We start from the raw sequence: 72089 nt of genomic DNA, 5'->3' as shown, positions 1-72089 counted from the left end.
CAAGAAAAAAATGCACTCAAGTAAGTGATGGCTCATGGCTCTGCCCTAGATGTCAAGTAAGCATGTCTGAATACAATTACAAATACCTTTTACCAATGAAACTATAAGATGCAACGAGAACTCTTTGGGCAACTACTTTTGATGAGGTGGGGGTAGATTTAATAAAAAAATTGCAAAAGACGTTTACATGCTCCAATACAACATGGCCACAACACAAACACCTTGGTTTGTGATTAATACAATTGTTTCAAATACCTACGCATTTAATCTGTTGATCTCTACTGACACATACAACTCTGAGCGCAAGTTGAAGGTTGCGATAAACAAAGTGTGCAAGATAGATTATGAAGCTGAGTGCATTGCTTTGCTTGCAGAGATCGCTCGCATCTCCGCACAAACTTAGCACCATGTTCCGCCCCTCGGGTGCTTAAATTGCTTTATTCTAATATGTGCCTTGTTGTGAAAACTCTTTCACATTTTTGACATATTTACTATCCATACAATCCACCAACTTTTTCGAGCTTTCTATCACAAACATTACAATCATAGATAGATAATACATTCCTGCAAAGTTTTGAAGACATTAAGGGCATCGCCTACCACTTGTTGTTCTAATGACATTTATTTAGTAGTTTCTTAACTATATCTTTTTTTCGTCCTATACGCTTGTCACAAATCAGCTCATTCATGTTCTGACTGCACCTTTGTTTGTATGTTTTCATACATGTCTATGTCCATATGAAAGGGTTTTAAAAAATGTTGTTAATCTTTTCTTTTATGCACCAAACCTTCTTGGGAAGTGGGACAATGGTTGTCCCTCCTACCCTTGCCCACTTTATATTTGACTGAAATGTGAATGGCACCCATGACACACATACATGAGAAAATTTGCAATCATAGTGTGGAAGCCAAGCAACCTCCCATGGTTATGAATCTTTGTGCTTCAACCCAGTTACTAGCAAGGAAAAGAACCATGCATTCAATATAGTTTTTGTTGTGCACATTTTGTTGTTTTTAACATTGACCATTTGGTTTGTGATGGTAAGAAAATGTCCCCTATTACTTGTACCAACACTCCCAACTAAGACCTGATTTGTTCGCCCATTTCATGGATTTACTTTTATTTTTTCTGATGATGAGAATGAATGAATGATTGATTTTTTTTAATCACATCCACGAGGTCAAGAAGCCTATGGGACCCACACATATCCAACAATGAAACTTGTATATCCAAAGCCCAACACCTATATTTCCTTTTCTTTTTGCATCTTGGACCTTCTACTGTGTAACTTGACCAAAAAATATGCAACCCTTATTATCTTCTCTTCTTTGAACAAGTGACCCGGGTTGTTCCCTTTTAATGTCTCAATATAATTGATCCAGATGTCCTTGTAAGCTGAACATTCCATGATGTAATGCCATTCTGTCTCAACCGCTTCTTGAGTACAATATCTACACCTTCTATCTGCCCACTCCACTATAGGTATCATCCATCTTCTAGTCTCACATCTAAGTTGGTGCGAACTTGTTCTTATCTGAGCGATTAGCATTTTTGCTTTCCATTTTATTTCCATTTCTATGTAGGTCTTTTGTGTGTGGTCATATGTAGAGTTAAAATGTTTGACACAGTATTTTGTTTTCCTCCCAAGTGGCCCTTTCCACAAGCTTTCTTTGAACTTTCCTTGCACATACTTTTTTATTTTCCCATTGTTATTTCGACATTCACTTATGCTAATACCCCACTTTCTCATCCATTTAACATTTTGTTTCATCCACGTGCTCTTTCTTCTATCTAATTTTTTACTAGTTGCCATTTTTGGCCAATGATGGGTCTCCATGTTATCTAATCTTCTTAGATAGCTTAACAACCAAAACATAGCTGACGCCTCAACAGGGAAAGCCCCAGACTCTATTAAGACAATCTCATATGGAACCGTAGATTTAATCTTGAGGCTATGTGTAATTAAATGTTTTTACAATCTCTCTATCGGTCTCCCTTTTTTTGCTAAGGTGCTGCTACCCCAAAATTCACATCCATATAGTACCACTAGGACAACTAAAAGCCCAAAAAGAGTTTTCCTTCTCTTCCAATCCCATAGCTTGGCCCTTATACATCTATTTTGCAATGAGTATAGAGCTTTCGATCCCCCTTGTATCCTTTTTGCTCTTCATGTTTCCTAGCTGAGTTTGTTGTGGAAATCAAGGCCAAGATACTTATATTCATTTACCACCTGTAAAGGGCTTCCTTCAAAAACAAATTCCCTATGAACCTTCTTTCTCTTCAAGGTAAAGATCATGACCTTAGTTTTGGTAGTGTTCATCTGCATCCCCGCTTGATGACAAAAGAGCTCTAGTGCTTTTAAGCGTTCCTTCAAATCTTGTGTTGTTTTTGCCATTAAAATAAGATCATCAACATATAAAAGTAGCTTTATAACATTATTGGTCAAGTAAACCCCTCCACCAACAAACTTATTGATCCACTCCTCTAATATGTCAATTTATATCCCAAATAAGGTAGGGGATAATGGACATCCCTGCTTGAGCCTAATATCACTTCCAAAACATTATTGAAATCCCTAATTGGTTCGAATTTTGGCCCAAACTTGTTCATACAACCTATGAACAATAGCTCTATACTATTTTGGAATTTCCATTTCTTCCATCCTGCTCCACAATTTGCTCCTAAGTACTATATCAAAAGCTTTCTTGAAGTCAAGAAAGCAGTAAAATACCTTCTCTCCCTGTTTATCCCAGAACATTTCAATCAAGTGTCTAAGTGTCATGCGATGATCAATGGTAGAATGTTTTGGCCCGAAACTTGCTTGCCGTTTTGCTCACTTTCCCTCTTTTTTAGCCCAAACACTGATCCTCTTTTCTATCATGCTCCCAAATAGTTTGCCAATAAGAGGTTTGATCATTATAGTGTGGTAGTTTGAAGGGTTGTTGATGTCACCACTTTTGAGCAGGAGAATAACAACACTAGTCATCCAGTTTGTTGGAAACCCATACTGAAGGACCTCATAGAATATTTTTTTAATATGAGGTGTGAGAGCCTCCAAACCCCATTTTAAGTGTTATGCTTGTAAACCGTTTATGTCTCGAGCTTTACCCATTGCCAACTTCTTTATTCCTTATTTAATATCTTTGGAAGAGAAAAGTTTATCTCTTGAATTAATTATTTGAGGGTTGTCTTTATGTGGCCCCCTCTCATATAGTTGCTTTGCATACTCTAACCATTCAAGATCTGTAGTATACATTCGTCGAGGCACAACAAAGCCAATAACATTCGTCGAGGAGAGAAAGAATTGCATACTCTAACCATTAATGTATTTGGAAGAGAAAGCACATGCATTCGTCGAGGCACAACAAAGACAATAACTCCCAAAAGAACTTGCTCATTAAAAATATTGCAGTAGCAGTTGTAACTTAAAATGCAAGCCAGGGAAGAAAATGAATGTTTAGATGAGTACCTTTTATAAGAATAGGTTACTCTAAAAATTATATTCCCCCGATTTAAGCCAGACTATAGTTTTCCATGCCCATGAGATCATGCACAAAAAATGTTACTTTATTTACACAGCTCCGTATTCGATCACCAACAGATGAAAACAAAAATTAATTAAGGGTCAAAAGTGTATGATATATTTTTAAAAATTAAGTGTTATAGGATTAAACTATAAAGTTGAGAATAAATGTTCGTTATGCAATTTTTTCATATTCAATGATTATTCAGAATCATTGATGAAAAGATTAAAAAATTAAGAGTTAAAAGATTAAATGTATATAATTAAATCTTAAAAATTTGGATGTTCAAGGATTAAATTATGAAGTTGAGAATACAATAATTTAGATGTTATAGAATTAAATTATAAAGTTGAGAATTAAAAATCATGCAAAAATAAATTATTGTTTTAGAGGAAAAATGGTGTAAAATTATTAGTATTAAGAAATTGTAAAAGTTATTATAATTATATTAGTATAAAATAAAGAAAATGTTGATTTTTTTTTTTTAATGAATATGAAAATGAGTTTTATTTTTAAAATAAGAATTTGAGGATTTAAATTTAGAAGCTAATGTTAATTGTCTATTTATAAGTAATAATTTAGATTATTATCTTCTGAATTTAAACTTACAGAAATTTAGTTTTACAAATAAATATCAATAATAGTTTGAGTTCTCTTATTATATGTTATGTTATCATTTAAAAATAAATAAAATTGCATTGTATTTAATATTTTTTTAATATAATCTAAAGAACTAATTACCCATTATTTATATGAGATGGACAACCTGATATGAACAATCAATGGCTGAAAATGATCCTTAAGCTTGGAAGATGATTGAAATCATCTTGACCATGCATTTTTCTCCCCCATCGTCCACTGCATAATAAATGTACCATGTATAGTACATAGTGTTTGATGCGACTTTAATTCATATATGACCATTATTCAAAATGGTAAAAAAACGAATCTGTCAGACTAAGAAGATGTGTTATGCATTCTCCTTCGTTAGATAAAAAATCTACAATTGACATTTACCACTAACATAGCATATTACCACTTTTTAGAACCAGAACCAAAATAGACGCGTCTATTCAAAATGCCCTTCATTGTACGATTTTCGTTGAAACAGTGAAAACTAGATCATATCAAATTAGCTGTCGTAATGTAAAAAAGTTCTTGAATTGATTTACACCAAAATAATAATAAAATAAGCTCTATCGAGGCCGTCATCCTTGGCAGATTATGCACCTGACCATGCTAATAAAAACCACAGTCAAATAAAAAATGAGCAAATCTAAACCGTAAGCCAAAAGATGAACATATTAATTTATAAATCTTAAATTCACGATTATTGCATTGACCACCGCCCTAAACATTTTCCATTTAACCACTATGAATAATTTTATTTAAAAAATATGTTTTACAAATTCGATGCGGAATAAGTCCACATACATAAAGTTTTAATTAAACAGTTAATACTTTTTATATTTTGAACTTTTAAAGCTTAGTTTTTTATTTTATTTTTTAATATATATACATATATAATGTATAAAAAGTAATAGTACGGATTGATTAACATGCGTGTTAGTGGCACTACGAAAGATCTGTTTTGGAACCAGCAAAGTAATTAACTACATATTTAATATTTTAAATATTTTAAATATTTTCAATTTTTAAAATTTTCATAATTATTATTTTATAATATGTAATAAATATAATATAATTATTATATTATGACTCAATTTTTATTTTATTACGCCTTGGTGTTTCTTTATATGAAATGGACAGAGCTCATATTGTCTATCAACGGTGGACATTGTAACTCAAGGAATGCAAGACGATCTGGATGATCGTCACCGTTCGTATCTTTATGCGAACTTTTTCCTTCTTACGCAGTAAAAGGCAAATGAGGATAGTTTTGTCTGCACATTTGTCAGCAGCTTTCACGAAAAACATTTAACCATCGATGAAATACAAAAGTATTTGCATAATTTGAAATATATTTTCGCTCTTGTTTTTCGTAAAATGGGCCTTCAACACTACCTAGCTGCAATGCCAGTTATAAAACACGGATCTATGCAGACAAATGAAATTATAAAATATTATATAATATGACGGTGCAAAATAAATTAGGTGGGTAGTTGGTTTTGAAGGAGACGTTGAAAGTTACCCTTCTTTTTAATTAATTTAGCATGTAATAGCAAAATAAAACAAGGGCTGCATTGCAACGCAGTTCCTGTCAAATATGACAGAACGATTTTGCGATTTTGTTGGGGGGCTTTGTTATGAAATTTGTGATTGTATGGAACAGTTCCATTACGTAAAAGAGGTACAACGTAACAATAAGAATTGTGTAGCATTTTTTGTGGTGTTTTTTCAAGTAACAATTTAACATAAGCATATTTAATCTACGACTGTAAACCTTGCCCATAAAATAGGAAACTCTAGTTATGAAACTCAATTACATTTAAATTCTTTCTTTCATTTTTTATATGTTCTTCTCTATAGTTCTAGATTCAAATTTAAATTACTATTGTAACTTTGAATACCAACTTGGCTTTTACCATTATTTCAGAAATATCTTTCCGCACAATGTCAAGATTTTTGTCCATGATGATGTTGTAGCAGCCTTAGCAAGTGGTCCATTGGGTAGACTTATGGTTGTGTATTGATTGCTACCACTGGAACTATAGCTTCTGGTTTTACAGAGGGAAGTAAGAGCAGCCGGTGCAAGAAATGCTGGTACTTACAAAGAAATCCTAAGAGTTATGTAGAGGTGAATGCCTCCGTAGAATTGCCTTATGAAGTCTTGGAAACTTTTTCATGATTTGTAATTAACTTGGATATTGCAATTTTCAACTCTTTGACATTGATCTGGTGAACTTCCCTAGAGCACTCATAGAAGCCTCTACCTTAGGCTTCCTAAAGCCGATTTCTTAGTCAAGATTGATCATCGGTTCCCTTTTATTCTATTGTGCATTCTCCGCTTTATCTGCCTGTAGAATAATATAAACAGTGAAAGACACGACATAATACTCAAAAAAATGACAAAGTTTGTGAACAATGATGAAATATTAGTTTAAAATATCAGGTGATAAATTTGAGAAAGGTAACAATGTTTAAAAATATAATAACTTTCAAGAAAACTTCTCTGACTTCTATAGAAAATTAATGAACCAAACACCAAAGCCCTAGCAAACAGTCACAACAAAGGTGAAATTTAGCAAGAAATTATGAAAAATTCAAAAAACCTTGAGTTCATGAAGAAGTGTCAAAGATGTTAAGATTGTGTACAGAAAAAATGTTAAGATGTTCGATAAGTGGCTAAATTAACAGGAATCAGGATTCCATGAGTAGCAAAACCCTCAAATGTCTTGGAGAATAAAAAATACCCAATTAATTACTTCTGTAGCATTGATCATAGTTTACTTCTGGAGATCGATAAAATCCAAACTTTGATTTTTTGCCATAGTCAAAAAGAAAGAAATTCGTTTGAGAAGCAATGAACACAACCCAGATCCAGTTCCTCCTCCAACAACATTTAAAACCGAATGCTCTTATAAACCTGCACAATTATCTGCCAGCTTCTTCACTCGATCCAAGCAAAGGTACACGATTTGGGGCAGAACAAGCCACCCCCCTACAGAGACAAGTTGCTTAAAAATAAATACAATTTTGGTTTTAATACTTCTTCTTATATCAGATCCAACAGAATGATTTTTTTTAATTTCGAGGGTGTTATGACAGATCATTGTCTAGCCTAGACATCTTCATGTCCTGAGATGAATGATTTGGACATTTGAAAGAGTCTATTTTTCTAGCCTATGCCATAAAGTACTTGGAACAATTTCTATAACCTGAACTGAAAGTTGTTTAGGATTCTAGCCTGAACTCAAATGTGCAGAGTTCACATGAAACAAAATGCTTGAACTTCCTTGCATGTGTGCCAAATGTTATAGCAGAAACAAGACATGTCAGCTTCTTTGTAAACACCACCTACACGCCTGCAGCCTCTGCAAAATGGTAAACCCCAGATATGAAGGCTCCAACAAGCCTGTTTTGTCAGCCCAGTGTCTTAGAGAATTGTGCGTTCTTTCTTATAGAAAAATGCGAAGGCCTCTATATTGCCAATCAAAAGTTGACAAAATCAATTTTTAATAAACAACGGTAAAAATATGATCAGTTTCCTGTATAAAACATTACCATAAAATTTTGCACAGAAAGATTACTTAGTTTTAAAATAAAATTGTAAAGATTTATTGTAAATTTTTGTTTAAGATTTTATGAATTAGATTTTTAATTATATTTATTGATAATTTATTTGTTTTTCTTAATTTTTTAATATCCAGTGGTTTGCTAACAAGCATTCATTTATCTTTTTTTTGTCTTGCTTTCTATATTCCGATGATGGATCACGGAGTTTGATTTGAAACATCGTAACAAAAAAAATTGTATATCGAAAGTAGAAGCAATGCACAATAACATTATGGATTGTAAAAATTATGTCTTTCAAATATTGAATTATGTTGTCAATTGTAATACATAAAAAATTATTATTATCTAAATTATATTACATTTTAAAATAAATGAATATGTTAAATTAGTATAATAAGTCTTATTGTCGACATGACCGTAATTCATAAATATTTGATACATATACATTTATGAAGATATAGGCAATTCATTCTTTCAAAAGATTTGTGAAGAAAATGAAGCAAAAATAATTGAACATTAACAACAAGTTTCAAGAACAGAAAATAAAACTAGATATAGGCATGACCTAGTCAGATAAAAATCCAAACAAACAATCCTTGAAAGAATGATTCAATGTATATAAGAAAATCCATTTATCGATTAGAAAAATCACAATGAAGTAGGCTTTCACTCTCAAAATTGAAGAGCATGTAACAAAGTATGTTCACGAGTTCTTAGGTTTAAGAAATTTCTTTATTTAATATTTTTTGTAGTATATTGTGATTCCAAATATATATGCAATGGAGATGATGACTATAAATTTGAAAGAGTTCTGGAGGACCTATCAAAAGAGTGTTTACTTGAATGAAAGCTAATTATATGTTTAATTAGTTTTAAAATAAAATTATCAAGATTCATTCAAAAAACCCCAGTTAAAATTTCATGAATTGGATTAGGATTCTAATTATGTGAATAGTTTAAAAAACCAATTATTTTTTGATTGATTTCATTTTATTAATAGTTAAACTTCTAAGAGGTACCCACAATTAAGAGTTTATATAAACAACATCATTTTTAGTATAATTTTAAAATTTTGAGTTATAGTTTATGATGTGCATGTTAGTTGATAGAGTCCATTCATTTTAATCTTAAGGTATTCTTTAGACTGATTGGCAAAACCCTAATGAATTAATTTGTCAATATTTAGTTTGTTCATAGCAGCAATAACTTGCAATGAAATAGTATCAGTATGACAGATTTCTTTTTAATTAAAATGGACTGCATGTTAATTTATAAGTATGAAATTTGTATATCAAAGTGAATGTGTAGGATATTTATTTCTACTATGATTTCATTGATGTCACTCGTACTATCTATCCATTTTAATGGATGAAAATGAATAGACCAGTCAAGGTAATTTAATTTTTTTTTGGTCATGTATTAAAAAATCAACAATAATGAACAAGCATATTCATCTCCATCTTCATCTCCATCTTCATCTCCATCTTCATATCCATCTGGATCATTATCTCTCCCTATTTTTATCTATATCTCTCCTTCTCCCTCCCTCTCTCCCTATCACCTCCTTTTTATATCTCTCTACTTCACATCTCTCTCATATCCAAACACACTAATTTTTTCTTCATTCCTATTCTATATCTCTATCTCCCCCCTCGCTATCCCTCTCCATCTCTCTTTATACCTTTAATTTTACTTGTCTTCGTCACCTTCTTCCTATCTTACTCTTGTCTCTTCTATCTCTATCTCCCTATTTCTCTCCCCTCTCTCTCTCTCTCTCTCTCTCTCTCTCTCTCTCTCTCTCTCTCTCTCTCTCTCTCTCTCTCTCTCTCTCTCTCTCTCTATATATATATATATATATATATATATATATATATATATATATATATATTCACCTCTCTACATCCTTCTCATTCCTCTCTTTATCTCTTTCTATCTGTATCTTTATCTACACAATCTCCCCTAATTTCTTTCTCTCTCTTTCCCTAGCCCTCTTTATCTTTCTATCTATATCTCTCCCTCTCTCCCTCTCCCTCTCTCCTTCTCTCCCTATATAAATCGATCTATCTCTCCCTCTCTCCCCCTCATCTCTCTCACCCTCTCCCCCCTCATCTCTCTCTTTCCTCTACCTCTCTCTCTCCTCTTGTCCATCTTTTGTCTCCCTTTCTCTTCAACCTTATCTCTATATCTCTCCCCATCTCTCCCTCCCACAGTCCCTCTGTAACCCCCTATATATCTCTTTACCTATATCTCTCTCCCTTTCTCTTCTTGTATATGTCTATCTCTCCCTCTTTCTCTCTCCCACTTTCTATCTCCATTATTTATCTCTCCTATCAATCGGTTACTCTATCTATCTCTATTTCTCTTTATCCTTCTTTCCCTATCTCTATATCCTTATATCCATGTCTCTATATCTCCATCTCACCATCTACACTTCTATATTTCTCTCTATTTTCCTCTATATATCCAGTCCTCTCTATCTCTCTCTCCTTATCTATATATTGAACTTTTTTAGGTCCATATATCTCTCCTCTCCCCATCTCCTTCTCTTTTTATCCATCTCCTCTATCTCCATCTCCATCTGCATCTCTATATCTATCTTTCTCCCTATCATGTTTAGAAGGATGCATATTTTATTTCAAGTTGTCACTTATCCATTGAGACCTTTGTTGCACAAACAACATCATTCTCTAAATGACCTACCACTTTACCTCATCTACTATACACATGTTTGCAATAAATAGAATGGAAAAGTTTCTAATTGACATTCCAAACCTTTTCGACGTACCCATTGCACACCAAGGTGCAATTGCTAGTTAATTATTATATTATGAAGTATAAATACTATTTTTTTAATATATATTATTTAAAATTTAAATAATAATAATATTTATCTATACATATATGTGCAAATAATAATACACTTTCAATAGTCCAAGGGGTTGAGCTTAACTGGTTAAAACACTGGGTTCTCATTGTGGAGACCCAAGCTCAATTCCCAATAGGGACATCTAAAGTGGAATTCTAATACACTTTCAATAAATAAAATTATTTATTTATTTAAAAATAATAATAATACACTTTCAATAAATAAAATTATTTATTTATTTAAGAAATTTATTAAAATATCAATAATTTATTTTAAACATATTTTTTGAGTATTTAGATTTCGATATACTTGAATTTTATATTTAATTATTTATTTTAATTTTGATTTTAGTTCAGAAATTATTTTAATTATTTATGTCATTTTATGAATTTGCATATAATAATTAAAATTAATGTAGTTTCTAACTTTTTGTCATATTGAAAGTTTACTTATTATAGCATAGTTTTTATTTATTTATTTTATATAATACTATTAATATCTCAATTCTAATAGACACTCAATTTAAATTTGGCAAACGAAATGGCTCTGCATTTCGATGAACAACGTGTTTACCAAGTCAAGGGTTTCAATACTGCAGGAAAGCCTCCATCCACCGACAGGGCTCCCCCTGCACAGAACCAACCGTGGCAACTAGTGAAGAGCAAGCGAGCTGCTAGAGCGGAAAGAAGGGAGGCTAGGGATCCGTTAGAATTGTCAAATGTGTGGACGGTCCCCATTACCTCGCAAATCCCAAGAGGCGCCACAAAGGCAAACTGTATACCCCTGGGATTTAGGTCATCTGCATCTGGCCCAGGTCACCCTTTTCAAAAGCCCATGCGGACCTCTCAACCACACATCTATCAAGCAGAGGGTTTCATAAAACCTGTCGAGGATGGAGGAAAGACAATGTCATACTGACACCCTAATATAAACAACTACGAGCTTGCTCCGGAGATGGGGAACTCGCTCAACCATGGAAATAATGATGCTCTTGAGGAAACAAGGAGCAAGGGTGCCCTAAAGTTGGTAATGCCCAACTCAGATTGCATTAAGATCTGGACTCCTAGGACTGCCATGGAGTAGAGGAACTACTGCAAAGAGCACGGGCTCTTTGCAAAGTGGAGAGGAAATGATCAACCCCTTGCAGAAATAGTTAAATGGTGGAAAGAAACATTCCACGGGCAAGTAAGTATCACTACCTTAGATAATAATTTTATGTATATTGAATGTCATAAGAAGTCTCTGAAATCTAAGCTACTGTATGAAGAGCATGTTTTTTACAAAGGTGTTAATTTCAATTTTATTGAATGACAACCCAAATTTGATGCTAAAAACATTGAATTCAAGTCAACCTCGAAATGGGTTGAAATTCATAATGTTCCTGTTGAATTAATGCATGCCAAAATTCTCATAGGAATTGGGGATAAATTGGGCAAATTCTACGGTCGGAAAAATCCGATATAAATTTTTTAATAGAAGTGAATAAGGGCATGAAAAATTTAAAGAAAATAACCCTACATATAGTAGATGGTAATTATATCTTAAATCTGGTATGGTATCATGGCCCGGTCTCTAAAAATTTAGCATTTTGCAAAAGGACTAACCCTAGCATACAGAAGTCTCAAGCCACAAACAGATAAGTATAGAGAACCGATCAACATAGTAGATATTCAATTTAATAATGAGAAGGGTGGTTTTATCATAAACACTGGACATCAAGAGACTGATAACAATGCAACCCCCCCTCCTTCCTCAGATCTACATGAAGGGAACATTACAGACAAGATAGAACATAACAACGAGCCCTCTGTTTATGCACATGAGGACCAAATTCAAAAAGAATTAAACAACGTCATCGAGAACTTAATGGGAAAATTAGCAGAAGAATTTGTAGAAGAGGTTTACAAAGATGCTCCGATAGATATTGCAAACAATAACATCACTCCTAATTTAGAATGTGAATGGAACCCCCTTCAGACTCAGTCTCTGAGTAATAACTCGATTGAGGATGTTCATGATGAAAACATTGCAGCTTCTCCCAATATGGAGTGCTATTCCCCTGTTGTGGAAGGGCCAAATACAAATGAGGAGAGATAATTCATTATTAACGAACTAATTAGTATGCAGGAAGGAGAAAACAATATGATATTAGACAATAACCAAAAAAATCCGCTTAACAGAGGCATCCTCCAGATGGGAGATGATAAATTAACTCCAGATTGTGGCAAATCCACTACCAACAAAACAGGTCAGAAGTCTTTTTTATATAAGATGAAAATGGATGGGGAAGCGGAGGGGCAGACCATAATCACAACTTTGTTGGGCCCGGGAAAGTCCCCCCCTCCCCTCGTAAAGGAATAAATGTATTGACATGGAATGTTAGGGGTATGGGGGCTGCTAACAAACAATGCTTAGTTAAGCGCAACATACTGGAATCTGTTGTGGACCTAGTAAAGCTACAAGAAACAAAATTGGGAAAGGTTGATATGACCAATTTTAGTAGAAAACTCACCCAATGGTAGGTGGAAATGGTGGAGTCTATAGGGGCATCGGGTGGGCTAGGAATAATGTGGAAAAAGAACTCAACTATATTTACATGCCATACCAACATGCAAAATTGGATGGCTGGTAAAGTTAGAGCCCTTAGCCTAAACCTTGAGTTTATCATCTTAAATGTATATAGTCCAATTCCAACAGATAAGAAACACATCATCATAGGTGGTGACTTCAACACCATCTTATACACAATTGATAAAAGTGGAGGGATCAAATTCATGCGACAACCACAAAGGGACTTCGCAAACTGGATAAATGATAACAACCTCTTAGAGATTAGGATTGAGATGGGTTTTCACACATGGAATAATAGAAGAAAGGGTTTCTCCAACATTGCAGAAGCTCTTGACAATTTTTTTTCAAAGGAGACTTGACTGACTTCAAAATTGAATTTAAAACTACTGTATTGCCATGGTCAGGCTCTAACCACTACCTGGTGCTATTAGAACTAATGGGGTAAGCGAAGGAAACTGGAAGCCCATTCAAGTTCGAACTGATGTGGTTCAAACATGAGGAATTCATCCCTAATATGCAGAAATGGTGGAATGAAGGTGTTTTTGTAGGATAAAAAATGTATTGTCTTGTCTCAAAGTTGAAAGAGATTAAACACAAACTGTTAGAATGGAACAAAAAGAAATTTAAAAATATCTTCGAGGAGAAGACAAGAATTGAAAAGGAACTTGAAACAGTGAATAACGTTGTTATGCAACACAAGATGACTCAGGAAACATACGAGGCAGAAAAAAAGCTTCCATGTGAATATGAGGATATTCTCGCCAGGTAAGAGATATACTGGAAACAAAAATCTAGAGAGATGTGGCTAGAAGATGGAGACAGAAACACTAATTTTTTTTCACAACAGTGTTAAAATGAAAAGGGCAGTAAACAGAATTACTAAGATCACCAATGATAGCTTGATCAGATCATTACAGAATAAAATCTTATCGCAGAAGATGCTACCAAGTATTTCAAAAATATTCTCAATAACTAGGAGCACTCAGACCTTCTTAACAATAGGGCCTTATTAAAAAACATACCCAAATTAATAACTAAGGATGATAATCAAATGTTGAACTCCAAAATCACCCATGGAGAAGTTAAAACTACTCTATCACAATTCCAAAGTGATAAGGCCCCTGGCTCGAATGGCTTCCCTACTGGTTTTTTCAGAAGTGTTGGCACATTTTAGGTGATGAGGCCACTGATGCCCTGAAATTTTCCCAAAATGCAGGGAAGTTCCTAAAATAAATAAATAAAACCTTTCTAGTCCTATTCCAGAAGAAGGAGAACCCCTCAAAGTGGGAAGAATTCTGGCCCATTTCTTTATGCAACATGAGTTACAAATTACTAGAAAAAGTCATAGCCAATAGGCTAAAAATTCTACTGCCAGCCATAATATCAAAAGAGCAAACTGGTTATGTACCCAATGGATCAATTTTGGATGGAATAGTCATAGTACAAGAAGCTATCCATTCTAGTCAGGCCCAAGGATAGCCTAATATGATGATAAAACTAGATATTAAAAAGGCTTACGACAAAGTCGATTGGTATTTCCTTTGTAGCTACATGAAAGCCTTTGGCTTTAACAAACAATGGGTGAATTAGGTCCACTCCTGCATATCTAACCCAAGGTTCTCAATATTACTGAATGGGAAACCGAAAGGTTTCTTTGGAGCAACTAGGGGACTCAGACAGGGAGACCCTCTATCTCCATTCTTATTCATTATTATGTCTGAATCCCTAGGAAGAAGCCTGGACGCATCACAGAGAGTTGGAAGGTTAGCAAGGATCCAGATCATGGGAGATGTAGACCCATGCACACACCAACAGTTTGTTGATGATACAATGATTCTGGGTAAAGGTCAGTTGAATGAAGCCAACTAAATCAAGGGGATCTTACACTCTTATGGGCTAACATCCGGGGAAATGATCAATGAGGAAAAATTGAAGATTCTTTTTCAACATGAAAGCACAAGAGGAATATAGAATAGCATCATATCTAGGGTACAAAATTGGACATTTACCATTCTCATATCTAGGAATGCCCTTGGATAGAGGCATCATAACCAATAAACTCTGGGATCCCTTGATTGAGAGGGTTAGGAAAAAGTTGTCATCCTAGAAAGGCTTATGGCTGACATGGCGCAGGAAGACTAACTCTCATAAAGATAGTCTTGGCAGCAATGGCTATCTACCTAGTATCATGTATACCACTCTCGAAAGGGGCCTATAAGAAATTAACTCAAACAATCAAAGATTTCTATTGGCATGACACAAAAGATAAGAACAAAATCAAACTGATATCATGGGATAAGATATGTCGAGATAGGAGTGATGGAGGCACAAGAATCAGGAAACTACTATGGCAGAATAAGGCCTTGGGGGCAAAACTAGCATGGAGAATTTATACATCCTCAGAAGCCAAATGGGCTAGAATTCTTAGGAGTAAATATCTATCGAGTAATTAGAGAGAAGCAATATTTAGGGATATAGATCAACCCAAGGGTTCCAAAATCAGGAACTTTATAAAAGAATGTTGCATACTCATATCTAATCACTTGTCCTGGGACATTCACGATGGTAAATCTGCCTTATTCTAGGAAGAATCCTAGGGGGGATATCCCTCGATAGACAAGCTCATGCATACAACTGGTACGAATGACCAATTGAAAACTGTATGGGGTAGTTATGTAAGGGATTATATAACAATGAAATGAAAATCGACAATTGGATGGAAATGGAAAGACATGCATCCATTCATGGCGGATAATAAATTCCAAGAACTACATCAAATTCTTAGATGTAGAATAATAATATTTAGACATGGGTTAGATGAGCTAATATGGTCTAAATCAAAGGAGGGGTAGTGCAATTGTAAAGACGATTTTTGAACCATATATGATGAGGCAAACATTAGTAAGGACTACATCCCGACTACACTATGCTAGGATAAATTCTATCTCCCAAAAGCTAGTTTCTTTGCCTGGGCTGCAATTCAGGGGAGGGTCCTAACTGCTGAACAATTTAAACTTAGGGGTTACGAAGGGCCTTCAATCTGCCTCTTATGTAAGGAAGACGAGGAGACAAATGACCATATTTTCACAACCTGCAACTACACACAGAAATGTTGGTATTGGTTGATGGCCCAACTAGGTTGGTCAAGCGCTCTTATTCCATCCCTGATGGAATGGTTCAAAGGTTGGCCGATCATCAAAAGAAATAGTGTCTTCCACAACTTATGGATATGTAGTCCAACAATAATAATCTGGGAAATTTGGAAGGAGAGGAATAGGAGAATTTTTCAGGAAACATAAATGCGGGTGGAGAATCTTATAGGAAAAATAGAAGCCTCCATCATGAAAATCTCCAACAGCAAGAATTAGACCATCCCACAACATGACAAGACATTTACAGTCTAGGATAACTTCATCAAAAATCAGTGGAAGGGGATTAAAATTCCTCCCTTTGCCAGGAATGATGACATAGATTAAACCGAAGCAAGGAAAGCATGCAAATGGGTGTCCCCGGGGATTAGATGGTATAAACTCAACTTCGATGGTGCATCCAAAGGTAACCCAGGGATGGTAGGTGTAGGTTGTGTAATACATTCAGATAATGGGAGTTGCATTGGTTCTAAATCCATATATCGAGGTCAATGCACTAACAATAAGGCAGAAATGTTGGGCCTAATAGAAGGTTTAAACTTTGTAAGCAGTTGAAAATATCCAAATTGGAAATAGAAGGTGACTCAGCCATTATAATTAATGCAATTAGAACCAGGACAATACCAAACTGGGAACTTAGAAGTTGCTCAGATTACACAATAAATCATATATATAGAGGCTAATACATTGGCAGATAATCTAGCCAATATAGGGGCCGATGGAATGAATAAAACCACTTCCTTGATATCTATGCATTCAGAATAGGCAACTCATGGGCAGACAAGGGCATCGGATATATAGATCACAACTCTAATGATCACAATATGTATATACTTCCATCGACATATCTATATGCAAACATATATATGTATATGCACATATAGAGATATATATCAACATATATATTTATACTTATATAATTATATGTGCATACGTGCATATATAGATATCAGTTATGTACACACACACATACATAAACAACTATATATATAGATATATATTTACACATATATAGATATATATGTATATATTTATATATACACTCACTAATAATAAACACAGAGCTGATATCATCCCAAAACTTATCATCGTATACCCTTATAGTCATTCTAGCTCTCAATAGACATATCTATATAACATATATATATATATATATATATATATATATATATATATGTATATATATATACATACATATATATATATATATATGTATGTATGTATATATATATACATATATATATATATACATATATATATATATATACATATATTTATGCCTATATTTATATACACATACATATATATGCATATATATAGACATATATACATGTATGTCTTTATTTACGGTGGGCATATGCATACAAATACATAGACTAACACATATAGACATATACAATCTGAGTTTAAATCATCATATGTTAGACCTTTCCATACGACTTTCGCTCAATTGCTTGAAGCAATCATGTATTGGAGATGCAAGAGCGAAGGGACAACAAACAATCATTAATAAGTAATCAACATTTGTAGAGTTGATCCAACAAGGCTTTCTGGGGACGGAGACTTGCCAGACCTATCCGATAATAATCAGACCCGCATATCATGAGGTGAGGAGTCACTCATTACATAATAGCTTATCTCTTAACCGGGTTTGAATGTTAACCTATCGATAGAGTCGGTCAACAAAACCAATATATCTAGAGGTAACACTTACAATTTTTCACTATGTCATAAACAATGGATTTTGGTATTTGCTTGTGCCCAGAAAAGCGAGAGATGTCCTTTGTTGGAGAGATATCTAAGAAATGTTGGTCAGTTATTCTGAGGTCGGAGGATGATTTGGTCATCCATGCAACCAAGAGGATTTTGGGTAATGATCTTATGAATACAGAGCATAGGAAATGTGTTAATAACATCCCTGCAGGGTTTGTAGCCATATTACTCACAATGGGAGAGGACAAGGCAAATACAACCTCATTATGCAGGTTAATATTTAATAATGAATACATGATAAATCTAGAGTTGGTCATTAAATGTGTTGATGACGATCTATGTATCCCATACCCGGAAGATTATGTTAGGGCTTTGGAGGTCACAGACAAAGGTGAATCACTCAAAATAAATTTCAAGCGGCCCATTCTTATCATCAAGGATTAGAAATCCTTTCTGCAACGACAACCAGACATAATAAGGAACATCACATTCCTCAAACAATGGCTCGGTGTGGTCAAATAACCAAAAGGAGAATGGCGGGTAAACTATACGATCGATGAGAGCTGGACCCCGTTACAAGTCGAAAACCCCATTGACATGGGGGTTGCGGAGGCACATGCTTCTAGCATGAGAGTCACAGATGATAATGAAGTATAAGGATATATTCATAACAAGGGATAACTGGGAAATGCCATATACTCGGAAATATATGGATCTGTTATAATATAGATAAATAAGGGCAAGGAAACTGATATTGTTTTATATATATATATATATATATATATATATATATACTGAAGTAACATATGTTATAATCAGTTATATCTCTAAGTAATGCATCTACTGTAATGATAGTTTTCTTATATTAGCATCTTAGTTATGACTAACCAGGTATGAAGTATGGTCACTTGGATATATTTATCTTCAGGGTGCAGAGGCAAGAAGTATCTCCATAACACTAGCATATTTGGCTTAGTTTTCACTGAATAATTTATATTAAGAGATTTATGTGATTATAATGTTAAGTAGCAAATAAGGTGCTAACATGGATAACATGATAGATGGAAATTTTGGTTATGTAATATGCAGGGATACCTGTCACAAATGTTATTGTAACCTGGGTAATCTTTCATATTATAGTCAATAGTATGGATCCCTGTGCTGACTCAATATAAAAGAAGCCTAGGTTGCATTAATAGTAGTGGAAAGTATACTTTAAGCTTGCTGATATAAAAGTAGTCCTTTTTTTTTTTTTTTCACTAACACTTCATGAAGTGGTTTGTAGCAGGGTTGTGTTGTGGATCTGTCTTGTAGGTGACAGGGTGAGTTAGAAGGTAGTGAACTAAGATAAAGGAGGCAAGTTTTTACAAGGAAGATTATAGAAATTACTGTGATGGGCCTGTTTTGCCTAGAATGAAAGGATTATGAAGGAAACTATGTAATGCAATTAAGGATGTAGAGTTTTGGTATCTGTAATTGATTGGACTTATGGTCCCGGGCAAGGCCGAAGGTTTTCCCCTCTCCTCTCTATCCTACCGATGCCTGCACTGAGCGAAGACTATAATTTTCTTTATTATTTAATAAAGTATGGCTTCGGCCTTTTACTGAGCAAAAAAAAATAAAAAATCTCAATTATAATAATTAAAAAAAATATTTACTTTTAAAATTAATCATTTGTTAATCTTTCTATCTCTTTATCTTGCTCTCCCTCTTTTGCTCTCCTTCAATCTCTCCCTTTATATATATTTATCTCTTTCTCACACATCTATCTTTCCTAATATCTATCTCTTTGCCTCTTTACATATCCCTTTATCTATATCTCACCCTTTTTCTCTCTCCCTCCCCCTCTCTAAATATCACTCTATCTCTCCCTCTCCCTCTCTATACGTTGGGGTATATCTCCCCCCCCCTCTCTCTCTCTCTCTTGCCATATATCTCTATCTTTCATGCTTTCTATATTACTCTCTTTATCTCCCTCCACTTCTCTCTCCCTCTCCCCATCTATCTTGATACCTCTCTTTATCTATTTCTCTTACACTCCATATATCCCTCTATCTTCATTAAAACCCCATCTCTCTCTCTCTCTCTCTCTCTCTCTCTCTCTTTCACACACACACACACACACACACACAACATATGTATATCTTCCATATAGATCTATCCATCTCCTCTATTTTTGTCTCTATCCTCTCCATATTTCTCTCCTCCTCCATCTCCACCTCCATATGCATCTCTATCTCTATCACCTTATTTCTCTCATTCTAGCCTCATCTATCTCCATCTCTTTATCTCACTTCTCCCCCCCTCTCTCTACATATATCCCTCTCTCTCCCTCTCTATCACCATATTTCTCTCTCCCTCTCTCCATCTCCATCTCCATCTCTCTCTCTCTCTCTCTCTCTCTCTCTCTCTCTCTCTCTCTCTCTCTCTCTCTCTCTCTCTCTCTCTCTCTTCATATATTTATCTCTTTCATCTCTATCTATCCCTCTCCCCTCTCTCTTCATATATCCCTCTCCTCTCCTTATCCCTCTCTTACATCTCATTTTCCATCTCTATCTCCTTTCTCCTCTCACTCTCCTATTTATCCCTCTTTCTGTCTCTCCCCATTCAAAGGCTTTGTTTCAACAATGTTTAGATCCTTATAAGTGGATGCATAGTTGATTTGAAGCTATCACTTCTCAATTGAGACCTTTGTTGCACAAACAAAATCATTTGTTGAATGGCTTGCCAATTGACCTCATGTACTACAAAAATGTATGCAAAAAATATACCAATATTTTCCCTAATTAACCTCTATGCCTCTTCGGCGTACCCATTGCACACCAAGGTGCAATTGCTAGTATAGGTTGAAGTTACAATTGTTTTTAACCATTAAAGTTTACAATATTATTATTGTTATGTTTAGGGTTAGGGATTGGGTTAGGCTTAGGATTGATTTTGACATAATATTAAGAGTAGGGTTAGGTTAAGGAGTTATTTTGGTATCATAATTTGTTATAACATTTTTAATTTATTATTATATTATTATTATTAAACGTAACTATAATCAATATTTGTCATATCAATATTGTCACATTTGTTTTTGATAATAAAGAAGCCAAAATAAGGGGGGTGACTCGAAATACACAACAAGCCTCAGAGAGAGCTTAACCAACACACACACAACTGCCAAACAACAGTAAGCCAATCCCCATCTTAATCATCAAAAACATAAACCACTTGCAGCTATAGAATAACCCAAGATTGATAACAATCCCATCCATATAGCAACTTAAACATAAGATAACCAAAAAGAAACTAACCTTAAACCATTTATCCTTAGAGGTAAGCATATTGTTTAGACTATAATAACTAAAGAAACTAAAAAGAGCCTTAACAAGCCTCATATGGCTGATAAAGAAATTAAACTTAACAAGGATCCAACCGATCCTAAAATAAAAACTAGAACAAAAAAGGAAAGCAACACCCATTAATCATTTTTTCCTGCTCCTATGTGCTGGGAGAGCAGCAACCTGGTCCAATCTTCAGCAAGGAATTCAAACAATTCCTTCGTGGTGTCACCTTCCAGCCCACCCTGGTTCACTTTTTCCTGGTGCAACAGGCACATTGAAGTGGTCGAGGAGTGCATGACTTTAATGGCAAATTTGGCAATTTTGCTGACATGAGAATCCAGATAGTCCATCTTCTTCTTCACACTGTTTAGGTCCTCAGAGATAGCTTTACACCCGGCACAATGCACCACCTCCTCCTTCTCTCCACCATCAACAACAGTCTGACCACCCTAAGAATTTCTCCCATCCTCCTCAGAGATCTCATTATGCGGGGGGAAGTGGCAAGTGGCAGAAGAAGGGGAAGTGGTAGATTTGTCATATTTGTTTTGAGGCTACTTAAGTATGAAATCTTTTGATTAATAATTTATAAGAAAGTGTAGAAATCATTTTAAATTTAAAATAAATACTTTATATTTAATTTAAATTTTCAATATTTTGCGTTATGAAAAATTAATTTATTAATTCATACTTTTATGTGTTGTGTTTTTAAATATATATATTCTTTATATTATTTACTAAATTAAATTATATAATAAAACTATTGCACTCTAACCCTAACTATTATTGTATAAATATATATTTTTTGTTGTGGAGAAAAACACAATTAGAGCCCATATGTTTTTGTCACAATAAATATTGACACATATGTGGATTTATTTTAGTTTATCTAAGCCTATTTAAGAATCTTTAAAATTTATTTAATTTATTTTTTTATTCAAAAAATATTCTTTATTTACATTGACAATTATTCTATATTGTTTCAAAAGTAGTTAAGATTTGTTCTATTTTTATTTACGTAGAGGCTATTTCAATGAACACGAGAATTATCTTAAATTTTGGAAAAAAAATCTTAAATTGTCTTTGAAAGAGTGATTAAGTTAATATCAAATTGTTTATGTGACAAATAATCATACTAATAAATGTAGTTTACAACATTCTCTAATTTTCTACCCTCCAAAATATTATTGATCTTTCTAATTTTTTTAATTTTTTAAAATATTTTGTGTTTTAAGATGCATTGTATATGTCAAACTCATGCACTAAGACATATATGAATTAACCATTTACTTTTATTTAGTTATTATTAATATATGTTTTTTTTACTTTCTACAAATTTTTTCTTTTTTAAATAATGAATATGACAAAAACTTTTTCATCTCAAATAATGGATTTTATATCTTACTCTCGCCTTGGTGCTAGTTTTTAAATATTTGAAACTTTGAATAAGAGCGATTTCTCACTTAAATTGTCTGGCCACAGAAGACTACACCTGAAAGCCTTAAAGCAGCTATGAAAGGATAAACTCACACCTGAGGCCCATAGCTTCCTTTTTCGGTGGCAGTGTTGCCAACGGTAAACTCACTTTTATTCCTCGGGGAAATCATTTTCCACCTCCCCATGCGCAATTCTCAGCGTGGATTGCATAAGATTTGAAAATACTTGAATTTACTTCTGAAGGCTTCAAGGACAGATTTTTTTGTTCCTCTTGGACGATTAAAATCTCTCTACACGCTTGTTCTCAAAACCTTCGTACAGGACATTTAATGCACCACGGAAGACGCACCCTGAAACAGCTTTGTGCCACAGCTTTCAATAAATGTGCTACGTGCTCTTTCATCTAGTTTCCACATAATCCTAACCGTTTCATATTTTCATGCTCTGCCTCTGTGCCTGTTATTTGAATGCAAACCCTCCATTATACTGCAGAAGCACATTTGGGTATATCTTGCTTTTTGACAAAGCCTTTTTATGAGTAAAATAGACATCTTGGAGTTGTCATAAGCTGATGCATTGCTGCTTCTACACCACATTTTGTTCTTATCAGTTTAAAACTTACAAAACCCATTTCAGATTCTGTGGACATGCCTTTAGCAGGAGGGTACGACAGATTCACTAAGTTTAAATCGTAAAATATCAATTTACCCATTCTTATTTTCTCTCACTTTTTATATGCTCCAGGATGGCAATGGTTCTCAACCTTTCACTGATATTTCCCGTATAGATGACAACGTTTGTGTTATTAAAGTAAAATCTCTTTTCCGAGTGTTTTTTTTCAATCTTAAGTATAAAGCATGTGTCAGAGACATAAATTTTAGAGGATTTTTTGTAGTTTTAATTTTGGGAATTTTTCCCTGAATTTTAAGCTAATTTAATGTATATTATTTATTTTATTTATAGGTTCTTTTCCTCCTATAGATTACAAAGGTTGGAGTTAAAGAGCAAAAGCTCTAAGGAGCGCTGCTGGCATAGCGCGTCTGAATGGCAGGTAAGGATAAAGCTTGTTAGTGTCTAAAACAGATACATACACTTCGCCATTCATAATCATGGCAATTCACAGTTTTAATGCTTCCCTCTGACTGTAATAGAGATTAGTCTCGAAATTAGTTAAATCACAATAATTCCTAGATAAATTATATTTCTTTTCAAAATTGATAGAAATTCAAAACTGTTACAGAAATTTATAACATTTTAGTATTTTACTGAAAATTTTTTGTTACAATAGTCAATACTTTTTGTATTTTTCTTAGATTTACATGGTAACATAAATTATTTTTCTTTGAATGAAAAACATTTGTTAACCGTATTACCTTGTTCAACGTTTGCCAATTATAATAGTTGTTATTCCTAGCTTGCTTTGAGATATGTAAGTGAAAGTTTAATTAATTTATCCAAATGCCTCCCTCAGATAGAACAGATGGATTCGCTAATAGTGAAGCTTCCATTATAACATTTTTGTTAATAAAAACTCCAGATTTTCCTATGTGTGACGCCGGTTTTTTCTTTCTGTCAAGCCGATAGGCTATTATGTGGAAAACTCCCACTACATTTTCTCTGTCTGACGCCGGTTTTTTCTGTGTCAATTTCAGGCAACCGGGAATGAATACGATGTGATGTATTGGTCGACGCCGGTTTTTTCTGTGTCAATTTCAGGCAACCGGGAATGAATACGATGTGATGTATTGGTCGACGTCGCATCATTCTCAATGTTGCATTCACGTCAATAATGGTGTTCATATTCGTTGGGAGGTGTGTTGATACAAGATTGCCGGAGACTGAGCCAGAGCCATTCATTGTATATATACGTTTGCGTACTACAAAAGAAAGCAATCAATTTTTTTGAAAAACGTCTCGTCCATATCCAACTGAATTCCCGTACCTTCCTTTAATTTTTAATTGCTCTCTAGGGTTTTGAAGAGCATGCAGAACGCCAGGCAATGAGCCATCATTTATTAGGTACTAAATTCATTTGTTAATTATTGTAAACCAGTAAATACGCACATCTGCACATCTCTCTTTTAACTCGTTCAGCTGTAAATACTCTCAGATCATCTTCAAGGGATTCTTCCAGATGTGGGTGTAATATGGTGCGGGAGATTTGAACTACAGGCTTAGGCAAGATTGAAATGGCAGAAAAGGAGGGATGCCAATAGTTGAGCTTTCGATGTTGGGTATACATCAGGCAATAAATTTCATGGCAATATTGGTATGTGCTGAAGCTAAGATTTTCACTAGAATTTCAATTCAGATTTGCTGGGATCTTTATTTACAACTTATTTAGCGTTCTATTGTCTTCTTTGTTAGTTGTATTGGGCGCTTTTGTCTTCTGTGGTGGTTTTGTCGACATTCATGACCATCATCTTATTTTAAACAATCGGCTACTAATTGCTAGGGAGTTTGAGGAAGAGTAAGATTATGCATTTATGCCTTTTTCAGTTATTCTTATGAGCAAGGTGCATGTTAAATGCTTTTGCATGGTTATTGTTTTTTATTTTAAGGATGTATTGATGTGCAAACATGTACTTTACTGCAATTATTTTGCAGAATGAAATAGTTTGCTTGGTTTGTATTCATTGAGCATTCCTAGCACAAGGGCCGTGTGTCACTCTGTTTTTTCGACATTTATAAAAAATATGAACATCACATACTAAGCTTATTTCCATCTATTTGCAGTTTGCTTTTTAAAGAACACATAAATGGCTAGTAGTGGTCTTATGGTTTATATGATTGTGGTTATTTGTACTCTAAACGGGACTAATATCAACATCACATACTAAGCTTATTTCCATCTATTTTCAGTTTTTTTTTATTTTGAACTCTAAATATATGTCGGAAATGGTCAGTAATGGTCTTATGGTATATGCTTGCATTTGTTTTCATGGGTTAGCTTTTTAAAAGATTCAGAGGCCATTACTAACCATTTCTTACACACATGAGAAAGGATGTGATAAATGCAAAAATCAGATGGTTCAGAAATAGTGTTTTAAAAGATTTAGAGACCTTGTCATTTTCCTTATATTTTAAGTTTGTTTGTGCAACTTAAAACTTTTCTTAGCTATATTTTGCATTTGGATGGATGTAGGAATTTCAGATTTTCTATTTTTGCAATGAAGAAAAAAGAGAGGTGAATTTCCATGGCCAAATTTAAGGAAAATTTAAAGTTTTTTCCATTTTTTGCAGTTTGCAGTTTTACATACAGGGAAATCCCAAAAGGTCCTATATGATTTGATTTCAATTTTAGTATATATATATATATATATATATATATCTAGTCAAAGCCTGAAAGATTGACCTACCATGTGCTATACATTTTTTTCTTTTCCTAGAAAAGAAAGCATTTTTCAACAGCTACTTGAAATTGCAAACAAGAGTGTTGATGTATCCAAATATGGAAAAGCCGAATTAGAATACTGTTGATTGCGATAAGCTAAGATTAACTCATAAAAGTTTCTTTTCTGAGTGTTTTTTTTAATCTAAAGTATAAAGCATGTGTCTGAGACATAAATTCTAGAGTTTTTTTTGTAGTTTTAATTTTGGGAATTTTTCGAGAATTTTAAGCTAAATTAATGCATATTATTTACTTAATTTATAGTTCTTTTCCTCCCACAGAATACAAAGCTTGGAGTTAAAGAGCAGAAGCTCTAAAGAAGCACGGCTGGCATAGCGCATCTGAATGACAGGTAAGGATATCTTCTTGCTTAGGCAACTAAGCTTGTTAGTGTCTATAACAGACCCATCCACTTTGCCACTCATAATCATGGCAATTCACAATTTTAATGCTTCCCTCTGACTGTAATGGGGATTAGTCTCAAAATAGGTTAAATCACATTAATTTCTGGATAAATTATATTTCTTTTCAAAATTGATATAAATTCAAAACTCTTACAGAAATATATTACATTTTAGTATTTCACTGAAAATTTATGTTACAATAGTCAATACATTTTGTATTTTCCGTAGATTTACATGGTAACAAATTACTTTTCTTTGAATGAAAAACATTTGTTAACCGTATTACCTTGTTCAACTTTTGCCAATTATAATAGTTGTTTCCTACCTTGGTTTGAGATATGTAAGTGAAAGTTTTTTTTATTAATCCTAATGACTTCCTCAGATAGAACAGATGGATTCGCCAATAGCAGCTTCCATCATTATAGCATTTTATTAATAAAAACCTACATAAACTATATATCTACCCAGAACTTGTATTGGACTTAAAATGTCAGTCTTATAAGAGAAAAAATATTAATTGGCAGTTAAAATAATAAAATTGCAATCTTTGTTTCTTATGCAAATACATGATGCATCATATATAGGGGAAAGTCAAAATTTAAGTCAAAATTTTAGGAGGAAATTTTAAATCACTCATTTTTTTTTACTGTAGCTTACTTGGCAGGTCCCTGCTTATAATGCTTATAACTAAGGTTTCAGGAATGATGCCACATCAGCATGCTTTTTGTCAAGGTGTCCAAAACAGTCAAAAAAGGGTGAGACCAATAGTTGTACAAAAGAGGTCTAGTGCAGCTGATGTGTCATCACATGATTGGTTTCTTTTTTACAACTAAGAGTACATTTCATTCAATTATAAGTAGTCGTTATAACAATAAGAATTTTAAAGTTACAACTATTGATACAATGTTATTAAAAATATAAACATTAAATCAACAAATATAGATATTAAATCAACAATTACTATCACAACAATTAAAATGCCATAAGTAGTCGTTATAACAATAAGAATTTTAAAGTTACAACTATTGATACAATGTTATTAAAAATATAAACATTAAATCAACAAATATAGATATTAAATCAACAATTACTATCACAACAATTAAAATGCCATAAAGTGATGGATCCTCTCCCCTATCCAGCTGTTCATCCATTAAATTTCATTAGTTAGTATAAGAGTAGAGATGATTAGGCGGTACAAGTATGCAACTATCGATGATAATTGCGAAATTCAATACTCGTGTACTTCATTATTATCTCATTTACTCTTCATTTATGACGAGGGGCTTAGTACCGACGCCATTTCTTCCTTGATTGACATATCATTTTGAAATTTGTACTCCCAATTTATTTGCCTGAGCATGTTTATATGTGATGATAATGTGTTTGTAGGTATAAGCTCTCGTTGCATTCAAAAGTTTCTTGAATAATTAACCATACTAATGACTTCTACAGAAACTAAATCTTAGGAAATCGTATCGTATGTTGGAGATATCAGTGAAGCTACACTTTAACCAAAGAGTACGAAAATAATTTAACTAAAGCTTAGGAAATCGTATCGTATGTTAGAGATGTCAGTGAAGCTACACTACACACCAATGAGTACGAAAATAATTTATTCTCATCTGGTACGTGACGATTACTAGCGCTTTATTCATATCTTAATTCTAATTAACTTTCTCTTGCATGTTTCAGTTTTGGCATGTTACCATAAATCAAGGGCATTCGATTGACACAGAAAGATCAGTTGTTGTAGTGAAGTTCAATCAGTTTATTCAACTGGCAGATACCTAAGAAGCAAATTGGTGGCATGGGAAAAGAGAAAGCTATTGGTATTGATCTGGGAACAACTTATAGCTGTGTTGGAGTATGGGAAAATGACAGAGTTGAAATCATTGTTAATGACCAAGGAAATAGAACTACACCATCTATGGTTGCTTTCACAGCCAAGGAGAGACTTGTCGGAGACGCTGCCAAGTTTCAAATTTCTTCTAATCCTCTTAACACCATCTTCGATGTGAAAAGACTCATTGGAAGGCAATTTACTGATTCTTCTGTGCAGGCCGACATGAAACTGTGGCCTTTCAGAGTTGTTTCGCAGAAAAATGACAAGCCAATGATCGAAGTGAGGTACAAGAGTAAGAAGAAACTCTTTGCGCCAGAGGAAATCTCATCCATGGTCTTAATGAAAATGAAAGCTATAGCTGAACAGTATCTACAAAGTGAGGTTAAAAGTGCAGTCATTACCGTACCTGCCTACTTCAGTGACTCCCAGAGGAAGATGACTAAAGACGCTGGCCGGATTGCAGGTCTAAATGTAATGCGGATCATCAATGAGCCGACCGCTGCAGCCATCACTTATGGCTTTGGTAGAGCTAAGGAAGAGAAGAAACATATTCTGGTGTTTGATCTTGGTGGAGGTACCTTCGATGCTTCTATTATTGTAGTTCGGAAAGGCTTATTTGAGGTGAAAGCAGTTGGGGGAGAGGCGCATTTGGGAGGTGAAGATTTTGACAATAGGATGCTGACCTACTGTGTCCAAACGTTCAACAATAAGTACAAAACAAATCTAAGCAGGAGTGCCAAAGCTCTTCGGCGACTGCGTTCAGAATGTGAGAGGGCAAAGAGAAGTTTATCTTCGGTGGTAGAGACTGTGATTGACATTGACGGTCTCTACGAAGGACATGATTTTTTCTTAAAGATCAGGAGAGCAAAGTTTGAAGAGCTCAACTTTGATTTATTTGATCAGTGTATGGAAGTTGTGAAGAAATGTGTGGAAGATGCCAAGTTGAGTAAGTGCCAAATTGACGATATTGTATTAGTAGGGGGTTCCTCTCGGATACCAAAGGTGCAGGAAATGGTTCGAGATTTCTTCGATGGGAAGGAGCTCTGCAGAGCTGTAAATCCTGACGAGGCAATCGCTTACGGTGCTGCGCTTCAGGCAGCTGTGCTCAAGAAGGAGGAAGTTCACATGGTTATAGTGGATGTCACGCCTTTGAGTCTTGGAATCGCAGTGTCTGGTGGTCTGATGGCTGTAGTTGTTCCGCGGAATACCCCACTTCCAACTTGGAAGGAGACATCCGTCACCACGCCGCATGACGACCAGATAGCTGTAAGTTTTGAAGTTTACGAAGGTGAAAGACCATTGGTTGCAGACAACAATCTTTTAGGAAAATTTGTATTGACAGGGATTCGCGCTGCCCCGGCTAGAGTGCCAAGTATTAAAGTTTGCGTTGAAGTAGATGAAGATGGAATTCTGAGCGTTTCAGCCCACGACAAGGGTAGTGGAGCAAGCAATGAGATTACCATTGCTAATGAAGGTGGGAGACTGAGCATTCAAGAGATTGATAAAATGATTGCGGACGCAGAAAAATTTCGCAGGGAGGACGAAGAAGAGAGGGAAAAGCATGTTGTCAAAAATGCCCTTGAATGTTACGTGTCGAACATGAGAAAGAGGGCGATGAAAGCAAAGAGTGAAGGCTCCATGGACGCTGATGTAGCAAAAGATCTTATATCAACGATCACTGACGCTGAGGAATGGTTAGATGACAACTACTCTGCTACAGTGGTTGAACTGCAAGACAAATTGAGAGAATTGGAGTTGAAATGTCCTCGTTTGTTTTCGTCCAAGCGGTTTAAGTTTACTAAAGCAGAGGAACGGAAATAACAGAACTCAACTAGTGGGATGGCAAGAAACGGCAGAGCTCCTTTTTGTTTTTTGAGGTAACAGTAACTAGGTTTTGATATTAATTAACATCTTGATACATCAGGGATTATATGCTTATGGCAATTACCTTGTTGCTCTCCCCGTGCATGAATCAATCTTGAATGCTCAAATGTATGTCTACCGACAAGCGTCATCACATTCATATGGTTTTATCTTTCAACTATGCATATATGATATGTAGTTAAATATATATTATTATTTTTTATCATGAACTATGGAAAATCTTATTGAGACAATTTTTTTTTTATTGATGCAAAAGAATTACATAAGAAAGACAGTCACAGGACTGTTAAAGAAAGCTGTTACACAAAGAAGTGCTGTTATAAATAACAATCAACGGTACATAGAACTAAAATAACTTATTAGCAGTAGTACAATGAACTGAAATAACCTACAACCAGCAATATCAAGGCTGCAAATACATGTTTCCAGCAAACAGACTAGAAAAGAAAAAATAAAACCAATCAATTGCCAAAAAAAAGGTGGTCTTAAATCTTGTGGCATGATGACATCTCTCTTTTTTAGCAGCATTTCGACTTGTAGTTTGATTTGCTGTATTTGGAAGTCAGTATTTAAATTCTTTGCAGCCTCTGCCTGTAATTGAGAGAAAAGAGACGTAAGATAATAAAACATGTCTGAGTAAAGCACTAGAAATGCAGCTTCCTTGTGAGCATTGAGATTATTCAAGATAACTTTACATGTGTATCTTCATATATGAGATATATGAGACAAGATAACATGCCCTACTACATCAACAACAGGATTAACAAGAAGTCCCACACTAAGAAGGGCTTCTTTCCAAGCCAATTTGTGTTGAAAAAAATAGTTACATAAAATTGCCTTCATATTTTAGAATCTGATTAAAACTTATTTTCTAAATATCAATTCATAAAAATATTTCAAAGAAAATCACTAATCATGATGTTTTGAAGACAAACTTATCATTTATTTAAGAAAATTATTAAATCATTTATATAAGAAAATTATTAAACAATTCAAAGTGAGACTTTTCTTCCATGCAATGAACTTATTGAAAGATCATCAAAAAGTGATTTCAATTGAGTAATAATAATAAATAAATTCTTACTTTTCTACAATCTCTAATGTCTTGTAATTTAGCTATTAAATTATATATTCTGCTAGTTTAAAATTATTCCAAGGATCGGCATTGGCTATCCATTCATCATTTTTCATTCTTCCACTCAAAGATAGACGACACCTTTTGCTCTTACCATTGTATTTTACTCAAATAGACACAAAGGAATATGAATAACAATTCACTATATGTCTAAATTTTGTTTTTCTTGATATTTAGATCGATTAAATTTTTCTTATAGAAAAAAAAGTAATACTAGATGTATTATTCCTTACTAATTATATGTACATATCAAATTGTTTGTTGTGTCTGCATTAAAATAATATTAAATATATTAACTCTTACTAATTATATGTGTATTTTTTTGTATTCAAAATTAAAATTTGTATTGTAGTGAGCGTCCTTACCTTTTGAATGTAAGGATAATTTGTATTGTAGTGTGCATCCTTACCTTTTGAATGTAAGGATAAAAATTGTAAAATAGGATGTTGAATATATAATATAAGAAATATTTCATAGAAAATATGTACACACTTGTAAATAAGGTGTTGAATAAAGAATTTTTTGTTGAGAATCATTTGATGGAACATAGACACAAAAAACACCTACAATTGTGACAAAACATCTGTGTACAACTTGTAAATAATGTTTTGAATTTTTTTTTTTTTGATGTTAAGAATCATTTGATGGAACATGCACAAAGGCACACAATGAGGAAAATTCCTAGTTAAATACAAATAAACTAATCAAACACAAGAAAAAGGTCAAGAAAATAAAATGTCTAACTCTATTTTGATTCATTTAAAATACTTCAAATAAATATTGTCCAACATTTTTTTAATGACAAAAAAAAAAAGAAAATTACAAATAGAGTAGATTAGCAAGTCAACAAAAAAAAGTTGTTAAGAAGCAACTACAATATTGTTCAACAATTAGTGTCATTACATAAATCTTTTAATAAATAAATAAATAAAGTTATACTAAAGTGAAACCATCAAAAGATGGATTTGTAAGGTCTAAAGATGGATTTGTAAGGTCTTGATTTATTATCTATTCAGAAAAGAAGTTGACATATCTTTCTTGTAAGAATCAAGAATCAATTAGAGCGATAGTGGTATTGGTGGAGCTATGTTATTTTGGCAAACACATGCTCAACAAGTTAATGAAACTAGAAAAATGTTATGTGAAACAAGAATTAGATTGTATGATATACATTCCATTAATTTCACAAATGAAGCTTACATACATTCCATTAATCTCACAAATGAAGCTTACAACATATGACAATTTATAGTACAAAGGGATGAGAAATGTCAATTATAATAGAAATTGTTATCTAGATATACAACCCAAAGCAATTATGAGTAATTGAAGAAAGATACCTTATCAAGCTTAGCTAGAAGATTATCTGGAATATAAAAGATTCTAACAAAAAAAAAATCATTCAATGTTAGTTTAAAGTCAAATATTATATAGATAGAATATATAATGAATTTTCTCAAATACAATTAAAATAATTTAGATTTAGGTGCTAGAGAAATCAAACATGAGAAATCAAATATCTAGGATCATTATTAAAAAGTGTTTTCGTTATATTCTTTAGACCATGTGAGTGGAAAGAAGTAAAAATTACATAAAAATATTTATAGAGAAATAAAAAATGTAAGTTTTATATATATTATATAATTGACTATAGACCAATGCCACCATTTTTCAGGGAAATGTGATAACATTCATGAGCCATGTTTACTTTCTTGGTATGATAATAACGATCTTTTAACATGTATTAATGGAGATGGACTACTTATACCGGGTTTAAGAAAATTAGGGCCTCAATAGATGCAAACTTAGCACTAAAATTCACATCCATGGTTTAGATAATGAAACTTTATAAATACATAGTGAAAACCTTAACATAAAATAATCTCCCTCATTGTAAAACATGAATTGTAAAACATGAATTGATGGCATAGACAAAATTTCCAAGTAATCTGTACACAAGAAAATATAGATTCAAGTATTAAAAAATTATTTGATGGTGATGGGTCAAATACACATTAGATAGATAAAAGCATAAAGATATGGATAAACAAACAACCAAGCATCGAGGAAATTGGTGTATGATTATATCCAACTTACAACAATTATTAGAGGCTTGTTCCTATCCATTAGTTCCAAATTATGGATAAATTATACATAATTTGTACCTTTGTAATAAAGTGAAGCAATATCATATTTTTTGTTTCTATTTTGGATTTTACTTTGTTGATAGTGAGTTGACACTTTATATACCCATGTATCAATATGAGAAATGTTACAATTATGAGACTTAAGTCGCAAGATAAACCTCTAATATTTTAAAAGCTAGCATTTCATATGATTTTTAATAGATTTATTGGTTTTTCAAGGAAAATAGAAAGAAATTGTTTGAAAATAAAAATCACGTCGACATTTCATTAAGGAAGTTATTGACATCAAATTTTTCACATATCTCATTTATCTTAAAGATAAAAATTTCAAAGAAAAATGGTATGATTATGCACTATTTCAATATTGGAAGTTGTTAAAGTCAGAAAATAAGATAAAGATATCAATACAAATTAAAAGGATTACTACCAATAGAATTGTAGAAGTATACATAAATAGAAACAACTAAGAGAAATAAGTCATATCCATTAATTTATTTTGTAAAAAAAACAAATGGTTTATTGGCAAGTAGTTGTTGGCAATATGTGTTGTCATTGATGTTAACTTGATGTCTGAGAGTATGTGTTGTCACTAAGGAAATGATTGAATTATGTATTGTGCTCATTGATGATTTGAGGAGATGATTGAGGTATGTGTTGTGGTCATTGGTGTATTAGATGGTGTGTGTGGTGAAGATGTTTGAGAGCTGCTGTGCCTTTTCAAATTGATTAGAGACATAGAAGACAATCTGATGTTTCACCTAATGACAATATGTCGGTTAAAAGCAAATGGTATGTATTGGTTCACATATTTCATGACTTGTTTATTTGTTGCAGTTATCTGGGTTGATGTCCACATGATCAGGGAGCCTGGGAGTTAGTGGTATGATGAATGATTTTTATTTTCATATCTGGTGGTCGAAGAAATTTTTCTAAGTGTTGAGACTGTGTATTTTTTCCATGACTATGTGTTGATGTTTTTCTCCACATTCTATTGCCTTGCAAGTTTTGGGTAGAATAAAGCTAAGGAGTATGTCAGACACCATTCTATAAATTTTCATGATTTAAACATTTATACAAAAAAAGTTATAAGGGTTTGAACTCCATATCACAATTTGTTCAAATAAGGTGTTTAATATAATGCTCCTCATTCTATAGTGGTGAATAGTTTGCCAATGCGGTATTGAGAAAATGTTGATGATAGTGTGTTTGACTAGTGACATGAGTTTTAGGCATGTTGATGCTTTGGTGCATAGTATAATTACTATGTTGATGTCATACAATTTGTCTATTTTGTACTATGTTTACCAAGTTAGTGATTCTTTTTTGCACTAGCAGCTAATGATTGATTTCATAAGAAAATGTTGTATAAAGGTCGTAAATGGTGTCCAATGCTTTAATCTTTGTCCACATAATTTTTTGAGCCCCTCCCTTATGATAAAAAGGCAAAAAAGTTAGCAATCTTCACAATGGTGTTCATATATGGTTGAGTGGGTATGTTCCTTCAATTGTAGTTGATCCTCACATATTTCATTGGCTTCGAAAGATGTGTTTTGATATTTTAAACTTGTTCATCTATTTTCTAGGTTGATTCACAACCTAATTTTGTGGTTGATACATATGCTTGAAGCCGACCCTAGCCACATGTTTTATTTGTTAGGTCCTATTTGAGCTGAGCTAATTGATGTTTTGAGATGTTGCAAAGAATATATAAAGAAGGACAAATCATTTGTGAAGTGAGGTCATTGTTGTGAATTCCTGTGATATGCAAAACAAATCAACGAGATCTCAAATGATTATGAAGTATGTAAAATTTGTATGAAAGAGTATTTGGGCTGCAAAGAGGATTGCATTACCAACAGTTGTCAAATGGTTATTCTACAAGAGTTCACATTATGTATTTCATTGAAATATCATTGTATCTCTCTCTAGAGAAGTGATCTCTAGACTACAAGTCAATTGTATCTTGCCCTTGGGTAGTGCACCTTAGCCTGCAAGTACATTCAAGAAGTAGTGAACCTAAAACAAACTTTGGAATAACGTTTTCATATATTGTGAGTTGATCCTCACCATGGTTTTTTCCTGCTTGGGTTTTCCACATAAAAATATTAGTGCTCTTATGTTGTGCATTTGTGTTTCATTCTTTATTTCTATTGATCTAATTTAAAGATTTAAAAGTTGATGAATGGTTAAAATTTGATTTACGTTGATTCACCCCCACCCTCCTCAGCATCTGGGTGTCTTCAACAATAAGTGCACAAATATGAGGATTAAGTGGCCACTTTTCTTCTTCCAAAGTCAAGAAAGTCTTATCTTGGATGAGAAATTAAATACACTTACACTCAAAATTTGAAGATGCAACAAAAAAAAGTTGTAGTTCTTTGAATCTATTTTCTAAAAGCATTTTTTTTAAATGATAGAAATTAAGGGGTTCTAAAAGAGGGACCACACAAATTGGTCCTATTTTTATCAAAAAACATAACATAGAATTTGGTGTGGCCCCCATTATATGTTGACAATTTTTTAGTATTTCAAAAATTATTTTGGTGAAAAATTGGCTAACACAATGTAATTTGTAATGCCTCTCCAGGAACCATTCTTAGAATAATTATGTTAGATGCTAATGATTCTCACAACATGTGCTTATGACTTCCTTATTGATGATTGAAATTCCTCTTGATTGAGATATATTATGATGATATTTAATACATTATGCTCCTAAAGTGCATAGTGACAAATTTAGGACATGATCAGGATGCTAGGGTTTCATGTCGATTCATTCCTGATTACATGTTATTTAATAGGTGTGATTTACTATCTTCGAATATGATGATGTGTGTTGTGCTAACCTTTACTTCATGATTGTGTTAAATGAATATAATGTTTTGATCTGACATATGCTAGTTATGCACTTTATCTTTGTGAATGATTAGATGTTCGATTTTATTTATGTGTTTAGACCCATGGACTGACATATTTGCTTAACCTATGAGATGTATCATGTGTGGATTTCATGTTATGTGTTTGATTTTGTATGGGGTGTGAGGGGATGATCTTCCGTCACTCACTTCAGAGAGACACAAAATGTCACAATTCCCTTGCACCCGTGTGCATGTAATCGTTGGTTATATGTATGTTATTTGTATATGTTCTTTTCTCGATGATGCAGGGCTGCAGGTACAAGGCATCAACTCCACCTAGTTCTCAGGTCTGAGCATGCCTACACAATCTCGATGGAATTTTTAGGAGATAGAATAAGTCTCGATGTTCATACCCTTAGCCTTGCTCGGTGATAGAGTAGTGTCCTTTGTTTAGTGTCAACCTAATTGGAATGCCACATAGGCAATAATCCAATGTCCCTTGGTATGTTGTTTATGTATGTTCATGTGTTGTATATGGGTTTATTGTTTTATTGTGTTGGTAGATTTTAATTGCAAATTTGTTATAATGTGTTATTTATAATTTGAGATGAGTTTATTTAATTATTTTTACTTGTGATATATATATATAGTGAAGTAACGACATCTTTATAATTAATTAATAAATTAATGTTAATATTTTAAATAAATAAATTAAAATAAAAACTTTATTGGTTAACAAATTAAGTTATTATTTGTAAGTTGGAATAAATTAATTATTAAATAAATTTAATGAAATTTAACTCATTAAAATTTTAGAAAGGTTTATTTTGGAACTATTGTGAAGTGTTGATTTTTTAAGGAAGTTTCTTTCTCCTGTCAAGAGTTTTGGGAAGCTGCACAATTATTATTTTGAAAATTTTTCAGAAGTTGAGGGAGGATTGCATTCTTGCCTTTTGGGTGAATTTTGGGGAGATTTTCGAGAAAAGTTGGGTAGAGGATGGTTTTTGGACAATTTTTTGGAGTTTTGGGGTTTTTTTTTTTATTGCCTAGAATTGCCATTTACTGGATTGTGAAGATATGCATTTTGGAGATTTAATGTTTGCCTTTGCACTTGTCTTTTAGGATTGCGAACAAAGGTAGGGATTAAATCCTTTTTTGCCTATGAATTTTCTTGAAAGTTTTGAAAAGAAAATTATATTTTGTTTATTAATGAAAAGTTGTATGAATTTGTCTTTTAATGTTTTCTAGAAATTTTGGATTGTGTGTTTTGGAAATTTAGTCTTGTGTTTAATTTGGTGTCTGGAAAATTTAATTGCAAAATTTTATTTATGAATCTATTGTCAAAGGTTTTAAAATAAATTTTTTTAATTGGTTATTCTTATCTATTGTTTGAGGATTTATTTTAATTTGGAAATGTGATTATAAAATTCTAGTTTTTATAATTTTAGATCCATTTTGTGATTATATTTTTGAATTCATATATTGAATTTTTTTTTTAGTTTGCTTTGGGTTTTCATTAATGTGCCTTAATTGATTTCAAGAGTTTTCTTTTTAAATTAAAAATTTTATTTTATGAATCTATGTCGAGGTTTTTAAATTTATGATTTTTCATCCCAATCTGTTGTCTAAAAAATTTCTTTTATATATCTAATGTGGATGTTTGTAGTTTTTGATTTATAAAAGTTAATTGTCAAATTCTAATTTTATTATTAAATTTGTTTAAAAAAAAAGATGCTTAGGGAATTTCAATTTTGCCCAGCGAATTAACTTATGTGCCCAACAATATTCAATATATTTGCCACTGAATGCATTATCATTAAATTATTATTAAATTAATTTTCCAACAATTAATTTATTAAATTTACTTTTTTAATAAATTAATTCGCTTTGTTATTATTATTTTGCCTTGTTAAAATTATTTTGCCCAACATTATTAATTTGGTCTGCAATAAATTATTTTGCTCTGTTGTTTATTAATTTTCCTTCACTTATTTTATTGCCCAATTTTTTGTTTAAGTTTTGGAAGTTTTATTTTAATCTATGAGTAGGATTTATTCTCTAGAATAAAATCTTTCCCTATAATATGTATGGCTTTTTTCTTTTTCTTTTTAAATTTAATTTTTGTGATTTTTCCATTAATTGGAAAATTTAATTAAACTTTGCTTGATTAATTAGCAGTGGTTAATTATTTAATTTAATTATAAAATTGGTTATACTCTTATTGTGGTAAATAAATAATGGAAGTTATATGTGTGTTTATGTCATGTATTATTAAATAATATTAAACAATTTAGTGAAATTAATTTAATAATAATCTTATGTGATGCATTTCGTATTTAACCATGCATGTTCATGTATTCGAATTTAGTTGCTAGTTATTCCCTTTTTTCTAGTAGTGGTCATTGTTTTGATGTTTAATTAAATCAAACCCTTGACTTTTAATGTTATAGCAACCTAAACCAAGTGGTGTTAGGTTTTTGTGTCTTCTATGTTGTTTTGGCTGAATGTCTTTTGGGGGCTCTAGAGGTCTTTGAGCTTAGTCTCTTTTGTCAGTGTTATTTTGTTTTTATTTCTGCATGAGCTTAACTTATGAGTGACTATGGTGTCTTATTAGTATCTTGGTATTATAACATTTCTCTCCCTATGGGATTGAGCCATGCTGTTCTCTTTGTTGGAAGGTTTTGTATTTGATGTTTATGTGGCTGAGATGTGATATAATTCCAGACTTGGTTGGATCTCATTATATGGTCTTTGGTGCTTTTGATCTTTTCAATGAGACTTATGAGATTATTTTATGATGGCTGAAATTGGGTAGGCTTAGTGTCATAAGGGGGAGTGGATTCCAAGTGCAGGTCAGGGCCCAAAGTGGATGCTAGGATAACCCATTGAAAGTTTTTCTTAATAAGTGATAACCTAATTAATGAATTAGGGGGTTTTGGTAGTTAAACACATTAAATAGGATTAAGTCTGCCCCGCTCATGGCTTGAGTGCTTGTTTAGGCTCAAGATGAGGTGGGAAGGTCTGGAATGGTGTGATCAACTACCTTATCCTTTTGAAAGGTATGTTGGTTTCACATGAGACTTGAATGGGGGATGGAGGTCAGGAGATGTTGCCAGAATAACCCAGGATGGGGGTCGGGGCCTATGGAGACGTGCTAGGATAACCCATATCAAGCTATGCGATGACACTCTCCCCTTGTGAGCACTACCGCCCTATCTTTGTGATTGTAGCCTCTGGAGTATTCCTGATTGGAGTTGTATCTATGTTTATCTTGTTTGTGTCTTTACCCAGTAGAAATTTGTTTAGACCGTGTGTTGTATTTCCTTGTTTGTATGCTTGTGGGCCTTATGTTATCTCTTAGAACATGGGTGGTCCTTTGGGTTTCACATGGTCGGGTGGTAGTTGCCTTCTTCCATCAGGATTTTGAACTTGTCTTTGCGTGGAATGACTTCGTTCATGTTCTAAATTGCTACTCTTGGTTATGGTCAACTCAATGAGTTAGACATGGAGATTTTATACATTTATCATAGTGTACTTATGCTTATCAAATGTAACTATATATGGACATGCCCACATGGTAAATGATGTAATTATGATGTAACCTTGTTGTATTGATGATGTAATCTTATGTAAGTGGAAGGAGTCTTAGGTGGTAGGATTTTATATCAGTTAATGGAAATAATAATCTTATATATTTAAATGTGGTCATATTCATTATTCAATACCTATGTGTTATGATAAACAATCGTCAATGGTTTTCAATGAATGTGGTTTTAGAAAGTATTTATATGATGCAATGTAATTGTATGGTTCAGAGAATGGCTTTAATGGATTACTTTAGTTGTTATTCTTGAATATGCTTGCCTATGTATCAAGGTTATCTTTGTTTAGTTCATTTTCCTCAAATGTAGTATGGTTCTAGATTAGTACAAACATTGAGAAACCTTAGGGGAAAAGATAGTATATGACTATCGCTTGTGCATTATGGTTTAATTTTATCATTCTAATGTTATAAAACGTTCACTTGATTGTTTAAAAAAAATATTTTCACTCTTTTTCTAGAATGTTAGTTGATTTCCCTAGGGTTTCTTGGTGGGGCTTTACATAATTTATTTATGATTGTTTTGCTAATTTTTAATGAATGTATAATTTATCACTAATTTTCAAAATGGACACATCTTGAAAAATAAAATATTGAGCATACTCCCACCAAATTTTTTTGAAAATTAATCAAATTTATTATATGTAGAATGGAGTCATGTCTCTAAAAATGTAGTTTACTTCAAATTTTAATGAACGAGAAAAAAATTATACCAAAAATATCATAGATTGGTTTTGTCAAGAACTGGATACACTAATAAAATAAATTATAGATGGAAATATTAAGATGAAAACCTTAATAAAATAAATTACTGATGAAAATATTAATATGAAGACCTTAATGTATGTGCAACTATATCACTAGTAGCATGTGATCTTTGAGTTTAACATTTTGATTTCCATGTGGGTTTGTAGCCGATAGCCTTTGACAAAGGGGGTCCCAAGTGAGACCCCCCAATAAAAGCTATTGTAGACGTATAAAAATGACCATATTCCTAAATGAATATTTTATGTTCATTTCTCTATTTGATTAAATCCAATTTAATTAAATTACCCACATTCCTCTATTTAATTAAGTAAATTACTCAATTTATTTAAATTAAATTCACTATACCCATTTAATGAACAAATCATTTTATTCAATAAAACCCCCCTATCCACTTTTAATTAAATTCAAATTTAATTAAATAGTTATCCTAAAATTGAATAAATCTAATTTATTCAATTTCTCCAAATTGCAACCAAATTGAATTAAATTACTTTATTTCAATTAAATCCTATTATCCCTCCATCCACTTGCAAAATCCCAAACCCCTTTCTAATCCCTTCTAGAATCTTCTAATCGCTTCTAATTAACCTAACCCCTCCTCTAAACTTTGTCACATCCCTAAGCAAAGGGAAGTCACTTCTCAAACCCTCAAAGTCTTTGATAACCATTAAAGGCTTTCAACCTTCAACCACTAAATGGCTCAAAGTCTTTGAAAACCATTGAAGGCTTTCAACCTTCAACCACTTAATCCCCAAAGTCTCCAATAACCATTAATGGTTAACTCAAACCCTCCTACATGGTTAAAACATTTGTTTTGACTCAACCTTCATCCAACCCAAGGGTCTCATCAGGCCATTAATGCTTTGACCATGATTATCTCTTAATCATTTGCACAAAGGTTTATCCTTGAATTAATTCTTAATCCAGTGGGTAAGCATAACTTAGACTTGACCCTTAGCCTTTAGATAACCATGAGGTCTTCTTAGGCCTTTAATGCCTCCAACCCCTTCTCTCAACCCAACCCTATGTTGACACTTGTCACCATTTCATTGGTGCCAATTATGCACATGGATTCCCAACTTTCAAACTCAACCCTTGATTAAACCATTCAATCTTGACCATCCATTGCCCTGTTTATGCTATAAATAGAGCTCTCATTCCTCCATTTTTAACAATCATCCTTCAAATTTGTAGCGTCACACTTATGCTCAAATATATTCAAGCTTTCTCATTTTATATATGCTCATCACTTAGCCTCTCTTAAATCAGGAATTAGACTAAATATGCATGTTAGAATAATTTCTTTATCATTTTAGCTCAATCATAGACTAAATATAGTATGCTAGGATAGTATTCATACTAATCTTGTCATCTTATCATTTAGTTTATTGCATTTTAAGATCATGCACAGCTTATAACACATTTCATACTAAAATCTATCAGAGCATCCTTCGTTCTCACGTTTGCCATCCCTGAACCATTTTCCTCAGTGATCTGAGAGCAAAAACATTGGTTTGAGGGACATTGTGAGATAGAGAACCATGGGACCCACCTTGGGAAGCTGAGTAATACGTTATTACTCCATAGCTTGCACCAAGAAGTCCTATGTGTGTGTGTGGACTAGTATCTAGCAATATTTTCACATATTAAATTCTACCAGCCCACTTTTCCCGCATACATTTCTGGCGCCCATCATGGGGCCCGACCCCAAATAACAAATCGGTTTTTCAAACTAATGACTTTTGCAGGTCCGCGGGAAATAGGAATCGACGCGTGGGACACATTCCCTAGCGCATCTGGTTAACAGTCTAGCGCATCCCGCTTACTGTTTAGCGCGTGGGATCCATACTATAGCGCGTGAAGACCTTTCTTCAGCGCATGACATCCCTTAATATTTTCCTGTAGGTCTCAACGCGAGCGAAACACAGAGTAGTGCATTCAATAAACAGAATAGCGCATGCAGTCCACAATTCAACGCTTATAGTCCATCATCCAGCGCGTGCAATTTAGAAGTTAGCGCATCAAATTTTTAATTTTTCCTGCAGGTCTGAGCGCGGGAGAAAGAAAAGGGATAGAACAACACTTCCAGCACACAGAATAACGCATCTAGAAAATAGTATAGCGCATTAATCCTTTATTTTAGCGCATCCAGGATATATTGTAGCGCATAAAATCTGTTCTGTAGCGCATCACAGATAGAGGTCTAAAATTAAAATTGTAACAACAAAAGAATTTAGACTTGTGGAAGTCCCCCAAAATCATCTAACATTTTCTTTTTCTGGTTTGCTTGCAGGACTCTAACAAATTTCTTGCAGGTGGAGCAGACTCCTTTTCTTTTAACCGATTTCTTTTGTTGACCGCAAAATCAAAAATTTGCTTTGTTGACCATTTCCTTTTCATGGATCAGAAAATCATTCTTTTAAGGAAAAATGAACACCATGTTTTTGTGGAGCAACATCTCCACCTAGATTTTAGCAAATCATTGATTTGAAAGGATAAAATAAACCCAATTGATTGCTTTGTCTCGAAAGTGGAAAGAATATGCTCTCCCCTTAACTGGGTGATCAAAAATCTAGACCACTCTTACAGCTTTCAGTAATTCAAGCATTAAAACCTTTAGTAGGCCTGCCTTCCCGAGGAGTTGCAATCAACTCTTAAAGCCGTTTATGGCCGGTGTGAAGGGAACGACCTAAGTGGGGAACGACTTTGATGCCAAGAATTCCAACCCACTATAATCAAATGTGGAAAGTGACGAAAGTCCTTTTCAACGGTTGCGCGCAGTGATTAGCCTTCCCCCAGTATCCTTGAGATACATAAAGCCTTTGTTCTAAAGGTTGGGAAGCCTCCTGAGGGAGTTTAACACTGACGGCCGAACGGGAAGCCTGATTACGAACCATAGAATTAGAAGCTTTGAACTGAGTCAGTAACCAGACATTTATAACATCATAGTGCAAGGGTGGGGAAGAATCTGCCCCCAAGATTACTCACCATATATCTCCCAAGATAGCTACTCAACTGTGAAGCAATTCACTTTGAGTTAATTTCTGGCAAAAGGCAAAAAAATGGGCGCCCTCTAGGGGGTGACACAACTGTTTGAGCTAACGGAGTATCGAGACTAGTGGGCTATGATGTTATTTATGACCCTTGACTAAAGAGTCTTTCTGAAGTGTATTACTTGTATCCAAACCTGTTAAAACATTGGGGATTTGAACACATCCTCGCAGAACATACACTTTTTGTTAGATTAGGCAAAATGGTTGTACTTTTTGTGCCGTGCTTGCATTTATTACTTCAGAAAATCATCCATCCCACTTGAAAATTTCTCAACAAAATTCAAAATCCTTAAGAAATCAACTAAAAGGAAAAATCAGGGCAGTCTAGCGCATAAGAGCAACATCTTAGCGCGTGGAATACTTCTGTTAGCGCATCCAAACCTCAAATTAGTGCGTGGGGTTAAAACAGTAGTGTTTTTATCATAAGGCAAAATAGTATAAATTCCTTTAGCGCATCCAAAAAATAGTCTAGCACGTGGCAACAACAGCTTAGTGCGTAGGAACCAAAAATTAGCGCATAAAGTTTAAAAGTTAGCGCGTGACAGGCCCAGTATAGCGCGTAGCTTTTTCAAACAAATTCGACAACAATTTTCAACAGTCCGAACTTTAGCGCATAGAAGAAACAGCTTAGCGCGTAGCATAGAAACATTAGCGCATACAGTCTAAAAGTTAGCGCGTAGAAGACCCAGGATAGCGCATAAACTATTGCAACTGTTAGACCGCCATTTTTAGAAAGTCCAAACTTTAGTGCGTGTCTAGAGGCAGCTTAGCGCATGTGCTCATTCTTTTAGCGCATCAAGTAAATTCAGTAGCGCATGTAGACTCTGTTCTAGCGCGTGATCCAAAACAGGAAAACAGAGAGCAAAATCGAGAAATTTTTGAAAATTTCAAAAACATTTTTTAGAAGCCTTTTTCGTCAAACATCAGTTTTCATCAAAACAGAGTGACAAACAAACCAAAAAACCTATTTCTTGAGCAAAATTTGTGTCAAAACAAAAGTTGTCAGAATCCTAAACAAATCGCACAATAGAGGACGTCTCTCCTATCATAATCCGGAAATTTCATCATCAGTATCAACAGAATCCTTTACCATCTTATGGATTTCTATCTCAAAACACTTGTTTAAAATTCTCAAATTGTCAAATCCAGTTTCCAGATCGGGAAGCTTTTTATCCACATCATTTGACATGCTTTGTTGTGAAGGGGCATCTAAACCTTCACTCTGATAAAGTAAGATTTGAAATTTTTCAAAACAAGAATCAACTAAATCCAAACAAATCAAAGGAAACCATTGATCACTCATGCATGACTAATCCTCATATTCTGAGAAGAAAGAACCTTTATCGTAATATTATGTTGAAGAAACAACAACCTAGTTTTTCCAAATTCATCAAGAGAAATAAGTTTTTATACATCAATCGTCAACTATTCAAATCTCATCGGGTATTCCTTCATCACATCAAACGTTATATCCAAAACAAATCCAGCGAATTTGACAAAAAACCCTTGAAGACAAGAGCATACTGTCAAAAGTCTGCTTTTAATCAAATCAAAACACCAGAGAAATCATTTCCAAATCAAACAAGTCAATCTTAGAAAAAAAGTTTTCAAATCCAAAACTAGCTAAAGATAAGACTTTATCCTATCAAAATCAGGTATTATCATCACCTTGATCAAAAGGTTCATCATCTAAAGGATTCTATCAAAACAACATACCAAGTTTAAACCTTAAGTTGTCAAATCAAGTTTCTATATCGGGAGACTTTATCCATATCATTTGACACACTTTGTCGTGAGGGGGCATCTAAACCTTCATTTGATAAAAGTAGACTTAAGTTTCCAAACGAAGTATCTCAATCCAAACATCGAAGGAAACCATTGATCATTTGTGTATGACCACTCCTCATATTTTGAGACGAACAAGTCTTCATCACAAAACTAAGTTAAAGAAGAGACAACCTAGTCCTAGGACCCTTATCAACAGGAGTAAATTTCTCTACATCAAACTATCAAAAACATCAACTTTTATCATTCGTATGACCATTCATCATCAAACCGAGAAAAAGGAAACCCAGTCAAAGGAAATGAGTCCTAGCATAAATCAAGATCACAATATCATGACTTCCCAATCTGATCCCATCTTCGATCAAGATCCCACCTGTCAAGAATCTTATGATGATCCCCTAAAATTTTGGTATTCCATCCACGATGACCCTCTTTCATCTCAAGAGCAGAGTTCCATTCAACATCCATCTCCTAAGCAAGAGCATGATATTCCTTCCATCTCCTCCACTATTCTAATTCAAAATCAAGAGAAAAGCACAAACTCAAATGATCCTACTCCAAGTCAAGATCAAGATCAAGGAATGTCTTCTTCTTCTAAATCTATCTTAGGTCCTTTCATTCCAAAGTCAAACTCTTCTTCTTCTAAATCTATCTTAGGTCCTTTCATTCCACAATCAAACTCTCCATCCCTTTCATCCATCTTGGGTCCTTACTTCCCTCCATCCACCAATCCATCACCTCAAATGATCCATAAGAAAGATCAATGAGGAGCACATATTTGAACTTCTTTCAACCCTCTATCTAAACATCTTTCCAAAAATATTCTTCTATCATTTTCTCTATCTATTTAGGGTCCTTCTGTCCCAAAATTCAATTTTCCTCCATCTCTTCATCACTTCTCAAGTACCAACACTCACCCTGAAAACATTTCTATCTATCCTTGCACAAATATTCAAACATTCTATCTATTATCCAACACCTCTTTTCTATCCTTCCATCCCTTTCATTCAATCCTTTGTATAAATCCTTCATCTTTGAAATAGGTGTTTGTGTCATTTTGTCACATACTTGCCCATGCTCGAATCTATTGTTCAGTCCTTTTCCTCGATATCTATTCATGAAATGCTTCAGAATCCGAGATTGTTCCTCTTTAACATTTTCTTTTGGTTGGGATACACACTCAATCCAGAAAAGAACCACTTATCGTATCTTGGTACCGACATCTTTTGATTACTATATCTCATACACTTAATTGATTGCTCTAAATCATTGTGATCTCTAAAATTGAAGACATGGCTAGTGAAAAATCTAAAATCTTGCTTTAGCGCCACTGTAATTATCAGACCCATGTAAGTTTCATCACTTACAAGCCAATGCAAGAAAAAAAAAGAAAAAAAAAAGAAATATCAAAATCACGAGCAAGGAAATGAATATCAAGAAAAGCAAAATGCAATGAAATGCAATATCAAAATGATTGGCTATGGGAACATGAAAGTAACTCCATCGGGGCTATGGACGCCTGGCTGGCAATGGAGCAATATTTGTGAGATTATAGCGATAACCTCGTCGGGGCTATGGACGCTCGCTGGCAATGAGGCTCTATCTAGGATGCTTTTGAAGTCAAGGTAACTCATGTAACTAGCCATGTTGGATTCTGAAGATTACAATGATCATATGAGCCAAAATAAACCCACTTGCACACACATGGGTAATCAAAGACTAAGTACCTTGATCCAGTTTGGGATTCTTATTCCCTTTTGAGTTTGCTTCCTAGTTGCTCGAAATGTTTAGTTGAAATTTTCCAGAGGTTCTAAGTGTGGGTTGGGTCTCTATCTTTGAAAAGTTCGAGAACACTTATTCAGATGATGCTAAATGTTGTGACAATCTTACATATCACCTCTTTGCAAATGAAAACCTGTATGCTTGGGGGTAAAGTTCATCCACTCTATTCTTCCTACCATATCTCCCATATCCTCTAATCCATATCCCTTATCCTATCTATTCATTTCTTCTATCATCCAATTCTTTCTACAATCTTGCTTCGCTCTAATCCATATCCCTTATCCTATCTATTCATTTCTTCTATCATCCAATTCTTTCTACAATCTTGCTTCCCTCTAATTCATATCTATCTATCCTATCTATTCATTGCTTCCATCATCTAGTGATATCTATATCCTATCTCTATCCATATCCCCTTTTTCATCCTTGATCTTGATCAAAACTATGGACAACAAATCTATTTCCACCTCAATGGTTCAGTCATCTATTCATCCATTCCTTGTCTTGATATACATTGGGGCAACCAAATACATCTTTCTTCTAATCCAAAAACTCAAAAAAAATCAAAATATCCAAAAACTAAAAATTGACAAAAAAAAATAAAAAAATCAAAGCATGAACACATGGACCATCCATCAAATCAGATCAACAACGGGAAAACTCTCAAAGTCTGCAATCAAACTTATCACATGTCTTGTTAATCAATTCATTACTTGAAATCAACATCAACATCAAACATGTCTTATACAAGGATAGGTACACTCAAAACCAGACAGATCGGTCTTATATGGGGTACTCACTCTTTGAAACCAGACATTCTTATCAATCATCGACCAAATCATAGCAATGCCATCAATCAGTATGACTGCTGGGTTTTGTTCTAGTTAGCCTTATCTTTATCAATTGATGGTAGTACATGTTTCACATATCATATTGTACATATCATATCCACCCATCTGAGGCATCACCAGAAATTCACAAATGCTTATCAATCTTGGACATACTTAGTGTAGTCACTGTCCTTGGTTTATCTGAAACAATTATCCAAATAATATCCCACCATGGCTAGGTGATTAGTGTACATATCCATATCAAAGTAGTATCAACAGTAAGGGGCAAAATCCTAGCCTTGCTGGGGGCATCTCGCCTTCAGGGTTTTCAACATCAGACCAAACACGTAGCAAGACAACAAGGATCAAAACAACTAACAAATGCCAAACGACAATGCGAGAAGGCTAAACATCACAGACTTGAACTAATTTCAACTAAACAAAGATCTATTTGCAAGATGTTTTAATTGACAAGAATACATTCCAAATAGCATGCATGCTTACTTATGGTTGTTAATTTTTTCTTATCATATCTCCTAAGTGACTCAAGGATGTCTTACAACTAGAGAAGCAAGGAAGGAATGTGATGTTTTATTTGTCTTCTATCTGTGAGTGAAGTCTTTTACCATGCAAATTTGTCCTATGAAGAAATCAGGTGGCATATCACTGAGGACATTTCGGATTTGTATGGGACAAAGGTTAACTCTTGTATGTTTACGCCATACGCACTCAGGTCGTCCTGGTTTAATTATACCTTGATGCTTGTGCTATCTTGCAAAATCAAATATCATGTAATTTTTTCTCAGGTCATTATGGTTCAATTATACCATTATGCTTGTGTAAATTTTCAACATATCCTAAACAAATCAATGCTCAATGATGATATCTACAAAGAAAGCAAACAAATGGCTATATCGGATGGCAAATATAGAATGAGGATGCTACCAAAAACATAGTTGCATATCATTTTACACATAGTTGCATATCATTTTACAATTAGTTGCATATCATTTTACAATTAGTTGCATATCATATCATACATCTCATTTTCAAAATATCGTTCATCATTCATCATTGCATCCCTCGCATGCATATCTATCACATCATCTTCTATCATTCTTCTAAACTATCTTCATCATTCTTCCAAACTATCTTCTATCATTCTTCCAAACTATCTTCTATCATGTCTTATACAGGATGTATCTTTCCTACAACCAGATGTTTTGATCAGCTCTTATATAGGATATATCATTCTTGAAACCAGATGTTTTGATCAGCTCTTATATAGGATATATCGTTCCTGAAACCAAGCATTTTGATCGGTCTTATACAGGATATATCGTTCCTGAAACCAAACACTCGATCATCCATGTCTTATACAGGTAGTATCATTCTTGAAACTAGATGCTCGATCATCCATGTCTTATACAGGCGATATCATTCCTGAAACTAGACGCTCGATCATTCATGTCTTATACAGGAGGTGTCATACTTGAAATCAATCTTAATCTCAATCCAATCAATCTAATCAATCTTATCAAACCCATGCATGCCATCACTATCTACTCTTCTATCTTTCAAACAACATTCTTCTTCTTTCAAGAGATCATTCATGCTTTGCGTGCACGAACGATCTCCCGAGGGGGCATTATCATATCAAATCTCAACATCAAATCCAATATTAGTTTCCACATCAAAACAAAGCTATCAAAATCAAACTCACATCAATAACATGACACAATTTGCTCATCTACATCAAAGTTCAAAATCCTATCATTTCATATCAACTTGTAAAACAACTCAAGTTATCAAAAACCATATCAAAACTTGTAACACAACTCAAGTCTCCACAATCACATAAACTTGTAAAAATACTCAAGTTTCCCACCCATATCAGCTTGTAACACAACTCAAGTTTCCAACCCATATCAGCTTGTAACACAAATCAGGCTTCACACATTGAACTTGAAACAAGGTACGCAACTCATCAAATCAAATCTGATATCACCATCAAAATATCGAATCTGGGGCGTCACACATCAAATCAAATCCAGGGCACGACTGGCAAATCATAAGAGCGACACAAAAATTGCATTTGATCATAAATCATGATAAGGCATCATTTTCTTTGAAATAACATGTGCACACACGTCACTTCAAAGAGGGGCAAAATGTAGACGTATAAAAATGACCATATTCCTAAATGAATATTTTATGTTCATTTCTCTATTTGATTAAATCCAATTTAATTAAATTATCCACATTCCTCTATTTAATTAAGTAAATTACTCAATTTATTTAATTTAAATTCACTATACCCATTTAATGAATAAATCATTTTATTCAATAAACCCCCCTATCCACTTTTAATTAAATTCAAATTTAATTAAATAGTTATCCTAAAATTGAATAAATCTAATTTATTCAATTTCTCCAAATTGCAACCAAATTGAATTAAATTACTTTATTTCAATTAAATCCTATTATCCCTCCATCCACTTGCAAAATCCCAAACCCCTTTCTAATCCCTTCTAGAATCTTCTAATCGCTTCTAATTAACCTAACCCCTCCTCTAAACTTTGTCACATCCCTAAGCAAAGGGAAGTCACTTCTCAAACCCTCAAAGTCTTTGATAACCATTAAAGGCTTTCAACCTTCAACCACTAAATGGCTCAAAGTCTTTGAAAACCATTGAAGGCTTTCAACCTTCAACCGCTTAATCCCCAAAGTCTCCAATAACCATTAATGGTTAACTCAAAACCTCCTACATGGTTAAAACATTTGTTTTGACTCAACCTTCATCCAACCCAAGGGTCTCATCAGGCCATTAATGCTTTGACCATGATTATCTCTTAATCATTTGCACAAAGGTTTATCCTTGAATTAACTCTTAATCCAGTGGGTAAGCCTAACTTAGACTTGACCCTTAGCCTTTAGATAACCATGAGGTCTTCTCAGGCCTTTAATGCCTCCAACCCCTTCTCTCAACCCAACCCTATGTTGACACTTGTCACCATTTCATTGGTGCCAATTATGCACATGGCCTCCCAACTTTCAAACTCAACCCTTGATTAAACCATTCAATTTTTACCATCCATTGCCCTGTTTATGCTATAAATAGAGCTCTCATTCCTCCATTTTTAACAATCATCCTTCAAATTTGTAGCATCACACTTATGCTCAAATATATTCAAGCTTTCTCATTTTATATATGCTCATCACTTAGCCTCTCTTAAATCAGGAATTAGACTAAATATGCATGTTAGAATAATTTCTTTATCATTTTAGCTCAATCATAGACTAAATATAGTATGCTAGGATAGTATTCATACTAATCTTGTCATCTTATCATTTAGTTTATTGCATTTTAAGATCATGCACAACTTATAACACATTTCATACTAAAATCTATCAGAGCATCCCTCGTTCTCACGTTTGCCATCCCTAAACCATTTTCCTCAGTGATCTGAGAGCAAAAACATTGGTTTGAGGGACATTGTGAGATAGAGAACCATGGGACCCACCTTGGGAAGCTGAGTAATACGTTATTACTCCATAGCTTGCACCAAGAAGTCCTGTGTGTGTGTGTGGACTAGTATCTAGCAATATTTTCACATATTAAATTCTACCAGCCCACTTTTCCCGCATACAGCTATCATTTCAAGCTCCCATCCCTTGCTAAATACTATCGCTTAAGAGTCACATTCCCTACCAAATTCTATTTCTTATGGCTCATCCTTAGGAGTCAAGCTTCCTCATTTCTTTAAAGTGAAGGGTATTCTAGGAAAGGACAAAGGCACATCGTTCCTGACTCTTGGCCTTGAATCTTTCTTTAGTAAATGAGAACCCATTTCCTTTGTGGATAAGATAGTTGGCTTCATATCTTCTCTAATTCAATCAATAGTTGAGTTTCAAAATTAGGTGATGGTTTGGAATTGCAAGTTCCAAATGATTTGTTGGATGCTATCGTGGAATCTTTGCATCTTTACCGTGTTGATAAATTTGTATCTTTTAGGCCTAATGTAGACCAAGTTAGGAAATGGACTGAAGATGTTTGGAAGTTGAAGGAAGTGCTAGTTTTGGAGTTATGTCCAATGGCTTAAATTTATTTAGTTTTGAGACCAACAAGGATCTCATCAAAGTTCTCACTGGGGTCCATGGGCCTTTGATAAGGGTTTTAAGAACTTTCTCCCCCTTTATAAATGGAAGCTTGACTTTGATCCTTCCATAGACTTAGGGTCTATTTCCCCTACCTAGATTCTTCTCTTAGGATTACCCATTGAGTTTTGGAGTTATAAATTCTTTTAGGGCATTACAAAATCTTTTGGTCACCTATTAGCAGTTGATAAGGGTAAGTGCACAAAGATGTGACATTTTTTAATTTTGAAATGAACAATTAGTGAGCAATTAATACACATGCACACACATATGTATATGTATAGATATACACTTATGTATGTGTGTGTGTGTACCCACATATATATACATTAATATACATATATGTATATATATGTGTATATTATCTATATGTATATGTATATGTATATATATATGCATATATATGTACACACACACACACACACACACACACACACACACACACACACACACACACACACACACACACACACACACACACACACACACACACACACACACACACACATACACACACACACACACACACACACACACACACACACACATATATATACACTAATACATTTGGTCTAGATTTCCGATGGAGGTTTCCAACGGAGAAGGTATATTGTGACCAAATTTGATTTTTTTTGAAAAATGCCCGAATTCATCGGAATTCCGATGGTAATTTCACATTTGGTTTCGATGGAGAAGGCATTAGCCATGAAATTTGTTTTTTTTTTGAAAAAAGTTCCCGTGTTCATCGAAGTTCCGATGACAACGTGCATTACTTAGAAAAAAAAGAGGGCAAGTCATTTGTGCATTCAATCCCGCGCAGGCCTCCACGTTGACTTTAACCGCTGACAAGATCAAACAACACACTCACCATTGGAGGTAGATTCTTCACCTTAATTTCAAATTTGCATAATGAGGAATTGTTGAATCTTCACCTTAATTCATTCATTGGATCTTCGGATTTTCATAATATTTGCATGAGGAAGTTCGGACAACTCATTCTTTCCTTTATACTTTGTGTGCATTGAAGTTGGATTTCATGTATGTAGAGGAAGAAGTTGAAATGCTTTTAGAAAGAAGGAAAATTTCTAATCTGGGTGCAGAGTTACGAACAATTTTTTTGTATCTTCACACACCCTGCTATCCCTTCTCCAACCTTCCAAAGCTTGATATTTTCATTCACAACCCAACTCACCATCAAAATATTGTCTTGACAAATTGAGACACCCAAAAATCAGTCCTTCCAACTAATGTGGCACGTGGAAGAATTATCATGTGGTCCTGCAAAGACAAAGAAGATTAAATACATGATTACTAGGGTCATCCCACTCCTTGACAAGGATTTTCAACGTGGGAATGACCCTCAAGCCACTTTCTTATTGTCTCGGGTTACCCTAGTTTAGGGTATTGGCAGTTTTTACTAAATCTTCTCTAACTTTGTAAAAAATGAATTAAAATGGATGAAATTGAAGGGAAATGACAAAGAATCCACTCTAACACATCCAATGGATCTCCCAATTTGGTGAAGCAGTTAATACGAATAAAATTTCATTTTAGTAGACTTTTACGTCTGAGAACACAAGAAATCACTAATAGTATTTGGATGGGCCCTTACTTAAATAAAGATAAGCTTGCTAGGTCATCACTTCAAAGTAACTAAGAATCCATTATTTGCCATCTAATTGATCAAAATTTGAAACAAATCAATTCAGACTTGGATTTCTTGTGAAGGAAGCCTTATTTTGCCTTTCCTTATACTCCTTATAATTATACAAATATTAGCCTAAAGATATTTCTTTTGGCCCATCTATCCATTTGATTCGAAAGTCAACAACTCTAACAACTTTATTTAGTTTGGTAATAGAATTCTCTAAGGCTTTCACCACATTGGGAGCATGAGATGTAACCACAATTAACCCCATACATTCATTCAAGATTTGTTCATCAAATTTACTATTTGGCCCAAACTTCCCTTCCACCTTCTTATCCCATTTAGACAAAATAACTTATATAGTGTCCAACCAATCCTTATCTGATCTAAAGGGATTAGCCCCCAAATTGATTGTTATGTATTCATCATAAGCCCGATGCTCAGTTAACATGGGATATTGGAGCTTTACCATCTTAGTTATTTTTCCTTCTGTAATTTCTAGCTTGAATATTAGCTCATCTAGACTACTTTGAATGAAACCATTATCTTTATCTCTCAATACATCAGCTTCCTTGATTTTATTTTCGCTCAACGTTATAATTTCACTTCCTCGCATCTTTCTCCCATTGATTAGCATAGGTTGACATTATTAATTCCAACTTACTGGCTTCATCATAAACATTGTAGAACTTACCAAAGAAGGTTCTAATGTAATTCATTTGCTCCATAACCATGTATCCATCTTTGTAGCTTTACCCTTCGTAGCATACAAATATTCCATTTATTTTTTCGGAAGAAAAGTAGGCATTAGTATCCCTGAAACTTGAGAAGATCAAGGGGCATCAAGATCTTTAGAGAGTTTTTCATGTACTATGATACTAAATAGCCTTCCTTGTTTAAATTGGTATCATTTTTACATCCTTTCCTTTATAGTCTTAGTAGTTGCATCTAAAGTTGCTAATTTTCCCCATTTAGTTTATTTTCTAAATTTCACTCGAGTTCCCTAATGATCAAAAGGATCCATTTCTCAGTCATCCTTATTTGGCATTGGGATAGCGATGTTTGCAAATATCTCTCCTTTTGCATAGTTTTAGGTGGCATACAAGGTCATTGCCCTCTTTGGCTTCCTTGCGGCCTCAACCTCAATGATCATCTTTTGCAATCTTACTTTCTTTAATACTCTCTTCTTTATCCTTTCAAAGTTTAATTGTAGCCACTTAGGAACATCTAGATTATCATCACTTTGGATGGATGGGTTCATGGTAGTTACAACCTACTTTGGCCTTTGTTCTTCATCTTGTTGCTTGTGCACCTAAGTTTAAAATTTTGGAGGAGTCATCTTGGGGGTGGGAGCCTAGATAGATCCTATTTTTCTTGTTCTCCATGCTTCTTTGACTCCACGTTTCTTCTCTCTTCATTTTTTTTCAGCCTTAGGCTCTGAAAATAAATTTTATTGGTCTTCTATTGTCATGATAATTTTGAGTTGTCTTGGTCCACACCCATTTCCATTACTTCTGGTGTTTGCACTTGGGTAAGAGTAACCATAGGTGTATCATGCTAACTTGGGTATCATGGTATGTATCATATTATGTTGTGTGCAGGGCTCCAAATTAGATTTGGTACATGTTTGGGCATGAGGACAATTTGATATCTCTATGTATCAAACAATAAAAGGCAATAAGAGTGAAGAATTTGGTGGGAAGACCAAGCGATTGGTATTTTGAAGTGGCTGATGATAGAGACATGGGTGAGGGGACCCTATGCAACCTTCAGAAGGGTTTGTGGATCAAAACCAAATGAAATAGATTAAATTTCTATGACTGTCCTAAGGGTATTAATTGTCACAGTCATAGTTTTACTAGTGATATTGTTTTTGTTTTAACAGAGTTGTGTTTGTAAACCCAAGTGTGGACATGTAATGGAGTCATGAGATGTCTTAAGACTACATAAATACTTAACAACAACATAGTGTGTAGGCACCTAAAATATGAAAGGGCTACATATTAGAAGGAGACAATCATCCATACTTATCACAAGCTTCTGCAACCCATGTAGACTCAAGGTGAGTTACAAAATGACCATCAATGAGTGTGAATCCTGTCTTCACAAATTATGACCAGTTTCCATGATACTTGATCCTATTCTCATGTTGTTGGCTCAATTCATATTAGTTTTCCCAAGCCTAGAAGCCAATTAATGTATCCAAGGGTGTCTAGAAGAATGGATTGTATGATCATTCTCAACAGTTTGATCATTCTCAATTCAACTAAAGGTCCAAAGTGCTCATTCTCAATAGTTTGAGTTACAACTATCAATTCCCAATGCTTGACAACTCCATATTCTAAGTTCCTTCTAATTTATATTTTATTTTCATGAGTCAACTTATAGTTATTAATTCAGTTATAGGCTAGTATCTTGAGTGTTGATTGTACCTCTTAGTTTGATAAGGTTTTGGGTGGATTTTAACATCTAATTTTGACGAAAAAGTTTCCCTATAAATGTAATTTCAAAATTCATTTTGAGGGTCTAAGAATTGATTATTTAAGGTCCAAGTTTAGTAACACTACTTAGTTTGTTTTCTTTCAAAAGACATTTAGCAAGAGGCTATAGATTGAATACTTGTGCTTTGCTAGTATATTTTGAAGAATTAATGGAAATTAAGTTCAGCGTTTGCAATGGTATTGGTAGTCTTTTTTGATTGCTTGGTATTCTTCTATTTCTTTCATTTTCCTTAGTCCTGAATTAATATTTACATTTATGAAACATCTTCTTTGTTGTAATCAATTTATGCATCTTTTATGGTGATTGAGGTTAATAATGAACATGTGAATGAATAGTAGTAGTTGTTCTAGAGCTTTCCTTGGTCTTATTTTCATGTTAGAATTGGCAATTTTGGCATGATAAATTATTTACATACAAGGTTATTTGTAGATTTTGTTGATAATGTGGGTTTAGGTAATATCGATGATTCATTTTCTCATAGCCTTGTTCTATCTTTTGCAATTTATTTTAACCTTTTAGCTTAGGTAGATTGAGAAATTGATATTTCAACTTGATTAGTGATATTTCCCCCTTGAACAAACTGGCCACATGAACACTTTGTTATCTTGTATCATTGTTACCTTGTGAGGTTTGGAATACCTTTAGTTTCTACTATTTTATAGGAGAGATTAAGTGGCAATACTTAGTCTATGTTGAGTGTGTCAAATGACCCATCAACAAAATTGGCTCTAGAGGGAGGGAAAGAACAAGCTGGAGCGTATGCCATTGTTCTCTCTTGAGCAGTTCAAGAGGGTTCTAAGATTAACTCCCAACAAAGGAAAATTATTAGAGCTTGGACTCATCACTAGATCCAAAGGAAATAAAGGAAAATGACAGCCTCATATTCATCTTCACAATCAACACCCATTGTCCAAACAACATCCCAATTTATCATGGTCCCTTTGGTGAATAAAAACCATAGTTATCTTAGTTGTCCAAACTGTATGAACACTTAGTTATCTTGCATCGTTGTGACACAACAAAGAGACCTTGGGAGGTCTCGAATACCTTTAGTTTCTACCTCATTCATATTAGTTTTCCCAAGCCTAGAAGCCAATTAATGTATCAAAGGGTGTCTAGAAAAATGGACTGTATGATGATTGACTTTGTATGTTGAAACCATTATACATGCCCCTACCTCTGCACACACATGAGTCAAGGATGATAGTGTGGTGTGCAAACATCCTATATGGATAGGACACAAGAATTTGTACCAGATAGTGCTAGGTGAAATGTATTTAATATATTAGACTTACAGGGACATATGGGGAAGTTTGCGCATGTGATGATGCCATGAAAGGTCTGATATCCCTATGTATCAGACCGAGAAAACTAGTGAAAGACAAAAAAAAATGCATTGAGAAGGCAAAAGGTTGAATTGCCTAATGTTTGGTGTTGAAGTGATGTGTGGGGACCCTTCCAAGTCAAATTCTCATGGTGTTTGCTCAATTCATATTATTTTTCCCAAGCCTAGAAGCCAAGTAATGTATCCAAGGGTGTCTAGAAGAATGGACTGTATGATTATTGACTTTGTATGTTGAAACCATTATACATGCCCCTCCATTAAGGGTATTGAGGAAGATTGGAATCATAATAGTGTGTTTTGTTGAAGAAACATGTTGTGAGAAGTTTGATGTAGAGGCAAGGGTAGAACTCAGTATTTCATATTAGGATTAAAACTGCATTGATTAGGCAAGTCAAATAAGGTCTCTCCAATGTTTAGGATACACAAGGGCAACATTAGTCATGTAGGTATGCATGAGCATGGGAATGGATAGTTACTTTCCTTTTAGATTGATTTGGACAGTATTGAGAGGATCCTATAAGGTTTACTATCACCATACTCTCGATGACTTCACAATATTGATAATGAATTCACATTAGACACTCATGGATTACCCCAATTAGACATTTGTCAACTTAAGATATGATACAAGGATTGCATACAACAAAGCCATTAGCATATCACCTGCTCTAAATCACCACAAAGTCATTAGATATGTTTTGAGATGAAAAAGAAGATTTAAATGGTTTTGGTTCAATTTGCATAATTTCTATGTTCAAGTAATTTGATTTGGTATATTATACTGAAACGTGATTTCATAACTAGCATTTCAACTTCTGTATAACTAGTTCTATAGCCCAATTTGTTTGCCTATGAAGAAAGACCATGTTAGACAATATCAACGAACAACAAAATAAGGAGACAATTGCTAGATTGTGGTCTAATTTGAAAAGAAAAGGTGATGGAAAATGTTATTGTCCCTGCAAAATTTGTAAGGGGTTAAAGACTAGAAGACTTCTAATCAAAACAACTAAGAAACACTGCAGGTTGCATGGTCACATTGAAGGGGGAAATGATTTCATCCATTGGTAAGTTTTTCATTATATCATTTTAACAATTTATATACATAAGAAATTAATTGATGATGAGATCATGATCATGGTTTATTTATGTTTATCAATTTTATATATGTCGAGCACCTCAAAGCACATGATGTGGATCAACACAACCCAGAGAATATGGTTTTAAAAGTGGAGGAACATGGAGGTGTGAATATTGAAGCTAGAGATAATGATCTCATGGAAGATGACGATCATGAGCCATAAAACACAATTGAAGATGATGGTACAAATACATTGATCCATGACACATTTAGTACTGGTGCAACTAATCATGATGATGAAGATGACCTTGATGTTGTTCATGATGTCTGTCTACTTGAGAAGGCATCTGAGGCCCTTTACGAAGGCTCCCAGACAACTCTTCTCTCCATTGTATTGTTGTTGGTGAACTTGAAGGTTATGAATGGTTTATCCAACATAACAATATCACGTATGTTAAGGTATGTCATATATGTCATTATAGTTAATAAATGGTGAATCATGTACCATTAATATTCTTTATATTAACAAATTATTATTTTTTGCTATAGATTGATAGGTGAGTTTTTGTTACCACCATCAAATATTCTACATCGCTCATACAGAGAATTATCTACCATTATGAAAGATATTGGAATGGAGTATCAAGCAATAGATGCTTGTCCCAATGATCATATTATATATCACAAACAACATGAATTTCGAGCTGAATGCCTTAAATGTCATATTAGTAGATATCGAACAGATCAAATAACAAAAAGGGTTCCTCGCAAGGTTCTTCGTTATATTCTCATTATTCCATCTATGTAACGATTATTCAAGTGCACTAGCTTGGCACAATTTATGGATTACCATGCATGCAATAGAAGTCGAGATGACGTTATTCAGATGCCTGTGGATGGTTCAAAATTTATGGACATAGAGGAAAAGTGGCCACACTTTAAAGAAGAACCTCGTAATCTCAGGATTTCATTGGCAGTAGACGATGTCAATCCATTTGGAGAGATGAGATATTTTTACTCAGTGTGGCTTGTTTTTGTTATCAACAATAACATTCCTCAATGGATGTCAATAAAGAGGGAGCACATAATGTTGGCAATGATTGTTCCAGGTATTTTATCATTTAATAGTCATCTACATTTAATTATAAATACTACAGTAAAATGGTCATAATAATTATGTAATGTTTTTGTTCATTCGATTAGGTAAGTACCAAGTTAAAGATATCAATGTATATATTGAGCCTCTTATCAACGAGTTGCTGGAGTTATGGAATGGTGTCACTATGTATGATGTCTCTAGACCAATAGGACAAAGACAATTTCAATTCCATGCTGTATGGACACTACACGATGCCCCACGACTAACACATTTTTGGGGTATGTTATGTCCAGTTTGTGGTCCAAAGATGAAATATCATCATTAAAAATTTTTAGGGAAGCAGGTCTTTGATGAGTATAGCGCTTTCTCCACAAAAATCGTAAGTATCGAAATACTGAAAAACATATTTTCAATGGGAAAGAAGAGAATACATCAAAGCCACGAAGAATGACACCTCACCTGTGGAAGTTGGAATATAATAGAATTAATCGTCAAGGTAATGGGTAAGTGCACAAAGATGGTGGTCAAATAGGGGGGTATAAGTGGACACTTTTTTTTCCTGAAATCAGGTGAACTTGAACTTGGAGGCAAAATTTGAAAGTCATCCACTCAAGATATGAAGATAATCAAAGAACAAATATTGTAGTACTCCAAATCTAGTTTCCAAACTACTAATTTTTTTCAAAATTGGATAAGATTAAGGGGGTCAATCATTCACGCAAGAAAAAAGACCCTATTTTTTTTCTTTTGAAAAACTTAACATAGTGTCTGACGTGCGCATCAAAAAAGTCATAGTTAGATTTAGTATTTTGACAAATCCTTTCGCAGAAAGATAAGTAAGAGTGAGCACTAGAAGATGTGTATTTTTTTGTAATTTTTTGTTGAGTATTTGTTTTTTTATGATTTTTCCAATCGAGCACATCCGGAAAATTAGGCACCTGTTCGTGCGCGAAGCATAAGTTGCACTAAACAAATCAAAAAATACAATTTTTTTGTTAAATTGTAAAGAATCAAGTGCACTACAATAATATATAAAGTGTTTTAAATTTGGATAAGTATATCAAAAGTTATTAAAAAAATGGTGCACCTATGTCTGTGAGAACTATGGAGACAAAATAAATTCAATAATAATATATTATTGTTGTTCAAATTGAAAAAAAATTATATGGTTAGAAAGCTCAGAAGACGGGTGAAAATATGGTGGCAATTTTAGAAATACCCACTTGATGAAGTGTAAACCTGATGATGACAAAGTCGATAAAATAAAACATGTCAAAAATGAGAGAAATTGAGGGAAATCAAACTTCCAAACCGTAGCTTTGTCATCCAGGCCTATTTCCAAGCCTAAATAGTCAAAATCGCGTACGAGGTACTTATGGTGTAAGAAGCGCGTACACGATCTTTTTACTATAAACAACACATACTCGCTATTGTATAATATGATTGATGCCCTCCTAAATGGCACAAGATTAGTCTATGATCAAATAACACAAAAACACACAAAACATTAGTGTTAGTCAATCGAAAACTAATCTAAAAAGGCATACCAAAAGAGAGACTACAAGCATGCAAGCATATTTAACTATCAAAGCAAACATGATGAGGCATCTCCAAATACCTCCTAACATACTCTTAGTTCCTTCTCCCTTGTTCCTCTCCTCTCCAAGTTCCAAAATAGTGTAGCTCTCAGCAACTTTTTGCACTATGGATGCTTATGGAGGATTGAGATTTAATATTAAGCTTCAAATATGAAATGAAAAGCTAAATACTATGCTATTGATGCTAAAATGATATATTTTAACCAAAAATGATAAGATGTTAGATTGCTTATGCTAAATGCTCTCTAAAAATGTCTATAGCCTAAATGCATACAAGTTTTCAGGATCTGGATTAGGAAGGAATGGGCTCTATTTATAGGAAAAATGGAGCAATGGATGGCCATGATTGAAAGGTTTAATCAAGGGTCAAGCTTGAAAGTTGGGGATCCATGTGCACAATTTGCACCAATGAAATGGTGACAAGTGTCAACATAAGATTGGGTTGAGAGAAGAGGTTGGAGGCATTAAATGCCTGAGGAGACCTCATGGTTATCTAGAAGGTAAGGGTCAAGCCTAAATTAGGATTACCCACTGGATTAGGAGTTAATGCAAGGATAAACCTTTGTGCAAATGATTAAGAGATAATCATGGTCAAAGCATTAAAGGCTTGATGAGACCCTTGGGTTGGGTAGAGGTTGAGTCAAAACATATGTTTTAACCATGTGGGAGGGTTTGAGGTAACCATTAATGGTTATTGGAGACTTGGGGATTAAGTGGTTGAAGGTTGAAAGCCTTCAATGGTTATCAAAGACTTTGAGCCATTTAGTGGTTGAAGGTTGGAAGCTTTCAAAGGTTATCCAAGACTTTGAGACATTTAGTGGTTGAAGGTTGAAAGCCTTTAATGGTTATCAAAGACTTTTAGGCTTTGAGAAGTGACTCCATTTTGCTTAGGAATGTGACAATAATTAGGGGATGGATTAAGTTAATTAGGAAGGGGTTAGAAGAATCTAGAAGGGGATTAGATTTTGCAAGTGGATTTGGTGGGTGAGGGAAAATAGGATTTTATTAAAATAAAAATTCATTTATTTCAATAAATGTGTGCAAGTTGTATTTGGATAAATATTCAAATAAATATTAATTTATTTAAATGAGAAAAAGGAAGATAAAGCATTAAAATGCTTGAAGACTTTGAGGGGAACCATTAAAGGCTTGAAGACTTTAAGGAAAACCATTAAAGTCTTAAGAAGACTATAGAAGGAAGCCATCAAGTTTGAAGACTTTAAAGCCATCAAGTTTGAATACTTTAAGGGAAACCATTAAAGGTTTCAAGTGGGTGAGGATAAATAGGATTTTAAATAAATAATTTATTTAAAATAGTTGTGCAACTTGCTTTTGTAGGAAAATACAAGTGGGTGGAGGATAAAGGTGATTTAAATAAATTATTTATTTAAAATAATTGTGCAACTTGCTTTTGTAGGAAAATACAAGTGGGTGGAGGATAAAGGTGATTTAAATAAATTATTTATTTAAAATAATTGTGCAACTTGCTTTTGTAGGAAAATACAAGTGGGTGGAGGATAAAGGTGATTTAAATAAATGATTTATTTATTTAAATGTGAGAGGTGGGATTTTGGGGGATTTAAATAAATATTAATTTATTTAAATGTGAGAGGTGGGATTTTGGGGGATTTAAATAAATATTAATTTATTTAAATGTGACAGAAGATTTAATTAAACAAATATGATTTATTTATTTAATTAATGGTATGAATTTGGTTAAGTGAATTAAATCAAATAAATTGAATAATTTATTTAATTAATAGGAGAAGAGGGTTAAGATGAATTAATTAAATATTAATTTAATTAATTATTAATTGATGGTTAAATAATCAAATAAATACTAAGTATTCATTTAATTAAGTGGACAGATTTATGTGACTACATTTGCCCCTCTTTGAGACGGTGCAGTTTATCGCGTCGTTTCAAAGAAAGAAAAATAGATGTGAAGAAATGCCCCATCAAATGTAAATTTAATGGGTGGTATGCCCCCTTGAGGGATGGGCCGAATTTTTTAAAAAAATCGGGCGATCTCTCGAAAAAGAATGAAAAACGGAGGGGAGGTAGAATAGAAGAAATTAGAACTAATGATGAAAGAATGGGAGAAAATGGAGTGAATATGAAGAAACAACAAGCCAACGAGTACCCTGAGGTCATGCAAGAGATACATAGCAGATGTAGTGTGGGGTTTGGATTGATGCTATACAATTGATAAAAATTGTTTGGACAATCTGGTGCAATCGGTTTAATTGCCCTGGTCAAGTCAAAGCGTGACAGTTGATGTCAGTTGGTCGCTTGGACATGATAAAGTCTGAGTAAGTGAATCAAAGTGACCTGATGTGACTTAGACAATTGATGTAATTGCTCGATGAAGTCAAGGTATATGAAGCAAAATACTCGTTGAGACGTAGACAATTGATGTAATTGTCTGTTGGATTGTGTTTGATTGGTTGATCAATTGATAGTATGTGCATGTGATGGATGGTTGTGGGGAATCATGGCAGCCCCGTTGAGACTAGGTCATTATGATAAATGCCTGATGTAGTCTAGGATTACCATAATCGATTACCTGTTGAGACCCGAAGATACTTGATCAGAGTATCTGTTGATAGTCTAGGTGTGTGGGAGTCGATGTATCTGTGTAGATAGAGTAACTTGCTTGATTGTGTGGATGAATGAGGATGGGAAACACAATCCCTCCTATTAGAGATGGATGGTGATGAACGTGGCTTGATTGGGTTGATGGGAAACGATGAAGGATATGTGATGTTGATTATTGAGATGGGGAGGGTTGGGGGGGTTCGATGTTAGAAGAAATGGAGGACCTATGACTCATTCCTATGGAAGAAGAGGAAAATAGAGTATGCATTATTATGACTATGTATGCATGATATGCAGCTATTATGAATGTATGGATGGTTGGAATGCAACGGAATGCAGTATATACAGATGAGATGGAATGACGATCCATAGTGCTCTATTTTCATCATTGAGCTTTTAAAATGTTGGAAGAGAATACAAGCATCTTGACATAATGATTCAATATGACCAGAGTATTTCTTACATGGATTTGATATAGCAAGTTAATACAAGCAACTTGATATAATGGATCAAGTTGACCTGAGTATTGCTTGCGGAACAGACAAGGATTATCTCCGTTCATGCATGACTTGGATCGTCCTCCTTGATCTTAGGCTGATCATATCCTGAGACAAGTGCATACCATACTAAGAAATAAAAACCTTTATCCAAATTGGATGAGGAGGAACCAAAGAATGAGCAGTGTACCTGTAAACAAACAGTATATACATAAAGAATAAAGAATATGGATCCTTGGTAATGGTTCATGCTCATATGGTCGAGGTATACGCTATAGTCAGCAAGCTGTAGTGATCTATGACTGCATTTTGCATAAGATCACGTAGCTTAGTGAACTTCCCACATAGACACCATTAGTACATGCCCCAGAACTTCATCGGAATTAATGCGCAAATGATACAAAACAATGCGGAAAGATCCCGATACAGATAAACAAATGATTGTACTCATAAATCAACCAAGTATTTGATAGCTTAACATAATTTTCTTGTCAAAGAAAATGTCACTTTTATCTTTGTTTTGGTAAGGAAGGATGCATCCTTGTTTTTAAAGACAGTTTCTGATTTGTTGGATGTGGATTGTGTGGTCGATTGATAAATGGTCATTGTGTGAGTACTGTGTTAATGTTGGTTTTGCATCTGCTTGAATGAATATGTACAAGGTGTTGCCATGTTTTTGTGTGATTTTCGATGGGTTTTTCGATGTTTTTGGATTTTGTGTAATAGTTTTTGAATGTTTTTGGATTTTGTGAGTCATTTTTGAATGTTTTTGGATTTTGCGAGACATTTTTGAATGTTTTTGTATTTTGCGAGACATTTTTGAATGTTTTTGCCAATGAATCACCAGTAATGTAGAATCCACTTCCATCATCTAGATTGTAAGGGCATTGCCCCCAAGTTGGACATGATTTATGAAAAAGCGGGATGCCACATGCACGAAGTACTTTCTTGGATTACAGATCAAATAACAAGCCATGGTTAGATGGATGGATGTGTGTATGTATGAATGTGATCGCAACGAGCCTGAAAGATACTGGAGCCATTGCCTTTACGAGTGGCGCCTGTTTGCCAGGTTTTCGCCATCGTACTTACCCAAGGTGCCACTGGAGTGGTTGTTCACCATTTGGATGCATGATTTTTCTTTACTTTTTTGAATGTTTTTGTATTTTCTTTAGGACATTTTTCTGAATGTTTTTGGTATTTTCTGATATGCAGGGGAGCCTGATGCCTTGTACACCTTAGGTATAAAACCGTTTGAGGTGCATGCTATTGATTGGATCTGCGAGCGGTTCTCCATCTGATGTAGCCAACTGATATGCCCCGGACTCAAATACAACAGTGACAACATATGGGCCGAGCCAATTTGATTCAAACTTGCCTTGATGTTCTCTGTTTGGTTGGTTGCGAGGATTCTCTCGAAGAACAAGATCACCTACCTCAAATGTACGAGATCTAACTCGATGATTGTAGCTTCTACTCATGCGCTGCTGATAGGCTTTGAGGTGATTGTATGCAGCTTGTCGCTTCTCATCAAGTAACTCTAAGTCCTGAAGACGTGAGACTCTGTATGCTTCATCATCGATGAGATTATGCAAGGAAACTCGTAATGATGGTATCTCAACCTCAATAGGTAAGATAGCTTCTGCACCATAGACCAATGAATAAGGAGTTGCACCTGTAGGGGTTCGAATGCTAGTTCGATATGCCCATAATGTTGGATTCAATTGAACATGCCAATCACGACCGACATCATTGACTGTCTTCTTTAGGATTCTCAATATGTTTTTATTGGATGCTTCAGCCTGACCATTGCCTTGTGGGTAATAGGGGGTGGAAAAGCGATGTTGGATATGAAATTTCTCACAAAGCTCACGGACATCCTGATTTTTGAAAGGAAGACCGTTATCTATGATGATGGACATGGGTACACCATACCGGCAGATGATGTAGTTGAGGATGAATGAGGCGATCTGCTTGCCGGTGACTTGGGTAAGTGGAACAGCTTCGATCCACTTTGTGAAATATTCGGTAGCGGTAATAATGAATTTATGGCCATTGGATGAAGATGGATGAATCTTACCCACAAGTTCAAGGCCCCATTGACAAAAAGGCCATGGTGTTGTGATTGGTTGCAGTTCCTGTGCTGGTGCATGTATCAGGTTGCCGTGAACTTGACATTTCTTGCATTTTCTAACAAAGTAGTAGGAATCCTTTTCCATAGATGGCCAATAGTATCCAGCTCACATGATTTTTTTGGCTAGTGATGGACCACTTGAATGAGTCTCGCAAATTCCTTCATGTACCTCTTCCAAAGCTTTTGTTATCTCACCTTGTTCCAGACATCGAAGGAGAGTACCATCAAGACCGCGTCAGTATAGGGTTTCGGCAATAATGGTATATCGAGCAGTTTGGTGAATGAAGGTTTTTCGTTGGTTATTCGATTGGTTGGGAGGAAGGGTATGATCGCGGAGATAGGTGTAGAACTCACCGTACCATGGGGATTCGGAACCAACAAGATGACATATCATTTCAGATTCGGGGATATCATAAGCGGGGATCCAAAGCTATTCTACCAAGAACTCGTAGCGTGTTGAATTCTGTGGAAGATTTAGTAGAGATGCGATGGTAGCCATGGCGTCAGCAGCTCGATTATGATCTCTTGGTATCTGCTCAAAAGTGATAGTAGTAAATGATGTCTTTAGAGTGTCCACCATTTGCTTATATGGCATGAGTTTATCATCTTTGGTCTGATATTCATCTGTTGCTTGTCGAATGACTAGTTGGGAATCGCCATATACTTGTAGTTCTTGTAATTTCCATTGTACGGCTAACCTGAGTCCTGTGATCAAGGCCTCATACTCTGCTATGTTGTTTGTGCATGGAAATGTGAGCCTGTAAGACTTCGGGATGCTGTCACCTTGAGGTGTGATAAACAAAATGCCTGCCCCTGAGCCGTGCCTAGTGTATGAACCATCAAAATATAGTTTCCATGGTTGTACTTCTGTGATCATGAATATCTCTTCATCTGGAAAATTGGAAATGAGGGGATGATCGCCTATGAGTGGTGCATCGGCCAACTGATTTGCAATGACCTGCCCTTTGATAGCTTTACGGTCCACATACTCGATGTCAAATTCACTTAGAATCATTACCCATTTGGCCAAGCGACCTGTCAATGCTGCTTTGCTGAGTAAATACTTGAGTGGATCAATCTTTGCGATGAGTTGTACCTTGTGTGTCAACAGATAGTGTCGCAATTTAGTGGCTGCTAAGATTACTGCTAGGCAAGCTCGCTCAATAGGTGTGTAATTGAGTTCATAGCCAACTAGTGTGCGAGAGATGTAGTAAACAACACACTCTTTGCCTTCTGCATTATGTTGTGCCAATAATACACCTAATGCTGTACTTGTCGCTGAGATATAAAGTAACAACGGTCTACTTGGATCTGGTGGCATCAACAATGGTGGATTCATGAGATAGTCTTTAAGCGTCTGAAATGCTTGTTGGCATCTGGCATCCCACTGAAAGCGGATGTTCTTGTGTAGCAAGTGTGTGAATGGGTGACACTTATCAGCCAATTGTGCAATGAATCTTCAGATGGATTAAAGCCGCCCTTGTAATGTCCTTAGCTGACTGATATTCTTTGGAGGTGGCATGTCCATTATTTCCTTAACCTTTGCTGGATCGACCTCAATGCCTTTGCTTGAGACAATGTATCCTAGAAGCTTCCCGGAGGTCACTCCAAAGACACATTTCTTTGGGTTGAGTCGAACATGATATTGTTCCAGTCTATCAAAGATTTGATCTAAGATGTGGAGATGTCCTTCTCTAGTAAGTGATTTTGCTAGTAAGTCATCCACATAATCTTCCATCATAGTATGCATCATGTCATGGAAGATGGTGGTCATTGCTCTTTGATAGGTCGCTCCTGCATTCTTTAGACCAAAAGGCATTACATTCCAGCAGTATGTGCCCCATGGACATGTGAAGGCTGTCTTATGTTGATCTTCGGGTGCGATCTTTATCTGATTGTAGCCGGAAAAGCCATCTATGAGTGAAAGCATCGCATGTCCTGCTGTTAGATCCACTATGATGTCGATATTTGGTAGGGGAAAGTCATCCTTAGGACATGCCTTATTCAGATCTCTGAAGTCAGTACAAATGCGGATGCCCCCTTTTGGTTTGCCGACAGGCACAATGTTGGAGATCCATTCTGCATAATCAATTGGCTTAATGAAACCAACATCTAGGAGTTTCTTGAGTTCTGTTTTGACTAGCACTGCAATCTGGGGATGCATCTTACGAAGCTTCTACTTGACAGGTTTTGCTCCTTTTGCTATGGTGAGGTGATGCATGACTAAATCAGGATCAAGCCCAGGCATGTCTACATATGACCATGCAAAGTTGATCTGACGCTTCTGGAAGAACTCTATAAATTTAGGCTGTTCCTCTAGAGTGAGAAGAGATGCCAGATGTATGATATGAGGATTTTCAGGAGTCCCCACATTGTACTCTTTGGTTTCCTTGATGAGAATTGTTGATCATTCCTGTTGTGTACTAGCAGGGAGGATGTCAAACCCTTCATCCTCAGGTGCCTCAGAGAGGTTTTCACCATTGGATACACTCTTTCTTTTTACTTTTGTCGGATCAAATAGTGCCACAGTGTGGTTTTCACTGGTAGATCCATGTTTTATTGTTATATTTTTGCAGCTGAAAGGTTTGGCATTCGCCCCGAAGTATGTTGTGCTATTAAGTTCAATGGCGAATCCAGCTTTGTGATCCCCGCTTGGTAGATTATCCCTTAATTCCTAAAAGTCAATGATAGCCTCATCGTTTTGGAAGAGGTCAAGACGTGGGGGATTTGGTTGGTTCCATTCGATGAGTTCAGGGTGGATAATGGGCATTACTTCATCGACTAGGTTAAGTGTGGGAGATATATCAGTGAGGGTTAAGACGTTATGGTGAAGGTCGTTAATGGTACTTTCCCTGTCAGAATCAGGCGTAGGATGAGACGTAGGGTCTGTGGAAGATGTTTCCAGCTCAGGAACCCAAGTGGTCTTTATCTGTGCTTCTCTGTAAATAGGGATGTCTTTGCATGGTGGAGGTGGTGATGTGTCTTCCTCATCTGAAGTATTAAGCTGTACAGAATCAAATTCCCACTCATGTGAGTCGGTTTCTAAATCACTTTCCAGCATTCGATTTCTATACCATACTGGGATGTCTTTAGAATTAAACACAGCAGGTGTGATTGGTTGATGTACCTTTGTAGTGATCGGTGCTATAGGAAGTTTGATGGGGATAAAAGAATCTAGCACAGGAAGTATCGACAGTGTTGACTCAGTGGCTTCTGCAGGAACTGCTGGTATCATAGATGCTGCTGCGGATTCTGATACAGTTGCTGCTGCTAATGGTACTATGGATGTAATGGCTATTGCGAATGGGATTACTGGTTTGATTGGTGGGATGATTGGTATTGTAGATGGTGGAGTTGTGAGCCTTGATGGGGCAGTGGGGATAGTGCTTGATGGTGCTTTGATTATGAAAGGTGTCCTCTTTGCAGTAGGTGGGCAAAATGGTTTGCTGGGTTTTCCTTTGAATCTGAGTTTACGAAGGATCTCTTTTTCAAAGCCTAGGCCTGTATTACCTTTGGGCTTGAATTCTGGTAGCAGAGGTTCATGTCGTCCTTGTTTGCAGTATCCCAAAGCACTCTGACCATCATATCCCATTCTTTGCATAATGAGGAGACCTTTGCCATACTGATCTGTAGGAAGTCTAACTTGCGGTATATTAGTGGTGATGGGATCTTTATAGATCCAGTCCGCTAGGTCCTCATTTTGGGTTTCTTCCTCTTGACTCTTTCCAAGAACGAAAGGCATCAAGGCACATGCGGGCATGATTAGTGGTTGCTGGAGTAACTGCTGTGGTTTACCATGTGTTCTAGGAGAAGTGGGCATTTGTCCCACACAAAAGAGTTGACTCAAGTTGTATTCTCCAGGACCTTCCTCTACGACTTTCATCTTAAGCTTTTCTTGCTTGGGTATAGGGGTGTTCAAACTGGCAAGAGAGGCAGGACTTACATATGATGTGGAGGAAATGGCTTCCCTATTATTAGGAACAGTAATCTCTGGTTGATGGTTGATATTATGGCAAAAAGCAAAGGGATTTGCATCGCCCAGGATTGTGATCTCTGTACCGTTATGTGGGAACTTGATACATTGATGGTAGGTAGATGGAACAGCTTGCATGGCATGTATCCAAGGTCTCCCTAATAATAGATTATATGGCAGAGGAAGGTCCAGAACCTGACAAATTATGTGCTTTACCACAGGACCGACTTGGATTGGTAGTACCATAGCTCCTTTGGAAGAATGCTCTGCATCATCATAGGCCTTGATGGTGATCTTCTTGCGAGGATCCACTGATTCTATTGCATATCCCAATGCTGTGACCAACTGTAGTGTGCAAATGTTTAGGCCTGCTCCATTATCGATCAAGACTCGCTTGATCCTGTGTTGGTTGATAAAGCCTTCAATGTGTAGCGAAGCATTATGAGGTTGTTGGAAAGAAGAGTTGTCACTTTCGGAAAAAGTGAGACAAGGTGATGACTTTAGATTTCCAACCATGGCTTGAAATTGGTCCGTGTTCAGGTTTGCAGGGACTAACGCCTCTTGGAGTGCTTGATCCAAGATTGTTTTATGAGAGGGTGACAGACGCAAAAGCTCAAAATGGATATAAGTGCAGGGGTTTTGTCTAATTGTTCCACAAGATTGTATTGCTTTGGGATGGAGGTGGTGCCTTGTGGAGCTGCCTTTATGGTGACCTTGCCACGACGTGTAACAACATTGCAATTTGAGGTGGGATTTTTGAAGGTGATAGTTGCAATTTGTTCACTGGCATCATACAGGTGATTTACAGTGTAGTTATACGCAACCTGCGTATAATCAGTGGTATCAGTGCCTCGTCTGGAAGTGGAAGGATCCCTTTGATCTTGTGATGGAAGTGGATTTTTGAACATCAGATGATCATTATTGGTTGTTTTTGGGTCATGTCCTTCAATTTCAATTTCTCCTCGATCAATAAGATCCTGAATGAGATCTTTCAATCGGTGACAATTACTTGTCTTGTGTCCTCTTCCTTGATGGAATTCACAGTGTTCAGTATCTCTCCACCATGCTGGTTTGACTTGAGGCTCATAGTTTGATAGCTTAGGTAGAGTGACCAAATTTTGAGAGAGGAGTTGTCGCAACACTGTTTCAATGGGTTCCCCTAAGGGAGTGTATGTTCGTTTTTGT

General features: G+C 34.7%; 1 protein-coding gene across 1 annotated transcript; it reads left to right on the top strand.

Annotated features, from left to right (window-relative positions):
* The first annotated feature begins 23303 nt into the window (after positions 1–23303).
* LOC131054300 (heat shock cognate 70 kDa protein) lies at positions 23304–30556 on the top strand. Its single transcript, XM_059216327.1, has 6 exons — positions 23304–23597; positions 23751–23838; positions 24440–24806; positions 24898–25056; positions 26460–26530; positions 28278–30556. The coding sequence occupies exon 6, from the start codon at positions 28393–28395 to the stop codon at positions 30247–30249; it is 1857 nt and encodes a 618-aa protein (XP_059072310.1). The 5' UTR covers positions 23304–23597; positions 23751–23838; positions 24440–24806; positions 24898–25056; positions 26460–26530; positions 28278–28392; the 3' UTR covers positions 30250–30556.
* The last annotated feature ends 41533 nt before the right edge of the window (positions 30557–72089 follow it).

The sequence above is a fragment of the Cryptomeria japonica genome, chromosome 2, assembly GCF_030272615.1.
Source record: "Cryptomeria japonica chromosome 2, Sugi_1.0, whole genome shotgun sequence".
Lineage (NCBI taxonomy): Eukaryota > Viridiplantae > Streptophyta > Pinopsida > Cupressales > Cupressaceae > Cryptomeria > Cryptomeria japonica.
The sequence above is the reverse complement of the archived record's forward strand: the minus strand, read 5'-3'. Positions and strand labels throughout refer to the sequence as shown.

Excerpts from the sequence above, each read along its gene's own strand:
- LOC131054300 (XM_059216327.1), top strand. The coding sequence starts at position 28,393 with ATGGGAAAAGAGAAAGCTATTGGTATTGATCTGGGAACAACTTATAGC.